General features: G+C 30.7%; 4 protein-coding genes across 4 annotated transcripts; 2 read left to right on the top strand and 2 right to left on the bottom strand.

Moving 5' to 3' along the window:
* Positions 1 to 21,988: 21,988 nt before the first annotated feature.
* On the top strand, positions 21,989 to 25,490 carry LOC115717157 (probable pectinesterase/pectinesterase inhibitor 61). The gene is made up of 3 exons (XM_030646106.2): positions 21,989 to 23,319; positions 23,751 to 23,887; positions 24,504 to 25,490. The coding sequence occupies exons 1-3, from the start codon at positions 22,331 to 22,333 to the stop codon at positions 25,202 to 25,204; spliced, it is 1,827 nt and encodes a 608-aa protein (XP_030501966.1). The 5' UTR covers positions 21,989 to 22,330; the 3' UTR covers positions 25,205 to 25,490.
* A 12,520-nt stretch (positions 25,491 to 38,010) lies between these two features.
* LOC115716210 (phosphatidylinositol 4-kinase gamma 3) lies at positions 38,011 to 41,474 on the bottom strand. The gene is made up of 3 exons (XM_030644952.2): positions 41,184 to 41,474; positions 39,146 to 40,760; positions 38,011 to 38,659 (listed from the first exon to the last, which is right to left on the bottom strand). Exons 2-3 carry the CDS (start codon positions 40,505 to 40,507, stop codon positions 38,261 to 38,263), a joined length of 1,761 nt encoding a protein of 586 aa, XP_030500812.2. The 5' UTR covers positions 40,508 to 40,760; positions 41,184 to 41,474; the 3' UTR covers positions 38,011 to 38,260.
* A 7,500-nt stretch (positions 41,475 to 48,974) lies between these two features.
* LOC115717084 (branched-chain-amino-acid aminotransferase 2, chloroplastic) lies at positions 48,975 to 59,610 on the bottom strand. The gene is made up of 10 exons (XM_030646022.2): positions 59,349 to 59,610; positions 59,192 to 59,247; positions 58,829 to 59,015; positions 56,847 to 57,023; positions 56,617 to 56,748; positions 56,427 to 56,525; positions 50,149 to 50,265; positions 49,951 to 50,046; positions 49,493 to 49,605; positions 48,975 to 49,363 (listed from the first exon to the last, which is right to left on the bottom strand). Exons 1-10 carry the CDS (start codon positions 59,412 to 59,414, stop codon positions 49,249 to 49,251), a joined length of 1,158 nt encoding a protein of 385 aa, XP_030501882.1. The 5' UTR covers positions 59,415 to 59,610; the 3' UTR covers positions 48,975 to 49,248.
* An 8,765-nt stretch (positions 59,611 to 68,375) lies between these two features.
* Positions 68,376 to 69,299, top strand: LOC133038101 (uncharacterized). The gene has a single exon (XM_061116151.1). It carries the CDS (start codon positions 68,376 to 68,378, stop codon positions 69,297 to 69,299), a length of 924 nt encoding a protein of 307 aa, XP_060972134.1.
* The last annotated feature ends 2,790 nt before the right edge of the window (positions 69,300 to 72,089 follow it).

The raw sequence follows: 72,089 nt of genomic DNA, 5'->3' as shown, positions 1-72,089 counted from the left end.
GGACCCGAACTCAAACCTGGGCTAGACCTGAGACCCGAGACACGAATACAAACCCGGACCAAGATCAAGACTGGGACCCAAACCCAGACCCGGACTTGGAACAGGACTCGGGATCCAGACCCGAATCCGGGACCCAGACCTAGACCCGGACCCGAGGCTCAGACTAGGACCCGGACTCGGACTTAGACCCGAGACTCAGACCCGGACATGGACCCAAACTCGGTCCCGGATCCGGGCCCCGACCTGGACCCGGACCCGAGCCCAAAACCAAACCCGGACCCAGACTCAGGACCTGGACATAGACCCGAGACCCGGGACCAAGACCTACACACGGACCCGAGACTCGGGACCCAGACCCGGACTCGAGACCCGACCCCGACCTCGAACTCGGACCCGAACCCGAGACTTGGACCCGACCTGGACCTGGGACCCAAACCCGGACTCGGGGCCTGGACATGGGACTTGGGACCGAGGACCCGGATCCAGACACGGGACCCGGACCTCGGATCGGGACCTGGGACCTGAGACCCAAATTCGGACTTAGACCCAGACTTGGACCCAGACCCGGACTCAGACTCGGACCCCGAACCCGGGACCCGAACCCATAGTTGGTGTTGGGTCAAGTTTGTTGAAAATATATTATCTTTACACAATCTATTAATACATATCAATACCAAACATAGTCTTGTATTAAATAATACTAATACAAAATTAAGTGGAAAAAAAATTATAATTTTAAATATAAAATTTAAAATTCTTTTTTTCTTAAAAAAAAAAAAAATTCGGGTCGGATCTGATCCGATTCGAGTATTTGATTTAGCGGGGCGGGGCAGGGCAGATCCTTACATGATCTGGATCAGGTTGGATCATAGCCGGATCACATCCGACCCCACCCATTGACACTCCTAACTCCCTGTTGCAAATAAATACTTAAGTTATAATTCTGGAATTCTGTAAATGTTTGACCGTTAAATGTCAAATCATTATCCACGTGTCATTTTTTTATTAGTATATTTAAACTATTTTTTTTTAAAAAAAATAAAAATTTAATGATCTGGACAACAATCTTTGATTGGTCCAGATACCTACAGAAATTTAATGATCTGGACCAAACAAAGATTGACACGTGCCAATTTACTTAACATTTAACAGTCAGATACCTACAGAAATTCTAGAATTATAACTTAAGTATTATTATCGCCAAAAATTAAACTAAAACATATATATATTTGCAGCCAAAAATAAATTTATATATTTATATCGTAAATTATTATAATTATTATAATAAAATACTAACTATTCTTTACACTCACCTCTCGTAATAGTATTAAACACTATTGATCTCATAATATTAATGTTGATATATAGTAGTAGTGGTATGTAATATTGAAATGAGATAAGAGAGGTATAATTAAGGAGGTGGCCCTCAATTGAATTGTGTCAAAGGCCAACCACCACACACCATTTGAGTAGGCACATGCTTATGAAGGCGTTGTGTTAGTTAGGCAGCTCATTCATAATTAAGCAACATCAACATGTGGCCAACACTAAAATATTTCTTTCTTTTTCCCATTAGGATTATTGTTTTTTTTAGATATCTATACCAACCAAATAAAAATAATTAATTAAAAAATAAATTTAAGCAATTTTTATTAATAATTCCAACGGATTTTGTCCCCCCAAAGAAATTAAAATAAATCATTTTTCAGCCGACCCACTCGAGCTAGCTATATGTACTATAATAATTAATGTCGATTATTTCAAAATTATATATATCATTAACTATCAACTATCATTTTCTTATAGCTAGGATTGGAGTATAATTAGATTATATATTTATAGGTTTGTGGTTCTATGAATTAAGATGAGATGAAATACCGTTGTGGCCATTAAGTTGATGAAACATATTTTCTTTCATATATTGATATAATATTTTTCTACTTTTTTTTAATCTATTAATTTTGTATATTATCAAACTAATGTATCTGTTTTATTCTCTTAGACGCTATTTTCTTTTTTCTTTTTTTCTTTTTAAAAAAAATAGATGATTAGGAGTATATAAGGATATGATTCATCTTGCCCCATATAATATAGTACGAGATAAGGTGTTGCTACTTTTATTAGAAACTTTGTCATGATTTAATTTATAGATTAATTGGAGGTTAGAAGTTGCATGGTGTTGCACAATATTTGTTATTTTTTAGATTGGTAATTTTTTTATATTAAATTATTGATAATAATATAAAATATGACATTATAAAATTTTAAGAATATTGGTCTAAATATTTGTCTGCTTAATTTATAGATTATTTTGCCTACAAAAACTAATACAAAGAGAGATACTTTAATGTATTATTAATATAGTGGGGAAAAAAATAGCTAATGAATATGATCTAATAAAATCTTTACATAAACCCAAAGATATATTGCTTTCTTTCTCTTTCTCTCTTTTTTTTTTTTTTTTTTTTTTTTTGAAAAATTTGGTCTCATTAAAATCTGATGAAAATCTCATTCCGAAAAAAGAGTGTCAAGACAATAACATTAATCAATAAGAATCGCTATGGTACAACATAAAAACTATAGGCAGAGACATTTTCTTATATTCATGAAATGATTAATTCTTCATCTTGCTAAATGTATATAGTCGAGTAGAAAATGCTATTATTTTTCTAGTGTTGCTTCTCTATTTTTTTTTTAAAATTTTATTTTTTGAAAAAAATGTGCTTCTCTATTTAAGATACTATTACTATAACCATTTCCAAATGTTGCTTCTCTATTGGAGAAATATTATTGGGTTCATCGTTCTAAGCAGAGTTGGGGTGATCATAATCTTTTTTCAACAAATGTGCCTCACCTAGGAAAAAAGAAATACTATTAATGACTCATTTTCTTGATGATGATGGTGTGGAATGGTTTGGTGATCAAAATAATATTTTTCCTATCTTTCAGAAATATTTTCTTGATATTTTTTCATTTGACTTGTCGATCTGATCTACTTTGAAATAAAGTTATATGGAGCCAATTCTTAATATTGTTGTGCCTAAAGTTACATCTTTGATGAATGATCAAATAATTAGACCCTATTATGATTGTTATATTCACAAAGCATTGTTTCAAATAAGCTCGTTGAAGAGTCATTGTAAAGATGGTACTGCTAAATTTTATCAAAAGTACTGAAATACTTTAGTACACTTTTATTTTTTGACTCTTTATTCTTTCTTGATCCCTTTTTAGCTTCTCCATTCCCCCTCTTTTCTCTCCTCCTAACTCTTCCATTTATCCCTCTTTACCCTTAGGTGTCAATCCTATAAAGATTTTCTTTGACATGTGTCTATTATTATTACTTATGAAGTGTCATAACATATCTTTGACAAGATCATTTATATCAAATGTGAGTCATCTTGTTCGAAATATTGAGTCATCTCGTCTGAGGTATACGAGTCATCCTATTAGAGATATACGAGTTATCTTGTCGGAGATATACGAGTCATCCTGTCGGAAATATATATGAGTCATCTCATCTGAGATATGAGAGTTATCATGTTCGAGATATGTGAGTTATCTCATCCGATATATGTGACTAATTCCGTTTGAGATATGAGAGCTTAGATTGACCGAGATAGGTTATATCTTAGACTGACTGAGATAGGCCATATCTAGGAACGACGATAGGTTATATCTTAAACTGGTCCGAGATAAAAGAAGAATATTTTAAACTGATTCGAGATAAGAAGAGTCTAAGAATGAATTGAGATAAATGCCTTCCGATCCTAGATAATATCTTCATCAACACAATCTGAGATGAGAATTATCTTTGATCGATCCAAATTAAATATTACTTCGACTCATTCAGTGGGGTTACCCTCTTAATTATATTCCCATATATCGGCTCCATGATATTACTTTCTTTTTATATCTTTCAATTTTTCATGAATTTTACCTGTATTCATTTATTGAGCCTTTCCTACATTTCTAACACCATGGCCTTTTGTTGGCTTATTGAAATTTCCTCCAAACAATTATTTGTTGTAGATTATCATTATTGTCCATTACTAAATGCATAAGATTCCTAGTCCTTTGCTATAGGATCCAAAAAAAAAATTATAATAAAAATAAAATGATTATAATATAGGTCTTTTAATTTTTTTGTTGAAATTTTCTTTTTAAGTAGATTATATTGAATCACATAATTAAGTTGTCACAATGCTAATGCGTCAGCATTTGTGTATGCATATCTTCTTTTTGCCCATTTTTTTTTTATAATAAATAATAAATAGAGGCTAAAAGATGGTCATGAAAAATAATGAAAATAAAGTGGCATTTTTCTTTTCACAACTTTCTCAATAAATCTATAGATAATTAATAAGTTGAAGAAGAAGAAATAATTAATAAAGAATTGATTATAATAAAAAAGGTGAAGAAAATTTTCAATAATGAAAGGAAAAAGTATGAATCTAGTTTATTGCCACTTGAATAAGAAATAATGTGTAGAACTACGATTCTCTTTAGCTTAATTAATTGCTTATAATAATATAAGACTTAAGAGTATGAATTAAATGTAAATATTTTTGGACTTTTCTTCTATATAATTTTGCACTTAATTTATACAAGTCAACTCTGTCCCCACACTTGCAAATGTTTGACTAATAATACTACACCAAAATTTCTTTTTCACATAAATAAATGAATGGACGTAAAATTAGGATTTAGTCTCTTTCAAAAAAATAAAATAAAATTTATTTACCATTTATATATATACTAGGTGAATGTACGTGCCGAGTCACGTATTGCTAGTTTTATTTAAGATTTTGGTCTTTTTAAGATTTTGAATGTATTTTATTTTTAAAGATTACAAATTTTTTGTTTGAAAAAATTAAATACTTATATTTGAAATATTATTTAATAATGTATTAAAAATAATATTAGTGTAATTATAAAATTGTAAATAAATTTATTATTGGAGTAGTAGATTATTCTATTTAGTTCTTTTTTTTAATATAGCATGTAATGTAAGTATATATCTATAAATATTCATGTAATTTTGAATATAATTTCATGTATACAATTTCTTAAATAGAATACTCAAAAAGAAAATTTCATTAATTCAATTTATATAATTTATAAATATAGATTAAAGTGAAAGATTGTGATATATATTAATTTTGCATATTTATGCTTGAAATTGGTCAATTTAAAACATCATATCATGAGATGACCAAATAATGAAGTGTGCTATTTTGTTAAAAAAAAAAAAAAAAGGAAGTGTGCTATTTTATATGTATACCATTCATATTTTCCATGTGAGAAATTTATGAATTAATTTGTTTTTTTTTTAAATCAAGAATTAATTTGTTTGGACTTTTAATAATTGTGTACATTAAAAAAGACAAAAGGTAACAACAAAAATGAATTATTGTTGAAAGAATAGTACTTCTCAAGAGGGGTGGTCCTTATGGTTCACTCAATGCATCATAAAATTGAATAATTATGTTCTCATATTAAATTTCAAAGAGTAATTAACCCCTAAAATTCAGGTCTCTCATCACCTATAGTAATTTTCTATTTTCAAATCAAAATCCTTAACAATATATCAAGGTGCAATTTGATAGAATTGTATATATAACAATCAACTTTATAATTTTCATAAATATCTATTCTATATAAAATAGTTCGTATACAGTTGCATAATAATTTATCTATAATTGGACAACTTTAAAAAAAATATAATTAAATGTAAAATCATAACACTGTTGCTGTTAAAACATAAAAAAAAATGAACATATTATAATGGTTAATGTCAAATATCCTAAAAGTTTATAACCAGTTCCAGAATATAAAACGCATAGAGTACCTACAAACATAAAAAAACTAAAAATTGTCTAAAATGAAAATCAACCAAGGACAACAAAGATTCCCTAAAAATGACCCTATTTTTTCAATTTAGAAGCCTTGAAAGACTTGCTTTGCTTCTCATCCTCGCTATCAAATACTTTCATCATTTTTCCTTTGACCGTACGAGAAGAAGAGGGCAGCAAGTCGAGTGTGATAAACTTCAATGTCAAAATTACCAGGAACATCTTTCCCATGGATGAAGAACTCGGCAAATGCAGCCACAAATGCTCCGCAATCACTGTTACCTAGAAAGAAAAACAAAACAGTTAAACAACTATTATACAACATAAAATAAACTTAAAAGCAACAACTCAATTTTTCTGCTGAGATGGCAGACCAACAATCTCCACAACTCTTAGAGGAGTTTTAAGGTCAGAACCTAAATCAGGAACATGGGACCTATTCTTCCAAAATTCAAGCAGATAAAAAAACAAACGAAATTAAGACAACAAAATGAAACAGAAATTCAGACTAAACAAACGAAAATAAAAAACTCATAAAAAGAAAAAATAAATTAAACTAAAAAATAGAAGCCCTAAGAAACCAAACAAAATGCTAAAATGAAAAACCTAGAATAGTAAAATTAAAAAACACAAATGGCAAATACAAACAAATTCCAAAAAGGGGCGAAACCAAAAAAAAAATCGAAATCAAACCTGATACCGAAGACCAACTCCATCTTGATCATTTTTTTGAGCATCATCTTGAGGAATTTTTTCTTGGGCAGCCACCTTAGATTTCTTCTTTGGAGGAGCTCGCCCACGTTTCGACAATGGAGGAGCAAAATTAGAGTCCTCCTCCTCAACAACAGGTCGTTTACCCTTGTTTCTATTAGCTAAAGATTTTAACCATATTTTAGAACTTTTCTTTTGAACATGGGAAGGAGTTGATGAAGAACGAGTTACACTCATATTTATATATGGATTAAGAGAAAAAAAAAAAAAAAAAAAGAGAAAACGGTTATGGGATTCGGTTAATAGGAGTTAAAAAAAATTGAAGAACAAAAAGAAGAGAGAAAATGGAGTTGGGATCGTGGAGGGCGAAATGTTCAGGTATGGAGGTTAATATTTAAAAAAAAAAATACTGAAAAGAAATAGAAAATAAAAGGAAAAGAAGAGAAAAATGAGAGAAATGATGTATAGAGCGATAGATTAATCACTGACGTGTCAAAAAGCAAGAATTATGTGTGCAATGTGGTAAATATGTAATAAATTTAAGCAAAAGTGTATAAAAGTTGTTTTGCCCGTGTATAAGTATTTATGTAATAAAGATTGTATTTTGTGTTTTTGATGTAAAAATTTCTTCTTTTAATTTGTTTTAAAAATAATTATAAATTAATTGTTACAATATAATAATTATATTATAAATTAATTATTAATGTAAATATAATTAAAAAAAAAAGTAAAATCTTTAAAGTAAAATATTATTAGTAGATGTAATATTTGGTAAAAATTATTAAAATTATTGCATAAATTCTGCACTAAATTAATAATTTTTTTTTTTTTGTTAAATGCACTAAATTTATAATTGAATATACACAAAAATAGTGCAACCATGTGTAAAATCTTTATAACTGGTCTTATATATGAATTAGGCTAGCCTATTATTTCTTGGTAGCCAGTCAGTGTTTGACCAGTTAGTATTGATGTGTATATACACTCACAAAGATGATTAATAATAACAAACAAATGAATGAATAGAACTAATAATTGCACTACAGCTGCATAGCTATAGAAAGTTAGGAACCTTCTCACTCTCTTTCCTCATTTTGTTTTCCTAAAATACCAATATCATAATAATAAGCATATTATAAACCACTATTGACTTGACTTTAAGGTATATATCCATTTTTATAAAAAAAAAATTGTAACTTTCACTTAAAAAAACCAAAAAAAACAAGTTAGAAGTGTGAAATGTTATTATTCTACACAAACTCTTCAGCCTAGGAGTATACCAAATAGTTACATTAAGAAGATTTGATAAAGAATTACAAAGATCAACTTCATTACATATGATTTTATAAATAAGTAACTTTGAGTTTGATTCAATAATTGAAATGGGAAATTTAATTGCCATACACCACTTTAGAGCAACCTTGAGAACAAGTGCTTCAGCATAAGTTGAGTCAAAAGCCCTTGAGACAGGAATAGCCAAACCAACAACAACATTATCATTCTCATCATTTACTACAACTCCCAATCCCAACTTGTTATTTTTAGAGTTCATGGCTGCAGTTGTGCAAAGCTTGAATGGCCCATGTGCTATGGGAGGGATCAAGGATTCTTAAGCATCACACGACTGTTGGCAAGCAATAGAAAGAACCTTCTTCTGAGTAATCCTATAATCATCTAGATAAGAACTAGTCCAAGGAAAAATATTAGCATCTATCAACTAACTTTTCCCAAAGAACTTATTATTCCTTTTTTCCCAAATGGCCCACAATAAACCCAACACCAAGACTAGATCATTTTTATTTAAATTCTCAAAAGCACAAAGTATAAAAGTCTTTAGGGATATTGGCGGCTAAACCAACTGAACGTTATGGTTGGTAACACTTAACTACAAAAATTGAATTTTTAGCGGCTAAACTACTTAAACCCTGGTTCTGTTTTGCTCTGCACACCTCCGTCCAAAAATCACAATTAAGTGTCACGGTGGACTGTCCACGTGTACGCACTTGTACACGTGGTAAATTTTTTAATGTCCACGTAATTTTAATTTTAAAAACTAATTATAAATATTTAAAAAAAATTAAAAAAATAATTTATAAAAATTTAAAAAAAAAAAAAAAATCTTTTTTTTTCTCTTTTTCTTTTTCTTTCTCTTTCTTCTTGAATCTCGACAGAACCCCTTCTTCTTCTTCTTCTTCTGCCATTCTCACCATGCTCATAAACCACCACCGCCTCTTCCACCAAATCCCATTCCTATTTTCATTTTGCCCCAAAACATCATCCGTGGATTCACGACCATACCCCTCTTCGCTCTTCTTTATGGACAAACTCACCGACAAGAAGAACCCACAACTCTCCCCACCTCTCAACCCCTCAAAATGCACCGTTTTTCGGTGATGACCACCCCGATAAGCAAGCTCTCGTCACTGGTGGAACTCGCGGGATCGGGTGCAATACGAACTCAAACACTTGTTTTTTATATGAAAAGAAAAAGAAAAATATTTAGACGGAGATATGGAATTGGGTATTCTTTTAGGCACACGCTATCGTGGAGGAATTGTTGGGACTCGGAGCGAAAGTTCATACCTGTTCTCAGAATGCCAAGGAACTCAGTAGTTGCTTGATGGGTTGGGAAAATTTGGGGTTCGAGGTTAGTGGATCAGTCTGCGATGTGTCGAAAAAGGGCTCAGAGAGAGAGGCCAATGGAGATTGTGTCTTCTGTGTTTGATGGGAAGCTCAACATTCTTGTATGGCTCTCTGTTTTCTTATATGTTTATGCAATTATGTCTATTTTTTATGTTTATGTTGACAGTTACTGAAGATTAGAATTGTTTGGGGTTGCTTATTTGATTGTATAAATACATTCTTGTAAAGGTATCAACTCCTTGTATGGGTTTTTTTTTATTTATGTAGAGAGAGAAAGCTTTAAGAGAAAGAGAGAATGAAATAATATTAATTAAAAAAAACCAACAATGTTTTGAGAGTGACTGAAGGTAGAGACAAGCTGCTCAATGAAGATGAAGATTCGCGTTCCTCATCTTCTTCTTCTTCCTAGCTTTCATCGCCAAAGAGAGGCAAAGAGGTTTCTCTCTCTTCTATTTTTTTTTTTGGGTTTCAGTGGTGATGGTGTTTTAGGGATTTTGGGATTCTGATTGTAGTAATGGCAGAAGAAGAAGAAGAAGAAGAAGAAGAAGAAGAAGAAGAAGAAGAAGAAGAAGAAGAAGAAGAAGAAGAAGAAGAAGAAGGATGAGGAGGGGTTCTGTCGAGATTCGAGAAGAAAGAGAAAGAGAAAGAGAAAGAGAAAGAAAAAGAAAAAGAGAAAAAGAAAAAGAAAAAAAAGATTTTTTTAATTTTTATAAATTGTTTTTTTTTTAATTTTTTTTTAAATATTTATAATTATTTTTTAGAATTAAAATTACGTGGACCACTAAAAATTTACCACGTGTACAAGTCGTACACGTGGACAATCCACCATGTCACTTAACTGTGATTTTTGGACGGAGGTGTGCAGAGCAAAACGGAACCAGGGTTTAGGTAGTTTAGCCGCCGAAAATTCAGTTTTTGTGGTTAAGTGTTACAAACTGTAAAGTTTAGGTGGTTTAGCCGCCAATATCCCAAGTCTTTAATATCACAATACTTATCAGGGTTTACAAAAATACAAATATATACAGCCCAAATAAAAAAAAATTACACAAATACCACTTACACACACTTTCAACCCATGATCCATGCTTTTTGGGCAACTATCGCGCAACCACGCAACAATCCAACGCAACCAAAACGAAAATTCAGCCAGAAAGAGAACCACCATTAGTTTCGGCGACTTCACCTGAGAAGACGACTAGAATCAATCAAAACGGGATTGTTTCGAATTCATGAAAAAAAAAACTGTAGAAAAACTACTGCGAAACTAAAATTCAATCGGAAATCCAGTTTAATTAAATTACATAAAACTAATGTCCTAACTTCAATTTTCAGATCCATGAAAGACAGATCTCAAAAAGTTAAACTGGAGTTCCCAAACAATCAAACTCAAGTATAATCCAAAAAATATTACATCAATACTATAATAAAATGTTTATCCTTGTGTATTTTCGTTGTTTTCCAAATTTCTAATGGTGAATTTGTTCATATTAAATCATAAAGAGACATGTAGATAGAGTTACGTACGTGGAAACACTGTTCTAATTATTAATGTTTTATAACAGTTGCATTACAAATGCATTACAGTTGCATAAATATTTTGCCACTACTAAAAAATAGTTTTTTCCGATGTTTTTCAATCATTTAAAGTATTCCCGTCGGTTTCTATAGCCGTCGCAAAACAGGCAAAATAGCCGACGGTTAAATACCGTCGCTAATGTGGACTTCCCGATGGTTTAAAACTGTCGCCTATAACAGGGTATAGGCGACGGTTTTAAACCGTGCCCTATACTATAGGAGACGATTTTAAATCGTCGGGAATTTTAAAAAAAAAAAAAAGAGAGAGAGAAAATACAGATTTTTCTGCCATTAATGGTAGAAAAATCTGTATTTCTCCCTATTTTTTTTTCATGCATTCATTTTATAATTTTACCTAATCATTAAAATAAAATAACTAATTAATAACAAAATAAATATATAATAAATAAAAAAGTATATAAATAAATAAATGTATTTATAACGAGCTCGGAGAGAGAGAGGGAGACGGATGGAAGGTGGTGGTGGTCTGACGTATGAGATGGAGATGAGACGGACACCGACATGAGGTGGTGGTGGTCCGACGTATGCGACGGAGAGGAGAGGGAGACTGACGAGAGGAGGGGTGGTTGGAGATCGATGGACGAAACAGACAAGAAGAAAGGGAGATCGAGAGAGGGAAGAAGATGGCGAGAGAGGAGGGCGATGGTGCGGATGCGTGGGTGGGGTTTTGAAGGTTAAGATTTTCGTTTTAGGGTGTGGGAAATAGGTGAGAAGAAATAGGTGGGCATATGAAAAATAGAAAAGAAGTAGGTGGGCACATGGGAAATGTGGCGAGAAGTAGGTAACGATTTTTTATTAGGCCCTTATACCCGACGGTTTAAAACCATCACCTATAGGCGGCAATTTTAAATAGGTGATGGTTTTAAACCGTCGGATATAAGGGCCCAATAAATTTTACAAATTCCAATTAAAATTGTCGCCTATTCCTGTAATTACTGTTATAAACCGTCAGGAATACTAATTTTTCCCGACGGTTTTAAACAGTTACTTAATTTTTTTAGCGACGGTCCCCCAACAAAAGTGTTTTTAGGACCGTCGCGAATGCTGACTTTTGTAGTAGTGTGCTAGCAGTAATTTCATCTGATTGAAACTTTCGTTTGATGCAACCTTTGGCCAACCACCCAGAAACTTTCGTCTGATTGAAACATTTGTCTGATGCGACCTTCGACCAACCACCCTGCAACAATCGTCTGATTGAAACTTTTTTCTGATGCAACCATCGCGAAACCATGCAGCAACCACCCTGCAACCATCGTCTGATTGTGTAAGTTATAGTGTAAGAGGTATTTTGGTAATTAAAATCACATAAAAGGTATAAATATTGTCTATACTTTATGGAAGTATTTTGTAAATAAAATGTCAATTTATATTCTTAATGTAATAATTCCTACGTATTATCCATATAAAACTTTAAAAGGAGAAATTTTCCATATTAAACTAGCTCCGAAACAATCAAAGAATGTGCAAGTCACAGTTTCAAAAGGATAGTTGCAAAGGGTACAACCTAGGGTAGGAATAATTTTCCTAAAATAAGATTAGAGGAAGATGAGAGGATATGATGGAAAACTCTCCAAATAAAGTGTTTAATTTTAGGAGGAATTTGAAGACTCCAAAGTGTTGTCCACATTTCTTAATAAAAGAGGAGTTTGAGGAGGAGGGAGGGAGTGATCAACCGATAGCGGGGTGGTATGGATCTGATGCTTGTCATGTGTTACACAAATAGATTGAAAAAGTAAAGAACACGCAGATTCATTATAGAGGTTCGACCTTCTTTGATAACGAGTAATGACCTACTCCCTTTTTAGTTATATTAATACAAAGGGTTAATACTATTCAGATCACTATAGGTGGGATCTGATATAGCACCCTTAAGAATACAAAGTATGAATTGGGATTAAAAAATGTCAAGTGATGAGAGTGCTTGTGTGGGCGTGTGAGAGAAAGTGAAGAAAAGGAGAGTTATCAGACTTAGGCTTAGAGCTTGGAGGCTAGTATCACACTTAAATTGAACTTAGGATTTCTAGGTTAGAGTTAAGACTTTTATATAGGAAGTCTACCAAAATGCCCTTGAACATAGATATTATTCAGTTATTCTATTAGGCCTTTGGGGCCCAATTCGCAGCCCAAACTATGTCGTCCACGTGTAGAAGTGCACAGAAAACCTTGCAGAGCTTCTCTTGGCCGGCTAGACACCTGCAGGGAGCTGGCTGGTCGGTCATGGTGCAGTCCAGAAGTTGGCCGACCATAGGGTCGGCCAGGGGTGGCCGTCCAACTTCTGTGAGGAAGCTAGTCTGTCACTTGATGCCCGTTTGAGTGTCGGGGTCTCCGTTTGTTGAGGTATTGTCATGTCCTTCCTGTTGGTGAGTTGTACTGCCACGTGGCGCTAATTTTGTCCACGTAAGCACTGCTACGTCAGGAGACAAAAATCGGGATAACAATACCCAGCCTTTTTTTTTATTATTTTTTGAGTCAGCAGCTACCTGTCCCAGTTCAGATGTTAATTAAAAAAATCAATTTCACGTCTTCATTTTCTCTACTCATATTCTCTTTCATTTAGTTATATTATTTAATAATAATAATATATAAATTTGTGTATATATATGTATGTTAGACACAAAATGTTAGTAGTATTGCTAAGAAATTATATTTAGTCTTAATTTAATAATAATGTAATATATATGATTTTCTTAAAATGTTAGCTTAAAAAAGCAAAAAATAAATAGGATGGGTCGGGTCAAATTCGACTCGCTTAATTCAAGTTTGGCTCTGCTTTAGTCCGATTTAAGAGAATTATCATGTTAAATCAAATTACTATTGAGTCGGATCGAGTGGGAGCTAACCTGACCTGATTGTCATTCCTAGGTAAAACATGTCTAAGTGCATGTTAGATAATAATTATATTTTATTAAAAAATTTGCCCTATATCATTTTTTCTATTCTGGTAAATAACTCTCTTAATTTATAATAGCCAAATCTGTTATTAAAAAAAAATGATTTTTAAAATTTGACAGTATTTTCTCATTAAACAAAAATCGAATCTATATCTCATGCATTATACTATCCACCTTATCCTATTAACTCTACCACATGAACTTATTTATTAGATCCCATTTATATCAGACCTCACTTGGTCTTTGGTTTATTAATAATTTATTTATTTTTAATTTGATAATTAGTCAAATCTAATTAATTAATATTAAAATGTGATATAATTTTGTGTTCCAACCAAATATTCAATATCTATTTTTACAGACATGGATTTCCCTACAGTTGAACTCTGTCGGTGGATTCTTTATGGGTCCATACAATTATCTCATCAAAATTTCATCACTTCTTCCCTATGTTCAGACTATTTTGCCCTTTTTAACTTACACGCCGCCACCAACACCAAAGACTTAAACACCAATTTCCTTACTCAGAACACAAAAATAAGAGTAAGGAATATTGAGGGTAAAATTGGACTTCATTGATGTGCTCTGTGGGGAAGCGACGGCCTGCTGTTTGGCTATCTCTACAGCGCTGGATCTGAATGCCAAGTTTGTTATTGTTCAGAGTTATTCCAGAGTAATGATCAATGCGCTCAATGGGCAGGGCCGTCTTAAGGTGATGAGAGGTCTAGGGCGAAATTAATTTAAAACGAGGCCTTTTATTTTAATAAAAATTAAAAATAAATTTTAATTAAATTTTGACACAATATTAATTTTAATTCTTTTATCTCTATGTAATAAATATTTTTTTGCAACGTAAGCTAACTCGATCAAAGTAATATTTAATTACTAAGAACATCTATATTGAAGTGATATATATTTTAGCACATTTGAAAGAAAAAAAATAATGTGTTTAAATTATATACATTTTAAAAAAATAGATAATAAATATAAATCTTATTTATTATTAATATTTTAAAATTAAAAGTACTTTAATATAAGTTATAATATTATTATTTATCACAAATAATTAAAAGTATAAAAAGTGGTGAACGAAAGATTGAACCTTGAACCTCAAATCCATAAAAGCTTCACTTACCATTTGTTTTGCATGTAACTTGTTGAGTTAAGTATTTATATATTATATGTTTTTATATGTATATATATTAATTTTAATTTTTTTCAGGGCCTCCAAATTTGTGGGGCCTGGGACCGAGGCCCCAGCTGCCCCACCCTCTGGCCGGCCCTGTCAATGGGAAGGAGTCCCGTTAGGTCATTGAAAACTACGTCTCATTTTGTAATAGTCACACTTCTTTATCTTCTAATTGTATTTTCTCTAATATTAGCAGAATATGTAATTTTGTCGCCCATAATGTGGTTAAGTGGGCGTTTACCCACAAGTTATTTGGCGATATTTCGCTATCCACCATCCCTTTAAACATTTTATGTAATGACTGTGAAGTCTAACTTTTAATATATTAATCAATTACGCTTTTTTTTCAAAAAAAAAAGGTAAAATTATTTTAATTATATGATTTATAACACTTAATTATATAAATTAATTTTTTGTGATAAAATTTTCTGAATTTTTAAATCTTGTTAAATGTCACAGTAAATATATTATAATATATTTTATTGTACACGTGATAAATTTTTAATGGTTTAACTATTAAATAAAATAAAATTTATTTTAAAACTTTAAAAATTATTTAAAAAATAAAAATAACTTACATTTAAGACATCAATTGATAAATTTTATTAAATAAATTTAACTTTAATTAGAGTACTACATATATACAATTTCAAAATATATAGAATACCAAATAAACATTATTATAAATAGGGTACCAAATACAAAGTATCAATATTTAACCGTATAATCAAAAGTGAATTACATATTATTATTATTATTATAGTGTGAGATTTGAGTGTCCAAATAAAAAATATATGTATCATTACTCATTCCACTATTGAGTGGAATTGTAATTCCATTAGAATGGTACATTAATTATTATACGAGCTTAAAATACAAAGCAAATATTGAAATACAATTTTTCAATATTCCATTCTACCAAACATAATGCACTAAGTTTTCTTTAAAGTATAATATTGGATTGACAAAATTTTGCTAATTAAGTACAAAAATAGGTCGTACATTCTATTTTGTCAACCTTCGATTTAGCAAAGTCAATTAAACTACTTACTTTTTTTTAACAATACTTTCCTTTTTAAAATTTTTGTTACAATTAATAAAACCAGGAAACAAATAACCAGTACTACTTCATATCTACGAAATATGTGTTTCCATTCTTGTGATGTTAGTCTCTTATGCAATTTAACATTCCCATTAATAATGTATCCAATTAATAATGATTGGTGCACTAAAATTTTAATCATCAACATGACATGTGCTATCTAAGATCGACCGGTCTTGAGAATATATAGACTTAAGGCGAATTAGATTTTTAGACCCTTACATTTCAAAGTTATATATTAAAAAATATTAAAAATGAGTGTCATGAGATTCAAACGTATAATATATCATGCACTCTAGCCAACTAAGCTATATATGAATATTTATTGTTTATAATACATTTAATTTTACGTAAATAAAAGCCTAATAAAACTTTTTATTTTTATTTTGGGCACCGAAAAGTATGAGCTCTAGGCACGAGCCTAGCATGCCTATGCCTAAGGCCAGCCCTAGTGCTATCGAGTTTTGATATCTACAGTGTTTGCGAGTAAGCAAACGCTTCACTAATACAAATTAAGAATAGGAGAGATATTGTTATGAAGTTGTAATCGCAAGAAAATACTATTTCAGAGTTGTCATTGTAATTTTGGATACAACATAGTTTAATTCTCTAGTACTTGAAGCGCACGAGATTAAGGGTTGGTTGTGATAAACACTCTTGTTCTAATTATTCATCATTAGTCATATAACATACATATTATAGTGATATTTGCAATGAAATTAATTCTTAAGTTATGTTGAGAGTTATTCCAAAAAAAAAATAGCTCAAATGGTTAAGTTTGTGAAATTTGCTCTTATAAGGTTTAGGTTTGAATTCCACATGCAGCCTACCAATTACTAGTTATAGTTTTTTAATCCATAAGCAAGGTTCGGTGGAGAACTTTTTTTAAGAGTGATTATTCATGTTTTTTAATAGTATGACATAGAGTAAGATTGCGCCAAAAATACTTTTCAATCTCTCAGTTGATACAAAGTAGAGCTATAAATACGGTTTAATCTTTCCCATAATAACTCATATTTTCGTGCCTAAAAAAAAAAGAAAAAATAAATAAAAATCACCCGTTCTGAGAATATGGGTCGGGTCGGGGCAACTGAGAAAGGTGGGCCTAACATGGCAATTTGTGTTGTGTAGGCCCAAATTTCAAACTGGTCCATTTTATTTATTCAAGTCTCAAGTTGTTACTAATTTAATTTTAGTCATAATAAGTATTGTAACTAAAAGCATATTTAGTCACAACAAATTGTGATTTTTGTGACTAATACTTTTAGTCACAACATAAGAATGACATTTTATAATTAGTCACAACTTTTTTACATTTAGTGACAAATTTTATTGTTACTAAAAGTAAGATTTTTTGTAGTGAAATTTTAACCTTAATAATTAAGAAATAAATAAATAAGATAATTACATAAAACACCAATTTTTGTAAAAAATTTATATTTTTACGTTCAAAGTTTTTTTATATATATATTTTTACGGTATTTTATAAAAATACAAGAAAATAACATGAAAGTAACAAGAAAACAACATCAAAACAACATAAAAAATAATATACAAATAACAAAAAATTAACAACAAAATAACAAGAGTACAACAAAAAAAAATATACAAAAAGGTCGTATTTTATGTAAATAAAATTTAAATAACCCTAAACATATTGAAAAATTCAATACAAAGCGTACTTTTGTAATTTTTTTGTTGTTTTCGTTTTTTTTTTTTTGTAAATTATCCCTAAATAAATCTACTACGTACAAACCCTTGGGGCGTTTGATACGAGGATTAGACGTGATGAGAATGAAAATATCAAACTTAAATTAATTTTTAATGACCATGGATCGTATATGTTTTAAAGTGGGTCTCACTTTTTAAATTAAATTGGTAGTAATAATATTTCCCTTCAACGCTAGTTTCATATTTTCTCTAAGTCTACTTTTTTCAATTTTATTCTCTCTAACTCAAACACACATAACAAACACACTATTATGTAGTATTTAGTTAGAAGGAATGAAAACATAACTAGAATAAGAATGACATTCTAATACTTTAAAATGAATAAAATAAAAATTGTTTCATAATTACATTCCATTCTATTTCATTAACCTTAAACCAAACATCATCTTAGTTTCAAAAAATTATAAAAAGACAATTGCTTTTTTGTAAAATGATAAAAAAAAAATCCTATAAGCTCTGGAATTTATATAATTGATTTATTAAGTATAGAATGTGCAATATATGTTTATTCGATACTATTCATGATCATATGCTAAAAATAAGATTGCCCTGTTTACGATTACATTTTTTTTTTTTTTTGAGAAAACGTTACACGATTAAAATAATATCACATCAAAGTAAATTATGAATCATATTATAAAAAAGCGTGAGTGACTAATATCATCATAGTTCTTTTTTTAGGTGATATTATCTTTTATTTATATAGTTCTTATCTAAAATAATATAAAATAATGAAGTAATTAATAATAAGCGAAATCAGTGTAGCTAAATTCATATATATACAATAACTCTTGACCACTTACAAAAGCTTACCTAAAACACAAGAATATATTTAGACATAGAAAAACATTTATTCAATTTTTTAAAATAATAATAATCTTAATTAATTAAGCAAACCTGCCTAATACGATGGTCACATTAATTATAAGTACTATCCAAAGTTTGCTTGGTTTATTCCAAGCACACAACACACGTTACTTATTATTATTATTATTATTATTATTATTATTATTATTATTATTATATCATTATTATTATTAGTAGTAGCAGTAGTATAGTAGTAGATATTTTCATAAAGAATTATATTATTAGATCAGCTCAATTAAGAATACTGGTAATTAAAAAAGTAAAATGTCCACAACTATCTTTTAAAATTATTGTGCAATTATTTATGATTTATTATAAAATATATTAATATATATATTTAAGTACTTTGTCACCACATTAAGATGATGAGTCACTCACTACTTTAAAAGTAATATGTATTTGTATATATACTTTTACACCAACCATATAGTCGTGAGCAATTTGAATATTTGTATATGTAATATACTCAAATAAAGCCAAACATTTTATAATTTATTTCATGACGTACGCAAAATTAGTTTGTCCATTTTTTAGTACACAAAATTTGATTAAAAAAAACTTATAGCACACCAATTAACTTAAAAGTTAACCACTAAACTGAATCTAATATTTAACCTTTTTTTTAATCAACCAGAAATAATAGTAGGGTTTAGCCGAAGATCATTAGGGCAAAACAATGGGCCATTTGTATTATTGAACTTAGGAGACTAGGAGACTGACACACTATACATTGTCTAGTACTTTGCATTATTATCTGAGTCCTTTTTCAATATCTATGCTCTTTTATTCATTTTGTTTTGACTCTTTTATTTTATTTTTTATAATTTCACTAGGAAGAGTTTAGTGAGTATCACCCATATATGCAAGATTGGTTTTCGGCGGGGTTAAGTCTGTGTTTAGAGCCTACTTAAATTCAGGGCTTAACATATATATATGATTTATGTATTTAAAAAAAATTACATTACAAAAAGATAATACATATAAAAGGGCTCAATTTTTAAAATTTTTTATTAAATGTAGTCCTGGGCTATTTTTTTCAAGAGCCGACCTTGTGAATAAAAAAGTATTTGTCATTGTTGAAAATTATGGAGTTCCATCTCAAAACCAATTGGCAATGAGTGAAGTAGCGCATGTTCTTAAATATAGCTCAATTCTCTACTATTTATTCTATGTGGGACATTGTCCACAATATTCTCCCTCAAGATGATGACTATTTTTTGCTCATCAATCTTGAACCGTATCAGAGTGGACATGATCACTATCTGAGTAGGTGTGAATACCATGTTGAGAATCATGGGGTTCCATCTCAAAACCAATTGGCAATGAGTGGAGTAGTCCATGTTCTTATATATGGCTCAATTCTCTACTATTTATTCCATATGATATGAGATATTGTCCACAATAGTCATAAGTAAATTCAGATAGAATGGATGCAAGAGAGTGAAAAACAAATTGTAACTCTATGATTGATAGTGATGCCAAAACTTGTTATTGATGATAGATATACTTTTATTAGTTGTTATTGATGATAGGAGTGCCAATGATAATGTTATAATCTTTCATAACTATATTAACTAATTAATATAGTATTGATATCAGATATATCTCGATTAGAACTTACATCTCGATCCAAGTGACAAAATGAGATTGGTCAAAATTACTACAAAAACTATCCTATAATAATTTTGCAACTGCATTAATTTCGACCAGTCTAATTGGATGTAAAAATTTCATCAAAATGCAAAACAATTTTGATTAAATATCTATCATGAGTGAATAACTTAGGTCAACATTCAATATGTTTTTATTTTTTGTCATTATATAAAATCTAATGGTATACAAATAAAGTATTAAAGAAGGAAGGTGGTGTTTGGTTGAGAGAAATGAAAATATAAAAAGAGAAATGAGAATGAGAATGAGAATAGGAATATGAATAGAATGAAATAATCTTTCCTTCTATTTTAAAAATATATTATCTTTCCTTTTATTTTAAAAATGAAATAGTCATTCTACTAAAATGGTGGAAAGATCATTCTACATTGAATGACATTCCAATAATTTAATATGCAACCAAACAAAAAAAATAGAATAATTTTTTTTTTTCATTAATATTCTATTTTATTACCTTCAACTAAACGCTACTTAAATACGTATTTATTATTTTTATTTGAATTTTTCACTTTCATAATTAAATTAAAGATCATGTAGACCTTTTTTTAAATAAGAGGTGGGGACCCTTTTGCCAACCCTATAATTTGTTCTACTATACTTAGATAAAACTAGCCAGAGAGTGTCCTCAGAAAATTATTACCCAATTGTTAGTAGTACTTTTTGAAAAGAAAATGTAAAGGTTTTGTATATAAAAAGATAGGATTTTTGTATAGCTTTTACCAAAAAGAACAATTTAGAAAATTTAGCTATTACTCGTGTCATTTACACCAACAAAGAGAAAAAGATACACACATTTAAATATATGTAATTATTATTTGAAAAGAAAAAAAAAAAGAACACAAAATAAACTTTATTATAAGTTAAATATACGTACGTACGACATTGTAAAGAGAATTTAAGTTAGATCATGTATAAGCATATTTAATAATACACTCATATACCACTTCATAAATGGTATACTATGATTTTGTACCAAATGAAATCTTCTCAATATTGGAATCTTATATTATTCGTATATAACAAAAAAAATTGAATCAAGTTCTTTATTTTCTTTTCTTTTAGCTTTATGATGAAAAGAAAAGGGGATAGATAGATACATACAAATAAAGATTAATATGATCCTATAGAGAGACAATATGTAAAAAGTTACAATATTCCACTACTACTTGTATTGTACTATTCCAAGAATGAAAGAACCATAAGTAGAAGATCACCACTAATAGCTTAGGTGCTAAGAGAACCCCCCCACACACACATTATAAATATAAAATATGCTTAGTGTCATTTTAAGTGAAAATGTTTCTAATTAACTTATAGGAGCCCTAATTACAATTTTTTATTATAATTTTTTAATCAATTATCACACTTGAAATCATATACTGAAAATAGAATTTTTTATATTCCAATTTACCACTAGCATTTAAAAAAAATTCAAACGTATTTTTGACACTGTAAATTATTTAAAATTTTTAAAAAATTTACAAGAATAATATTATAAGCATAACAAACATCACTATAAAAAATTAATTTTTATATTTGAAAATATACATTAAAATATTTTTTAAAAAAAATATCAAGAATTCTAATAAATTATAATAGAAAGTTGAGAGTAATACTCTTTGTTCACTTATTTACTCATAGTGATCGATCAATGATTATTTCAATAATAATTAAAATTAACAATTAATCCAAAAGAAAAAAGTTATATACTACTATTACAACTACAATAAACACATACACACTCTTTTCTTTTCCTATATAGCTTTCAAACACATTAATTTTCTCTTTCTAACCCAAATGCAAATGGACAATGGTGGTGAAGTAGTAGCCAGCTAATGCTCAAGACGTAGACCTCACACCAACTTTTTTTACTCTCTCTCTCTCCTCTCTCTCACCATATCTATACAAAGAGCAAGAAAATTGTATTATAATATATATACACTACTACTAATACTACTACTACTACAAAATCTATATATATAGATACCCCAACCTCTTCAACATTTAAAGCCCCATTTTCTCTTTCTCTTAAATTTTTACTTCCTTCCAGTTAAAAAAATTATTTAATAAAGAAATGGGGTACGGCAAACTAGAACCGTCGGATCGTGGAGGTGCATCGGCACAATCTAACGAATCAGAAATTGCCACGTCACACCAACCGCCTAGCGCAACCCACGGGAGGAAAAAAAACAAGAAGCTCATTTTCCTAGCCGCTCTCTCCATTGTGTTAATAGCTGCTTCGGCTGTCTCAGCCGTGCTATTAATCGGGGTCCGAACCCGAGCTTCGGGTCAACCCGGAACTACCATGCCCCGAAAACCGACCCAGGCGATTTCCAAGGCTTGCAGCAAAACACGGTACCCGAATCTTTGCGTGAACTCGTTACTTGATTTTCCGGGCGCGATGAGCGCGTCGGAGGAGGATCTGGTCCACATTAGCTTCAATATGACGCTGCAGCACCTTAGCAAAGCCCTCTATTCAACCTCAGAGTTGACCTCTATCCAGATGGACTCGCTCACGCGCTCAGCCTACGACGTTTGCCTCGAGCTTCTTGACGATTCTGTAGACGCGGTGGCGCGTGCGCTCAGTTCCGTCTCGATCGGTAACGGCGGAGGATCAACCAACCATGACGTGGTGACGTGGCTGAGTGCGGCGTTGACGAACCAGGAGACCTGTGGAGAAGGGTTCGAAGAAGGTGGGCCCAAGGTGAACGGGAACGTGAAGACTCAAGTGGCCGAGAAATTGAAGGACTTATCTGAACTCGTGAGTAATTGTCTGGCGCTATTTTCTGGAAGTGTTAATGACGATTTCTCGGGAGTTCCGATTCAGAACAAGAGGAGGTTATTGGCGGCTGAGAATGAAGAGGAGGACAATATCTCGGGAGATTTCCCGAGATGGTTGAAACGAAATGATAGGAGGCTATTGGGTTTACCCGTCTCGGCGATACAAGCCGATATCGTTGTGTCAAAAGACGGAAATGGGACTTACAAGACTATTACTGAAGCAATAAAGAAAGCACCGGAGTACAGTGATCGTCGGACTATTATATACGTGAGGGCAGGAAGGTAATTTCACTTGACAACTTAAATTGACTGATTTACGGTAAAAATAGACAGTAAAAATTAATTACGAGAACTATCTCTCGTGCGTGGTAGTTGCATGAAATTGAGTTTTCAAACTTTTGCTTTTTTGATAAATTTGGTTTTATTGAAGTGATTGGTTCGTTGAATTCGTCTGCGTAATCATAAGACCTAACTATAAACCATGTGACTACATTTAGTTAAGTAGTTGTTTTTTAAATTACTATTATACCCTTTTCTTTTTGTGATTTAGTTTTTTCTTTTTTTACATGGAAAAAAAACTAAACTTTTTGAGATAGTTCTGCAAGACCTTTTTTGAGTTACTTTCCTGTCTTTGTATTTTTGTACATTATAAAATGTTGAAATAATTATTTTAAACTTTGAAATACTAATAAATAAAGAAAAAAAAATGTCAGGTACGAAGAGAATAATTTGAAGGTAGGAAGGAAGAAAAAGAATTTGATGTTTATTGGAGATGGAAAGGGCAAAACAGTCATTTCAGGAGGAAAGAGCGTGTGGGAGAACATGACAACTTTCCACACAGCATCTTTCGGTAAATATATCAATTTCGTGTTTTTATTTTTGTCCAGAAAATTTTCAATAATTTAAGAAATCATTGTTTTATATTTCTGTGTACTTTGTCATAATTAGAAAATAACTACGTAAAATTACACACACATAGTCATAGTCATAGTCATAGTCTCTCTACAACGCACTACTATATAGTGTTTAATGCTCAGGTCCACGTGGCTTATCCTCAACTAAGATTCCTGTCCATATATATGACGTTTACCTCACCTCATCCAATTGTTTTATTTTTAATTATTTTAAGTTGAAAAATTATTATTATTATTTACACACAATTCCAGTAAAAAAAATGGTGGAATTTAATTAGTATTAATCTGAACAAACTAGAATGTTTCTGATATTGGACACAAAATCCAAGCACAAAATATATCCAGTTCTTGTCTCTCGTCAAAATCAAATAGTATTATTTAGAAAGAAAATGACATTATTTCAACGTTACACTCTCAAATTCTAAATTGTTATAATTAATGAATGAAAAATAATTACATAATTATTTGTACGTGGGTGGGTCACACTCAAATCTCATTTTAATTAATAATCAATCCTTTATGTAAATTTACTAATTTGTCCTTTCAAAACAGCTGCAACTGGGGCTGGTTTCATAGCTCGGGACATCACATTTGTGAACTGGGCCGGCCCAGCTAGACACCAAGCCGTCGCACTCCGGGTCGGTGCAGACCACGCGGTTGTTTACCGTTGTCAAATCCTCGGATACCAAGACACTCTGTACGTGCATTCCAATCGCCAGTTCTTCCGCGAGTGCGAAGTTTACGGAACAGTCGACTTCATATTCGGAAACGCCGCTGTGGTTTTCCAAAACTGTTCAATCTACGCACGAAAGCCCATGGCCCAACAGAAAAACACGATCACGGCCCAAAACCGAAAAGACCCGAACCAAAATACGGGTATATCGATCCACGCTTCACGGATCCTTGCCACGTCAGATCTTGAAGCCTCGAAGGGTAGCTTCCCGACGTATCTGGGCCGTCCGTGGAAAATGTACGCTAGAACCGTGTACATGATGACGTACATGGGTGATCACATCCATCCACGTGGATGGCTAGAATGGAACACGAGTAATTTTGCACTTAACACGTGTTATTACGGAGAGTATATGAATTCCGGGCCGGGTGGGGCCGTGGGTCAACGGGTCAAATGGTCGGGTTATCGGGTCATAACATCCACTGTCGAAGCCAGTAAGTTCACCGTTGCACAGTTCATTTTCGGGTCTTCTTGGCTACCTTCGACCGGAGTGGCTTTCTCGGCCGGTTTATCAGTATAAAAAATTTCAAATAATATAATAGGAACTAAATGTTGGGCCCAAGCCCAATAATGGCCTGGTGGGGCCCACTTTATATGAATATAGTTTTTTTTTTCTTTATTTAAAAGCACTATTTTAATTTTTTTTTTTCAAATGATTTAGCAATAAGAAATGTTGTTAATTTTTCTTTTTTTGTGTATTTTAACTCATGTTATAGATGTTATGAACTTAAGACTAAGTGTATATTTTTCTTTTTTTGTTGTTGTTGTTAATTTTTATTATTATAATATGTCCAAAATTTATTTAAGTTTTGATTTGTTGTGATTTTAAATGGTGTCGGTGGAGTTGGACTTTGGTGGTTGTTGAACTAGGACACATGAAACAATGGAGTTTTAAATGAGATGAGAGTAGTAAATAAAAAGTGATTGTTTATTATTTTTCTTGTTTTGGTGTTATATATAAAAAATTCAACTGTGTACAATTACAAAATTATTACTCTTTACTAACTTTGAACCTAAGATCTCTACATTACTATTTTAGCTCACCACACATGATCTTCCTTTTATAACTATATAGCCTCAAATCAATAGCTCTTTTCCCAATTGATTGGTGATGATATACATAAAAGAAAACATGTTTGTCATTGTAAATATTATTTGTGTCTTTGGTCATTGAAATTTTAAATGCTTTCATTTTCTGTATTTAATTTAAATGGCATAAAGTCAGCAAATTTTGTGGCTAGTGCATGTGTGTTATTCATATCCTATAGTATAGGTCAAACAGTGTCAAAGAAAGTTCATAGCAAAAAAAATGGTGGTCCCTCACTCACTGAGTAGACCATAAATGAGTTAGATTTGGGCAGTTCAAATATAATATAGGGATGTTTTCATAAGAGTTTTTTTCTTTGACATATACATTATAAATATTTAACATCATATATAAAAAAAATTAAAAAAAATTAATAGTTTATAATATTAAAAATAAAATTCAAATAATAATTTAAGGGTTATAATGCACCCCCTTAGAAGGATGTATCGATGCACCTTTCACTTGTTTTAGCATATAGAAGAATTTTTTAGTCTATTTTTTTTTCATATTCATGTACGTTATAACTATTTAAGATATCCTACAAAATTTTGAGAAATTTAGAATAATTTACAATATAGAAAATATTGTTCAAACAGTCTATTTTACACTCGTATAAAATAAAATAGTCACGAGTGCAACACACTGTTTGAACACAATTTTCGGTGTGTTAAACTTTTTCGAATTTCTTAAAATTTTGCAAGATGTATTAAATAACTATAATTTACATAACCATAAGAAAAAATTTCATTAAAAAATTATTTCCGATACTAAAATAGATAAAGATGTATCGATGCATCTCTTTTAAGAGTGTATTATAGAATTTTTCATAATTTAATAATCACATAAAATATTTGAAACTGTATTTAGACAATAAAAAATATTTAAAATTTTTTAAAAATAATTACAATGAATGTATATGATCTTAACAAAAAAAAAAAAAAAAAAAACTCGGTGTATACTATAGACTTAATCTAAAAAGCCAGCTGTTGTAGGATTTTTTTTCTTATTATTATTATTATTATTTTGAATGGGATTTGGGATTAGAGAATTAGGTGGTGTGGATTCATGTAGCAATTATGAGCCACAAAAACATCACAAACTTAAACTCAAACTCATCACATGCTCCCATCCCTTTTTCTGTTTGTTTCCTCCGAAAATTGATATTTACCTTCCATTTTCTCTCTCTCTTTCATATCACAATTCACAAAAACAAAACACACTCTTTTTCTTCTTTTCTTTTTTAAGGGTTGTCAAATTTGTTCTTTCCATAAAACACTATGTCGACAATCCATGTGTATGTTCTCTTCTGCTGCATTTCTGCCCTTTTTCTTTAGATTTATATAATTTATATATAAATAAAAAAAATTAAAAAAAAAAACCTCACTTTCACACACTCGTTAACCGACAAATGTATTAATTCTTTTCATATAATTTTTCATATTTCAAGTTGCAAGAAGAATATTTGCCTTTTTATTATGAGTATTTACTCTCTCTCTCTTTTTTTTTTGGGTGGTAGCTTTCAAGATTTTCCATCACATTTGTTGAGAGTAAAAATTAGGTTTGGTGCAACAATGGGTGCAGATAATTGATCTGCTTTTATTGATGATCCAAATGAGCACCAAATAGACCAGTCTTAAGTCAAGTGGGATTGTATAATTCCAGTACGGATAAGTAAATTTGGACCACTTCTTTTCTTTTAGGCTACTTAATATTATTTGTTTATTTGATTTTTTCTAATATAGGGAGAAGAAATTGGAACTTGAGAGTTCTTCTTGATGAAGAGAATTATAGAGTCACTAAACTATATACACTTTATTATTATTTATTTTATTTAAGGATGTCAAAAAGATCCATTTAGTTGGAGCGGGTCGGGAGCTTCGATTCGACATATCACTTCTGATTCAAAATATTCGAATACTTATTGGATCTTGGATCAAATTCACTTCGTCCTGCCTAATTTTTTTCTAGATCGGATCTAATCCGAATTGATTTCAATATATTAAGAAAAACTCAATTCAAGACTCGAACCCTAAACTTAGATCCGGACCCCTTGGGACCTAGAACTCGGACCCGGACCGAACTCGCTCCAGATCCAAACCCGAACTCGGACACGGGACCCAGGACCTAGATTGAGACTCGGGACTCAGACCGGGACCTGGGACCCGACTCAGACCCGGGCCCCGTTGTCAGATCGAGACTAGGGCCCGGACTCAGACCTGGACCCAGGATTCAGACAGAAGCCGAACCTAAATTCGAAATCGGGCTCAAAAATATATTATAACTTTACACCATTTATTAATATAAGTCAATATCAAACATAATATTATATTAAATAATACTATACAAAATTAAAATGAATATAAAATTATAAGCTTAGATATCTTAAAAAAAAGTTGGGTCTGATCTGATCCAATGCGAATAAATCGAGTCGGATCTGATCCGATGAGTATCTAATCTAGCGGGATGGAGCACAACAGACCTTTACATGATTTAGATCAGGTCAAATCTTAATCAGATCCGAACCATTATTGAAGAACAATATTAACATCGATTTAGAGTTTATATTATGTTAAATGCATAGATCTTTATGTTTTATAAAATTGATCAAATTGATATTCCGAGCTAAATTTTAGTAAAAGAATTTTTCAACATCTCTCGTAGTATTAATATGGATATGTTTTGTAAAATATAAAATCTTTATTCTCATCTAACAAAACATAACAAAATATATGAACTGATTGACTATTCGCACTAAACACAAAAATCAAATTGGTATGTATTTGTCAAGTAATATTCTTTTTAATTTTCTTAGACATTATATTCCTGAAAATGTCACTGAACTATACATATAAAAAGAATCCTTATTTATTAAAACACTAAGTACACACCTCCTTAAATTAAAAAAGGTATTTAAGTTTACCATCTTAATAGTTATAGTATTAAAAATAAAATTTAAAAAATTACTTACTGTTATAAAATAATATAAAATAATATAAAGTAGATGAGAAGAAAGAAGTAGAAGATGAAGAGAGAACGAGAAAGTGAATGAGAATTTCTGAGTTGTTTATTCCAATGGGGTGAACCCCTATTTATACAAATACAAGAGTGAGATATTAAGAAACTAAAAAAAAGGGAAACTAAGGAAAAGAGGAATGTTCATTACAATTCATGGTAATAAATAAAAGATTTGGACATCCACATAATTATTAATATTTATAACACTCCCCCTTGGATGTCCATAATAACTGCCTTATTAAAAATCTTGCTGAAAACTTGATCAAAGGAAAAAGAGTATAGTGTAAACTAACTCCCCCTCATTTAGGCATTTGTGGAGATCTTCTAATCGAAGAATTTCGATCTTGTCTGCCGTCTTCTCAAATGTTGATGTTGGTAATAACTTTGTGAATAAGTTTGTAAGATTGACACTTGATTGAATATGTTGAACACCAATATGCATTTTCTTGAAGCGTATAAAGAAGAATTTCGTGGAATGTGTTCTAACTCTATCTCCTTCAATGTACCTCCTTTTAGTTGAACGATGCAAGCAGTATTATCCATAGAGAATTGCTTGGGTTGATGCTTCTTTATTGAGTGCAATCCATATGTTTCCCGAATATGCTATGTCAATGTTCTCACTCACACACATTCTTTACTTGCTTCATAAAATGCAAGTATGTTAACATGATTTATAGTTGCCTCGTTAAAAACCTTGCCAGAAAAACCCAGTGGAAAAAAATCTGAGCTAAGGGAAAAAAGAGTACAATATATATTTCATATTCATAACTATTTGTAAGTTGCCTCGTTAAAAACCTTGTCAGGAAAACCCATTGGGACAAAACCTGAACTAAGGGAAAAAGAGTGCAACATGAATATGTCTCCCCCTCATGCACATATGATCCATAATTCTTTTGGTGATAATATATCTCATAAGATTATTGTTATCACTTTTAAAATATCACCATATATAATCTTTGATCATATATTTTCTATAACTCTTCCAGAGTATGTATGGACTTCTAAATTATAAATGAGGGGTTCGTGGAACATTAGTATTTATCTAACTAATTGTATCATTCATGTGTATATACAATCTTGTTCATACTAAAATTTAACATTTCAAGTAGATATGAACATAACACATTAATGATAATATAAATTTTATTTGTGACAATGATGATACTCCAATACCATATATTTGTTCCATCTTGTTGTATGATCTTAATTTTCATATCAAATGATCATATATCTATAATTCTTAATACATATGAAGTACTTCAGGACTTCAATACTAATGAACAAACTTTATACATTTAATATTTCTCGATATACAAAAGAAATAAAAGTTTGTTCTTCAATTAATCAAAAACTCTTCAAGAGTCTATCACAACGTATAATTTACGTATTTATACTGCATAGACAACCATACGTATTTTTCAAACAATAATTTACTTACATGTCTTTATTTCATACAAAGATCTTTGTCATATAGTGCGCGCGACTTAGAATTTATATCACTTAAGACATGTATTAAATTCTTCTAGAATTTTTAGATAAGGCTTATTTCAAATTCTCACTATATTAGGAGCTCCAAATAAATAATCTTTTGTTGCAACATTTATGTGACGCTTATAAATCCTCATAAAATATATTCCAGGCTATAATCAAATAATGATTATATTTTCTCAATATTTAAGCCTTACTTCAATCAATCTCATGTCTATGCAAACTTTGTACAACAATTCATTATGTACAAATACATATATGCAAATTTCTCATTAGAAATATTTATTTGTACACCCTACAGGTCTTACTTCACTTTATGTGAGTAAATTTGCCTGGATTGCGTCATAATATTTTGGCCAAAAATCAAAATGTAAGTCGATGATTCTCGACAAATCTAATACCATGATCCTTGCTATCTCATGTTAGTTTATTGCATATGCAAACATTCAATATTTATTGTCGACAAAAATTTCAATAAATGATAATTTCCTCCCATATTGACATAACTTATAGAGATCTCTTTAAATTACATATTTTTCAAATATGTTTATCATTTATAGGTACCTATAACGAATCACTTCAGGGATTCAATTATGATGAAATATGTTATGTCTAACTTCTCTTGGGAGTCTCTTCGAGTACCGTTTTCATCACGGTTATCATTTTAATACTTTATAACATTAAGGTATCTCCATGAGTACCTCTAGATTTAACAACTTCAGGGCAAATCAAATGAACATTTATTAATAATTTATACATTGTTCATTTACGCTTCAGGCGTTTTCAACTCATTCTATCTCAACTTTGAATAATATTGATTTGCAGTTGGTATATATCATTTTGAACTATATTGTTCTTATATACTTTGTGCAAGGATCATTTTTCTAAAATTATCATCGATCCCAACTGCTTCTCTCCCCCTGATCGAGAGATTTTTTAAAAATTGTGATATCTAATAATATTAATACACCTGTAGGGATTTCAATATATCACAATGAATCAATATTTGTTTAAACTCATATATACTATATGACATTGAACTTTAGGTTCAATAAACTTTAGTTTCAAGTTTAATCCTTATGAACTTAATTCATTTCTAAGAATGAGTCATACGTGTATAATTAGAAATACATAAATTTACACATTTTGTAAATGCATGATTATATAATCTTATCACATCGATAAGAAACTATGCAATAAAAATCTAACAATAGCTCAAGATTGTTAAGGAAATATAATTTAAATATTTTCTATGTGCAAATATATGCACATTCTTCTTTTGAGCCTTATAAATTAACAATGAGAAGAATCTTCTGGTTCTTCAACAAAATTTAGTCAAATTCTTTGACAATTTATTGCATATGATTGATCATGTCAAAATAATTCAATTCATGAACTACAGGTTCACTATAATTTGTATTTCAATGAAACTTTCACAAGGTAATGTAAAATCACTACAACATATAAGTAATCATAAAAAGTTTCATTTTTATATACACGAATAATATAATTATATTATTCCCCAAAACATATACACTCTTCAGGAGTCACTATTATGTTTATCAAATTTTATATTTCTTCAGGAATCACTATCATCAATTCAATGATGTGTATAATTTAAAAGATACATGACAACTTCATCATGTTATTGTAATGGTCAAATAGATATAACCATAATATATCATTCATTTTTCCTGGTATCTTTTTAACAAGTCGTCTAATTTATTAATAGACTATTCATCAGTCTAATTATCATGACTTGATATATTATATATTTAAATGTACAACCAGTACATATAATAAGTTATTTCTTATCACTTTTATAACTAGATAAAAGTTATACATCTAGGTACATACAAATATATTTTACTACTCCAAGTAGCAATTGTATGTAAGACTTCTTCAGGAAGCTTTTCAAATAATCATTTTGTGATTCTTTATCACTTTGATTATATTGGATCACTAACAAATGTTAGTAAGTTATATATTCACTTAAGGAATATGCAAACTGAATTATATAGTAACTATATATATACATATCATGTACTAACAATAGTTTGAAACTATTGATTTCAAGAAATAATAATATATGTATATATTAATTTGCTTTTGGCATTGCCAATATATGTGAAATCTATATTCTTTGAAATAGAATTTCATGTCTATTCATTCTCTTTAGGGAATGATATTTAAATATTCTAAATGTACAGTAAGTTTGTACAATTCACATTCTATTAAATAATCAAGTATATTTTTATCTTGATTATAAGTGTGTCCGTACTACAGGTACGCGACTACTATTATTCAATCCCACACATGATATATAGATTTCATGCACTTTGATTGTGTGTGGTATTTCATCTTTTGGTTGTTTCCAATTTCTTCTGGAAATATTTGAGTAGCAAACAATGACATTGATTATTTAAAATCATTACATTCACTTCGGGGAATGACGTTGAACAAGTAGAACATTATTATAAATTTCTTAAAAATTTATTACTTGTTCATATATAAAAAGAAATTACTCAACAATTTTTTTAACAATATTTCAAAGAATATATGAATACAATTTTTGCATAATCTCCAAGATGTATGCAAAATTTGATCTTTAATATATGTCACATGCAATAATTTCCAACATTGCAAGTAATAACAATGTATGGTAACATGACTAATACAAACAATCTTTAAAAGTAGTTGAATTCAATTTGTATCATTCTCTGCAGGGAATGATGAACAATAAATACATGTCTCATGTATTTAAATAATATTAGTCATGCTCACTGTTATTCTTATACTTTGATGTTTCAATGCAATTTTCTTAATATTCTTTTTAGGTATTCAAAACCCACTATAAAATTGCATCAATAATAATCATTTTTAATGATTCTTTAGTTGTATTCACATAAATACAATCATTTTTTTTTTGACAAATATAAAACATTTACTTCAGGAAATGTTTGTCAAAATCTATATCGATATTAGATTACTTTTCATTGTCCTCAAAGAATACAAGAACATATATATAAATATGTATTCATCTCTTTCATTATATATCCATCAACTATATAATGAATATTACGTTTGCATAATCTTCAGGATATATGCAAGATTTTATTGAGGACGCATAATCATCAGGATATATGCAATATTTTATCGATGATGCATAATCTTCAGGATATATGCAATATTTTATCGATGATGCATAATCTTCAGGATATATGCAATATTTTATCGATGATGCATAATCTTTAGGATATATGCAATATTTTATCGATGATACATAATCTTCTGGATATATGTATAATTTATATAGATTTTCTCTATCATATCATAGGCACACACATATATTGTAAATATTATGAATGATAAGAACATTATATATATATGAAATCAATAATAAATATATAAAAATATATACATACATATATAATATATAGATATATAGATAAAAAGAAAAATAAAAAAAAAAGATTATTGAAATTGTTTCAGTCAGATGAGTATATATATAAATATATATTTAGTGTATCGTGACTTTGAAACAATTCAAGAACTTTAACGAAATACTTACATTGGATCTTAGGCAGAGACTCATGCTTGAAGCTTGGGCAGAGACTCATGCTTGAAGCTTGGGCAGAGACTCGTGCTGATAACGTGTTATAAAATAATATAAAATAATATAAAGTAGATGAGAAGAAAGAAGTAGAAGATGAAGAGAGAACGAGAAAGTGAATGAGAATTTCTGAGTTGTTTATTCCAATGGGGTGAACCCCTATTTATACAAATACAAGAGTGAGATATTAAGAAACTAAGAAAAAGGGAAACTAAGGAAAAGAGGAATGTTCATTACAATTCATGGTAATAAATAAAAGATTTGGACATCCACATAATTATTAATATTTATAACACTTACTAATATTATTAGAAAAAATAATCGCTTTTACAATAAAATATTTGAATCTAATTTTTTGTAGAGTAAATTATTCGATTTTTTAAAAAAATTTACAAATAATCTTAAATAACTACAATATCACACTCATAAATAAAATATAAACTTAACCAAGAGTTTAATTATCTAATAAGAGTGTTGTCTTCACACATTTGGCATCCATTCAAATAAGAAAACTAGATTTTTTTTTTTTTTTTTGAAAATAAGCGTGTTCATACATTCGATTAAAAAACGTTAGACCTCTCGGTCATTACATAAGAGATCCTCCGGAACTAATGAGGCCGGAATAGATCCGTACAACTTGTGAAAATTAGCCACATTATGGGCAACAAAATTACAAGTTCTACTAGCATACAAAAAATTACAGCAAATACAAGAGGGAGCAGACTTAATACAAAAGGAGACATAGTTCTCAAGCGACCAATGTGATTCCATCCCATTGAGAGCATTGATAACTATCCTCGAGTCACTCTCCACCAAAACAAACTTAACACCTAATTCTAGAGCCACCGGAACAGCTAAACAACAGGCCGCTGCTTCTCCACATAACGCATCCGAAAAGTCCAACCGAGCCGTATGAATCTGAATCACTTCACCCAGGCGAATTCTTGCAACAACCGCTGTGCACATGCTCTCAAGGCCCACCCTAACATCACAGTTCAATTTTATCCAATCCTGAGGGGAGGACTCCAGGACACCCTCAAGGTTGGATTTGGGCAAGGCAATAAAGCATCATGTAACTCTGCATAAGAAGTACAAATCTGGTCAATACATTTCAAAACATCCGAAAGTGAGTTATTATGTATCAAATCATTACGCATCCTCCAGATGGTTTCAACAACAATTGAAGCATACAGAAAGACTTCTTCTACTCGGATACCTCGAATACCCCTATTAGTGAGATTCCATATAAATTTGATCCAATTCCAAACCCGAATCCCATTGTTACAGATAGGATAAATGCCCCACGGTGAAGCGCGCCAAAGATGTACTGCCACATCATAAGAGAGGAAAAGGTGTTCCATGGATTCCTCCCGCATCCCACATAAAGGACAGCTTGTGTCCTCTATGTGGAATTTTTTTCAATCACTGATCTAACAGGGAGCGCATTAGAGTGAATACACCACCAAAGGATTTTATGCCGCTCCAAAATTTTGCTATTCCATAACTTATTCCAAAGCGATGGAGAAACCTCACAATGAGGGGCTCTTTCCAAAGCTTGAGACAGGTAAGTCGATTTGCACGTGAAATGCCCATTTCTTTCCAAGGTCCAAATCCATTTATCTACTCCTTGGCCCGAGGGTTTGCCACCTTTCAAAATTGCAGAAACAGTTTCTTGGTCAAAGAGTTTATTTAGCTTTGGTACATCCCAGTTGCCATTAGACCTCAAAAGATCAGCCACACAATTGTCAGTGGTTGAACCAATGCCATTTGGTTTTGGGATAAAACTTTTATAGTGGGGAATCCATGGATCCTTCTAGATACTCGTCTCCCTACCATTAGCCACCACTTTACAGGCCCTTTTCCTTAGAATTGCTTTAACTTTCACAACATTTTCCAAAACTAGGAATCCGAGTCTTTGTATCTACATCTGAGAAAGTCCTTCCCTTTTAGATACTTGGCTTCCAAAATTTTACAGCATAACGACTGACAACCTTTCAATATGCTCCAACCTCACTTGGTCAAGAAAGCCAAGTTCATTTCTTCTTTTTTCCTTAAAGCCTAAACCACCCAATGACTTAGGTTGGCAAAGCTTATCCCAAGCTTTAAGATGTAGTCCACGATTCCCTTTCTCGAAACCCACCAAAAATCTCTGACTAAACCATCAATCCTCTTGACCAGCCGACTAGATAATTTCGTGGTTTGCATGGCATAGATAGGCATCGCCAGACCCACAGACTTAATGAGGGTAGCTCTGCCAGCCTTAGACAAAGTCTTAGCCTTCCAACCTTGTAATTTAGAGGTGATGTTGTCCAGGATAAAGTTGAAGTCAGCATCCTTCTGTCTAGATCTGAATAGAGGTAATCCCAGGTATTTTACAACCCCCTCTGGAGAATCAATACCCAGCGCTTCGTTGATACCTCTTCTCATACCATTAGGGGTATTTTTACTGAAAAAGATTTAACGTTTTAAGCTTATTAACTTTCTGTCCAGACCAAGAGCAAAACCTCTCTAGGCACTCCCAATAACACTTAGCTTCATTTAAATTGGCCCTACCGACCAGGATAAGGTCATCAGCAAAGAACAGATGGGATAGAACTGGACCACCTCTACTTAGTTTAATTCCCTGAATATTCCTCTTTCCATGGGCCTCTTCCAATAGTCTTGAGAAGACTTCTGCAGCACAGATGAATAGATATGGGGATAGGGGGTCGCCCTGGCACAGGCCACACGAGGGCATAATCTTCCCCGCCTGCCCCCCATTCAGGCAAATATTAAAAGTGGTGGTGGAGATGCACTGTGAAACTCAATCGCGCAACTTCTGAGGGAACCCAAAACACTCAAGGGCATGATCAATGAATCTCCAACTAGGCCTATCATAGACTTTAACAAGATCAATTTTAATTGTAAAATATCCCTCTCTGCTATTTTTCCGGTTAAAAGAATGAATTATCTCTTAGACTATCACATTATTATCTTGAATATTATTATATATGTTATCTTCCAATTAATCGTCTTTTATATTAATGAAATCCATTTCCTTTCCAATAATACAAACAAATGTCTTAGAATAGAAGACCTCAAATATTAATGCACACACCAATGAATCACTGTTAGAATTGGACAAAAATATAAACACCACACTGACACAAATATATTTATATGTATATCAAAATCATTGAATACATTTTCACGTGTGAGAATAGTATGCGTGGACCAAAAGTAGTATTGGTAATATTGTCTGGTAGAGTACAGAAATGCTTCCTACTATAGTAATTTTTTTTTACCCATTTAACTCATTTTTACTGTCTATGTTAATTTTAGAAAATAGAGAGATCTTTTTACCCTAATAAATCCATTCCTTTTAGGTAATGAAGACAGAATAGAACCCAAACTATATTTGTCACTCTCTTTGGTCATCATCACCTAACGACAATCATGAATTTGACTCCATATGCAATATGACTCAAACAATATGATCATGGGTCATGGAATCGTATTAGAATAGATTTAAAATAAATAAAATACTATAATGAATTATTGTTAATAATATTATTATTTTGAAGGAAGAGTTATTTACCAACAAAAAAGAGGTGGACTAATTATAACCTCTTATAATAATTTTTTAATCAATTTCTACGTTCGAAATCACATGCAAAATTATTTTTTTCGATTTTTTTTTTTTCAAAAATAGAATTCCTAATATTTTAATTTATTACACATGTTCAAAAAACTTCAAACGTATTTCTAACACGGCAAACTGTTCGAAATTTTTCAAAAATTTATATGAATTTACATGAATGATGTGGTAAGAATAACAAATATCATCATGAAAAAAAACTTTCAGTATTTATTTTTAAGTACGGAAATTAACTAAAAAATTATATAAAAAGAGATTGACGGTAACACTTCACTACTAACTAATTAAAAAAATTAAATAGAAAAATGTTATATATCTTATCATTAATGAATATGAAAATATAATTGAAAAGAAAAAGAAATATTTTAGTGATACAAAAATCAGTTACTCTTGTTTTGTTCAAACTATCTCTAAACTACTTAGCTAATTTACATAACATAATTGTATTTTTTTTCCTTTTTGGAAAGGGTTACATAACATAAATTATCAAGTCCAATATTATATATATTATGTTACTTGGCAAATGTGACAAGAAATGCTCGAAAGGCATTTTCAATATACTGACCAAAATAAAGGTTGTCTCTGTCTGGGACACTGCCTAAGTTCCGATTATTACTAATAAAGCATATTAGTTTATACTAAACTTTACAGGTCCCTTAAAAGTAACAAAATGTCCAGCAACAAAAACATAGTCATGAATATATTATATAGTATATATATGTATGTATATATGTCTTTAAGTATTAACAACACCACCTTCTTTAGATACCTCATCAAGGCGTCGATCCATGATCGAAGAAACGGTCTCAAGAAATGCATCTTCGCTAGTTCCCGGGAGCTCAGCTTCATTTGCTTCTCGAATAATCTCTTCGATAATAGATTCCTTCTTCAAGGTTTCCCTGCACATTATGCTTCCAATTGAAAAGGGACTCAGCCTTCTCTCCGCTCCTTTCTTCAGAAGCATGGTTGAGATTCGAAGGTTTCGAGCACACTCGGGCGGGAGCTCCCACCCGTGAGACTTGAGAAGTTCAATATCTCGCTTGGCATCTAGTGATTTGATGTAGTCGATTGTGCCCTCAGAATAAGGTTTGCGAGCTTGTGGCCAGTAGAGCCAGTCAAAGGTGCAATCTTCAAACTGCAGTTAACACAAATGTGAATGGCAAGCCTAAAAGCTCTAATTAACACATAATGTGAATCTAAACACTTTTCTAATTTGGATAAATAGTGATGAATTAGGTTGTATAGAGTGCAATCCCTATTGAAAACTTGCATTTGGGTAGCTGTCTTTGATGACCAAATATACAAGGAATCTATACATATCTCAAACTTAATTATCAAAGCAGTTACAGAGAGACATGCCCATAATTTCTGAAGTGTAATCTTCAATCTACCAACATTAGTGGCTTAACTGAACAAATAGTTGTGAAAGTAAATTAGATTTTATAAACAATATGCAAGGATTAATAATGTCACGAAACAAATTAGACTATACAGAGTGCAATCCTAATTCCTTTTGGAAAAGAAAAATATATACAAACTTGATCTCTCAACTTAATAATCAAAGCACAATATAAGCAAACTACATTAGATATTATAAAGCAATAAAACGGTAGAGGCTTACATTCTCCGGCAAGCAATATCCATGATCAATTGGAGTGAGCACAATTGGGCTTCCTTCACCATCTTTCTGAATCAGTATGTTTCCAGCATGCCTATCTGCATTTGCCAATCTTATGTCCAACACAGAAATTTTATGAACCTCAGATACAGGGAAAGCTCGAGGACCCATATCCTCACAACTTCCGTCGTTCTTCACAAACACCTGCAGTGACCCAATCTTTACATTCTTGGGATGACCATACTCATAGCCATCTGGATGATTAAATCCTCTGTGCAAGCACTTGACCATAACAGTAAGAGGCACACCAGCAAATCCCTTCTCGCTGTAGGACTTGCGAGGTCCATCCAGTGGATGATCCAAAATGTATGCAGCAACTTCTCTCAATGCTCCTTCTCCTACCCGTGTTCCTTTTTTCAATCCCTCGCCATCCAGAGACAAGGGCAAACCACGCGGGTTCTTTGCAGCCATTGGCTCTTCATCAATTGGCTTAAAAACAGAAACATAGTTTAGACCAGATGAATCTTGCATGAAATAAGCTCCTCCAGATCCATCTGAAGACCGAATGGGGTCATTCCCTTTTGCTAAACCATCAAAAGTAGAGTTAAGTAGCTCTTCAATTAGTGACAGTTCAACAACAGAATTTACAACTAGAGGTTCCAAAAGAAAATCTCTCTGTACTGAGTTGTTCTCTACAATCTGCTGCCTCGCAAGCTTTGTGCTCAATTTGTTCACTAAATAAGACCTTGTCTCACCTAAATCGGATGCCTCAATAGACACTTCAAAATTCTTCTCAACAGGGTTGGCTGTTACTTTGGCAGATTTCCTAACCAACAGGTGAATCATGGCATCGCTATTTTTGCAAATATCATTGATGAGTCTCTGATCTTCAAGCTCCTCACCATTGCATAACAGTTCTTGATCATTGAGATTTGGAAACCCTTCTCCTTTCTTAGCAATTTGCTCTTTTACATAAGCCACATTTCGATTCCTCTCAACATGGAACTCAAACTCCTTCCCGCATACAGTGCTAACTGTAATAGCTTGGAGATCAGAAAGCCTTAGCACCAAATGAACCATATGTCCATCAGAAACTCCATAGTCTCTTATACAAGAATTGTTCCGAGCCAGTTCTCTTCCTTCAAACACGAGTTTTTGTGTCTTTACAAAAAATCCCTTAGAAGCCTGGATTTTCAGCTTCACTGACGCAATAGAATCAGACTCCATAATACGCATGGGAATCACAGAACCAGCAACAGTAAGGTAAATCAAGATTGAATGAGGGGAGCTGCTTATGCCATTACCAGGATAATTCAAAGAGACTTCATATCCTGGACTTAGAGCTACCCTTGCAATCGACATCATTGATCCTTCAAATCCTAAACCAATCAATCCTACTGACTAAACAAAACCAATCTACAGACCTCAAACTGTAAAAGTACACCAAATGTAGTCCATGGCTTCATTCTGGAACAGTATTTTAACAATAAAATCTAAAACAGTCAATCGCAACGGACAGAACCCAAAATTGGTGCTTTAAGTTCTCGACTGCAAACCCAGAAAAAATCCAATTTCGATTGCTGAAAAGAAATATCCCAGACTCTGGAATACAAAAAACCTACAAATTAACAGAAGAATATTTATCATTATCAATGTTAATTAACTGATCGTAGTATATTAAAAGATCAAATGAAAAAACTATGACCGAATAACCTTACATGCTTTCCATAATTAAATTTGAGAAACGAAAATTAACAGGAGAACAGGAATGAAGAGATGTAACGTTTGCCAAAAGCTTAATCTTTTTTCCTCGTGATCGAAATTGAGAACATAATATGATCAATGCAGAGAAAGTAATAAAAAAAAATTGTCACCATTGCATGAGAAATGAAATCAAAACACGCAATTAAATCGATTAATCATTCTCGCTTCATCGTTCTCATTTCCAAACAAAAAGCTTAGATGATAAATCATAAAAATCACTGTCAAAACAGAAAGAATAAAACAAATCAAAGAAAAGCAAAGAATAATCTTATCTTACCGAAAAAAGCTAAAACGTTCAAAACAAAATTCCAGTAATCGGCAGCAATGGAAGAAATTTTCGATCGATGAAAGCAAAAGATTTCTTGAGTACTTTCCTCCCAAATTTTCCCGAGAAACCGGAATTTTCAACAACACAATTACATTTTTCCCGAGAAAAAGAACAAAGAAAACTTAGAGAAAGAGAGAGAGTGTGTTTTTGAATTTGGATAGTTGGAAAAATAACAGATTCGGAAATGGGTATTTATAGGACTGTAAAAAGCTTTGGTCTCGTCAATGTCTTGTAACGAAAGTCACGCCCTATCATTAACGTCGTTACTACTCTTAACACTTAAAACTTAACAGACGTTATTTTCTCCTTCATTTATTTTATAATTTTATTCCACTTATTATGCATTTATTTATTAGGATAAATATATCTTTATTTGTTTTGGTATTTAAAATAATTTTTTAGTCAAATTTTTTCTCATACTTATGTAAATTATAGTTATTTAAGACATTTTGTAAAATTTTAAAAAATTCAGAGAAGTTTAACACGCCAAAAAACTGCTTTCAAACAGTGGATTGTACGCGTAAATATTTTATTTTATACCCTTGAACATTATATTCTATATTGTAAATTATTTTTAATTTTTCAAAATTTCGTAGAATATCTTAAATAATTATAACATACATAAATATAAAAAAAAAATATTTAGGATATCGAAACAAGTAGATGATGTATCAGTACATCGCTTTTAAAATAGTGCATTGTAGAATCACCAAATAAATTTTTTAATGATGTGTTATGACTTGAATGGTTATATTTTCGAATCTGGTTGTGCGATAAATTAGTTTTAGATTAGTTATATTAAAAAATAACGAAAATTAAGCTTATGATATTATTTTGTACCATTTCATAAAACAAAGGATTCGATTTATTATTTAACAAAAAAAAAAAATAATGTAATCAATGATTTTTACAAAGCTAAAATGATATTGGGTGCTTATGCTTTACATCCTTCTAAAAAAGGTGAATCGATGTACTTTTTATCTTTTTCGACATCTACAAAAAAATTTAGTCTAGTTTTTTTTTATAGTTGTGCTCGTTATAATTATTTAAAGCATCTTACAAAATTTGATAAATTTTGAATAATTTACAATATAAAAATTAATATTCAAACAGTCTATTTTACGTGCGTATAAAATAAAAAAAATCGCACATACAATAAAATGTTTGAACCATATTTTTAGCGTGTTAAATTTTACGAATTTCTCAAAATTTTACCGAGTGTCTTAAATATATATAACGTATATGAACATGAAAAAAAAAATAAATTAATTGTTTTTTACATTCTGAAATACATATAAAGATGTATCGGTACATTCTTTTTAAAATATATATTGCATAATTTTTGAATAGTACTTATTTATATTTCTACACTATTAGATTTTTCTGTGTGTGTGATTTTAATTTTTAGGTAGGGGAATCTGAATTTTTTAATGCAATGACATTTTAGAAATGTAAATAAAATTTGGAGGTTATTAAGTTTAAACTTAAATTTACGTGTTAATATATTTTGTGGGAGACACCTATTATTCGATTCCTTTTCCTTTTATTTATCCCACGAACAAAGTATAATGAATATAAAATAAAAGATTAAGATATTGAATATTTCTTTTTCAAAATTAAATATATATGCATATAGTCACATATATATTATAAAAAATTCTACAATCCCTCTCAAAAAAAGTTCATCCATGCATTAATATTTTTTTCATCTCAAAAACAAATTATGTCTACAACATTTAAAAAATTTAGAAAAATTTAATATGTCAAAAATAAATTTTAAATAATATAATAATTTTTTTAAAAAATTTATAAAATATTTTAAACAATTATATAAAAAAAATAGACTAAATTTTTTATTAAAAATATCCATTATAAAATTTTCCTCAGTTTTATTTCGTAAAGGAAATAGGAATAGAAAGTTGTAAATTGTAGACTTCAAAAAAGAAAAAAAAAATTGTAAATTGTAATAATGTTTTACAGCTCATAAACTAAAAAAAGAAAAAAAATATATATATATAATTTTAATAAAATAATATAAGATTATGTGGCATAGACTTCTCTAGAAGTTTTCTATTTCTATAAACACGTCCGTACACTAAGTTAACGGGCGTTAAGTTTATAGACGTGGTGCTCGGTCCTCAGTCGCGCAACAAATGGCGTTATTGTTATTATTCTTACTATTTTTAATTTTGTTCTTAAATGACTTTATAAATTATTTAACTTCTTCTCTAAGACATTACAATGACAATAAATAAATTTATCTCATAATTATGATTTTTTTTAGACTTGTCTACTTGTCTCTTGATTTTTTTTTTCACCATTTCCGTATTATAATTATTATTTTTTTTTTAAAATGTGACTTTTAACCGTTACACACATGTCATATAAGGTCCGGAAAGAAAACATAATCTAATCACTTAATATCAGAATTGTTATGAGGTACTAAGGTGCCTACACCATTATAAGGTGATGTCGTATAATTAGTTAGTAATTTTTTATAATCTTTATTAAAGTAAAATAAATAATAACTGACATTGAATTACACTAATAACGATATTACATCTCACAATAGTACTAAATAGGGTTGAATATTTGGACCCGGAAACCCACCAATTTGCCCCGACCTGCTGCCAAAAAAGCCGAAAAAAAAAAGAAAACCCGTATGGTCGAGTCGGGTCTCACCTGAAAATGGTATATAAAGGTATCAGGTTCAGGTGTTTAAAATGCATATTGTGGAACTCGGGTCTCCACCCGAAACCCGAATAAATAAACATTTTTAAAAAAAAAAAAAAAAATTCATCCCTAATAAATAGTAAATAAACCTAAATAAGTAAAAAGTATTAGTATTTAGTAAATATAAATCCTAATCGATTCGTCCCCAAATGAAATAGAAGAGAAGAAGAAAGACCTGAATCAAATTGATCAGTCATCATCTCATCTTCTCCAACGAGTTCTCATTCCTGGGACCGGCTCAGTTCAATTCCTCAAAGGAAGTTGTCCACCGCTACTAAGTACTTAGGTATCTTCTTTCTCTCTTATTCAGTTCTTTAAGTTTAAAGTTAAATTATATATAGGGCTCGTTTGGAACGCCGTATTAGGTCGTATTGTATTATATTTTATGCAATATTTTTATGTAAAAACTATACGTGGTATTAACTTTTATGGAAATCTAAATATATAATATTTTAGTATAAATTAAGTTTAACATAGTATTATATAAAAATATAATATATAATACAATACAATACCATACGACTTAATACGACGTTCTAAACAAGCCCATGATGTATACGTTATAAATATGATTTAAATAGTGTATATTTTTCAATTTTGATTTCGTTACTTCTCTTTCTCTGTAGCTGTACTGTAATATCAATATATTACTCTAATGCTATTAATAGTATTTGTTTGTTATTCGAAAATTCATACATTTATTTCTCAATGAAGACACAGGACCCTTACCCATTTTTGTTCATCATCGACTGATTGAGACGAGAAAAGTCAAGTGAAGACACAAGACCCTTACTGTTAATTGTTAAAAATAGAAAAAAAAAAGTATTTTTAAAAATAAAATTTCATTTGGGCCTAAAAATCTTTCATTACGACTTGGTCCATTACAATCCGAACCCGTCCACATAGAATCCGATGTACCTGACCCAAAACCCGCCAAACCCGACCACCCAAAAATCGAGTTCAGTTACACAATTTAAACACCCGACATCCGAAAACCCGAACTCGACTACCTGGAAACCCGAAAATCTGACCAGTGTGTAGCCCTAGTACTAAACATTATAAGTGTCCTTTAACATTTCTCATTTATGTGCATTTTTGTTCGCGTATCTTATTACATTCGGCCTACAGAATGGACTTAAGGCCTACAAGTGAGATTAACTACGACAACTTCATATTCAGATTCAAGGCTGTTAAGAATATACAGAACTAGATCATCATTAGTTAAGGGTTGTCAATTGCAGAAAGGGAATGAACATACTGTTTCATTTTGAGAATGTATTCTTCGATCGACAAAGATCATTTTTTTTGTGAATTGAAGGAGATTAAAGAGTTGAGGCAATCATGCTCTTGATCGAGTGGCAAAGAGTAATTTATCACTAATTTCAATTTATAAGACACATGTTGATTAAAAATAGTCTTGCTTAACAAGACTAGCACTATTTTGTAAACTTATGTAGTGGAATGATGAACAGGGCTGACCTTGAGCTAAGACGAAAGAGGCGACCGCCTTAGGCCCCCCACCGCTCAGGGCCCATTTCAAAAAAAAAAAATTAAAATATAGTTAGTAATAAAATAAATAATAATACTTTTAATGTTAAATATGTGTTGTAGTTTAGTGGTAATTTGATTAGTTTATGAACTAAGATGTTTAGAGTTCAAATCTCAATAGCCTCACTAGTTTTTGAACACAAAATTAATTGTACAAATGTTTTAAATGGAGATCCCAATACTTGTAAATGTTTAAAGGTTAAAAGCTTTATATAACTTTCTTTATTTTATGAAAGTTTTGATTTAACCATAATTTTAAAGTCTAAATTCCAAACTTATTATTATAAGCTATTTGTTAAATTCCAATGCGATGTCCCTAAATAAATAGGGTGTTACAAACAAGTTAGTTATATGCTAGTTTAATGAGAGTTACATAATCACACCTATATTTTATAAATTAAATTATATAGGGCTCGTTTGGAACGCCGTATTAGGTCGTATTGTATTGTATTGTATTGTATTATATTGAATTGTATTTTATGTAAGATTTTTATGTAAAACTATATGTGGCATTAACTTTTATGGACACTTAAATATATAATATTTTAGTATAACTTAAAGTTTGACATAGTATTATATAAAAATATAATGTATAATCTAATTCAATATAATACAATACAATACAATACGACCTAATACGGCATTCCAAACGAGCCCATAGATCACATTTTTCTGATTTTCTGTCTCATTACAACAAAAGTGTTTTTTGTGTCACTTTGAAGGTGACACAAAATACTCATTTACATCAGTGATAAATCTAAAGCAAGCTCACCCAAGTTAAATCTCTCCAAAGCATTTGTGATTGTCGATTAAACACTAATGCTAAAATATTAATCGTGTATAAGACTTGGTGCTCTACATAAAAATATTTTCCCTTTTAATCCCAAATTTTGTATTTGATTATTGAATTGTGTTTTCATCTTTCAAATGTGTTTATTGATGTTAATATTAATCTATCTCCTGTGAAAAAAAATTGCATAATCATTATATCTTGAGTAAATACTATTTTAGACCTTGTGTTTTGCAAAAGTTATCAATTGAATGTTGGAAATTTATTTTACCAGGATCTTAGATCTACTCACAAGTATGTTTATTAACACCCTAAATATGAACTTTCTAAAACGATGAAATAAACACATATAAAGTTTAGAAAACCTGCAGCGGAATTAAATGACTCCTTCCGTTCAGATATCTAGCCCTTGATTTCTTTCTGTAGCAGAGCATTATCAATATCTGAACCTGGATCTCTTTCTCTGAATCTTTGATGCTGAAACTCCTTCTTGCTGAAAGTCTTTCTTCACGATCTTCCTCACTATGATTGAGGTATCACTTGCTGTGTGTGGGCACTACTCATACACTAAGGATTTCGAAATATTGAAGAAGAAAAGAAGAGGGAAGTGGCTGCTAAAGATAGGGAGAGAGAAGGCTCAGTTTTTTCTGAATCAGAAGTGTTAGAAGAAAAGTGTATTTTTCCTGAAGCCTTCACTATCTATTTATAGCATTCCACTAGGGTTAGGTTTGAATTATTTGGCATTAAAATAATGAAAATATCAGAGGTAAATTCCTATAAAAGTGGCTGGCCCTATACTAGTGGATTTGGGCCTCACTTTTTGCAATTTTGCAGTTTTAACTTTTCTGCATCTGATTTTCTCAAAAACGCCAATTTTCTAATTCAACCATTTAAATGCCAATTCTAACTATTTAATAACTATAAATAATTATTAAATAATATTGTCATTTATCATATTTATTAATTGAACCATACAAAGTATCATAATTAACAAATATGCCCTTAAAACTCTTTCTTTACAATTTCGCCCTTACTTAGTGAAAAATTCACAAATAGACATAGTCTAATTTGAGAATTATAATTGATTAATCAAAACCAATTACATGAGTCTTACAAGCAATATTATCTCAACTAGTGGGGGGACCATGGGTCTATATAACCGAGCTTCCAATAAGTAGATCAAGAATTTAGCACTAAAATTCACTAACTTATTAATTCTTCGTTGAATCCACGCATAGAACTTAGAATTGTACTCTCAGTATATAGAATGTTCTATATGTTCCACCATATAGACACATCATTAGTTATCCATTGTTATAATCCTAATGTGATCAATGATCCTCTATATGAATGATCTACACTGTAAAGGGATTAAATTACCGTTACACCCTACAATGTATTTTATCCTTAAAACACTTGACCCCGTATAAATGATATTTCAGCTTATGTGAAATGAGTACTCCACCATTTATGTTCGTTTGGTCAAGCTCGAAGGAGATCATCCTTTGCTTACTATTCGCCAGATAGAAGCTATAGATTCCATGTTTATGATAGCGCTCCCACTCAATTGCACTACCGTGTTCCCAAAATGTACGTATCACCCTGACCTAAAAGTAGGCTTAACTAACAAATCAAAGAACACGAATAGCCTTTCAAGATTGAGCCTAATCATATCAGGATTAAGATCATTTGATCTAGGATCAACTAGGCGATATTGACTTGAATAGATTTTACGGTAAGTTTAATTAAATCTAAGTCAAAGTTCAATATCGGTCCCTTCCGATGCATACTCCATGCATCCAACCTGAGCTTTACTTTAACCAATGCTCTGAAAAGAACATAGCACTTCTCCAAATGCAAGTAAACTCTGTTGTAGATTATCATATCAGTAAAATGTCTGATAAATCTAGGAAACTTTATTCACATAGTCATGTTTACTTTCCAATGTGTTGACGGCACAATAAACAGGATCAAGTATGTGAAAAGGGTTTCAGATGAATTTATACATTATGTACATATAATCATGAAATAAATCATGTGAACCATGCAACATTAAATGTTATTTCTGATCTATATTAATAAGTAAATCTGATTATATTGAAATGAGTTTTATTTAGGGCATAAAACCCAACATTGAACTCTCTATTTTGTTAAATAATAAAATAGACCTTATATTTTTCAAAATGGTAAAAATAGAACTTTAAACTTAACTTTCAACAATTTTATTTTTTAATATCACTAAATTTAAGACAATTTCTAACACGAATAGATACAAAAATGTAACCAGTTTTGTCATAACATCTATAGATCAAATTATTATTAAGTTTTATTTTTACAAAAAATTAGTTCAGAGTCATATTTATACAATTTTAAAAAATACAAGATCTATTTTGTCATTTAACAAAACAGAAGATCCAATTATAACTTTTACAAAACATAAGGTCAAAAATAGCATTTACTCTTATATCTTCCCTTTTAATCTTTGATATTCAAAATTAAACTTCATACCATAAAATATAATTCATGATTTAAGAAGTTTACCATAAACCATTATTAATATATGAATTATGATTCCTAAACCTTATTTTCTTATCATATACTTTAATTGAAAATTATATTTATAATTAAATGGTTTTATTCTCTTTAGTTTTATTAATTTGACTCATCTCTAAGACACAAAAGGCTAATAAGTACCACAAAAAAATACTTTCATTTATTTATTTACAAGATACATATGTATTACATTTTAGTCATTTACAAGGATTATAAGTATAATAATGTAATTAGGTATATATATAACTTCATAAACAACACAAAAGTATTCAAAACTTCTGTATCATTTTCCCATATATGTAGATATATATATATATAGTTATCTCACACTTTAAAATAATACAATTAATTAATTATTATAAAATTAATAAACTAATATTTTATTTATACTCAAACTACTTCAACTATCCACCCTTTCTTATCTTCAATAACCCCTGTTTGAATTCCCACAAGGGTTGAGTAGAGTCTTGAACATGTTGATTCATCACCAACTCTAAACTCCATCCTATATATATATACAATATTTTAATTTTAAATATTAGTGTCACAACTCTAAAATAAATTTAAGATTTATTATTATATCATTAATAAATTAACTATTAAATTTCGAGAAATTACAAGTAAAATATATGACCTTTGATTCTTATATGTAATGCTACCAACAGGAGCAACACCAACAGCAGTTCCTGTACAGAACACTTCATCAGCTTCACTTAGCTCATCCACCATAACACCACGCTCCTCAACCTGAAAAATTAATTTTTATAAGTAAACTGTAAATATTTTAACTTATTTGTTTGGATATTTATATTTATAAAAAAGGCCATTGTGGTAAGATAAAATACTTTTACTATTATTTTTTTTTAAAGTGATACGTGTAATAATTATAAATATTAAGAAAATTTTTATGAATTTGAAAAAATACATTTTTATTTAGATTGTAACCATTAACGAAATAACCAAATACCTTACCGTAATATATATTGTAATTTCATGAATGGTTACGATCGTATTCTACCAGAAGTACTCTGATGTTATTCGTAATAATATTGAGAACAAAAATTAATATATATGAATATATATAAATATAACCTTGTAACCATGGTCACGAGCAATTTCAATGATACTTTTTCTTGTGATACCAGGAAGAATAGTCCCAGCTGTTGGAGGAGTTGAAATAACATTACCCTACAAAATTTATTATCATTATTATTATTATTATTGTTGGTATATAATCTGTATCCAATCCTTTACAGTAGTGATATTAAACAAATATATATATATATATACCTTGACAATAAAAATGTTGCAAGAAGAAACCTCTTCCAAATACTTCTTGTTAACCGAGTCCAAGTATAACACATCAGAAAATCCTCTGTTTTTGGCTCTTGTTATAGCTTTTAATACCTAAAAATATTGTACCCGAAAACCCCATTTTAGAATCTATGCTAAAATCATTTATTACCAAAGATATTGTTGAGTAAACTGCTAGCAAAATAAAAGAGGAACGATATTACCGAATGAAGAATTCTGGGTTGAGTCGCGGACTAAGTCGCTCTCTTTAAGACGTTCGCGGCACTGCCCAGGAGTGTGCAAGCAGTCGGAAATTGCCGGTCGTCCCCAGGATAAAACAGCCCAGTCGTTGCACTGTATCGGAACCCCACTGCACTGTAGAGCACCGTCGAATACACCCAAAAAATTTGATATCGCAGATGGAATTTTAATTTTATGAAAAACTGTATTTTTCTGATACGAAAAAGAGATATTTTCTTCCCATCAGTTCAATCGCATTATATAGGCGAATGGATTGAATAAACATAACGGGAAGAATAACGTTTTCTGAAGTGGGGTGAGTTGGTCCTTTGAACGTGTCCCATTAACTGATACGACTAAGTAATCAGTTTAATTAAACACGTTTCTTAATTAAATTAATAAATAAAAAATAAATATTTTATTAAATAATTTTTCTGTAAAAAATAATATTGTGTCACACCACACCAACCCAACCCGGCCCGGCCCGGCCCGGCTCGGATCGGACGGACGGCGCGCGCGCGCGTGTGTGGTGGGTCAAGTGTGTGTGTCCTCACCCATTCGCACAAAACTGGGTACCCCTTGGGGCCCAAACCCAAATGCCAAAGTTGCACTCTTTATACCCTTGTCAATGAGGGTTCATATCCCATGTGGGACTCTTTCCAACTCACACACACTAAGACACTTATATATTTTGTTAAAATATTCACAATATTTCCAACAATCCCCCACTTGAATTTTTTAAAAAATATTTCCATCTACTAGTATCATTCAACAATAAGATTGAGCATAAACAAAGGTATCTTTCGATTTGAACCTCTGCGTAGTGAATACGATTTAGATTTTACTAGAGTGACCGTAGTCTTGAACTCTATCTCTAACATTGTACCACGCAACAACCTTTTCAAGGGTGTAATCAAAAGCCCGTGCGTTAATGGCCATGCACGTCTATCCCAGTATAGTGAACGCTCTAGAAATTTTGCCCAAAATTTCATAGGAAGCGGCCCCACTCCCACATTCACATAGGTGAGTCTATCAAGAGTACTCCCGTAGCTCGGTACTCCACTCCACTTGGAGTATAGATCTCATTAAGAGTTTCTATTAACTCAACCTTAAATCGCTTCAGGAATTCATGCTTCTCTTTTCGTATAATTATAGCATGATCTCACTTTTATCACTTCATAACTTGTTATTACCCATTGAACCTATTTCTTGGGATCTCCAGTCTATAGGTCGGGTTGCCATTATGAGTGATTCATCAATCTAAGGGCAACAGTCCCATTCCTTTCGATGTTTTAAGGACTTTCTCTCTAGCTAAGCCTTTCGTCAAAGGATCAGCCAAGTTATCATCAGTGCGTACATGATCCACTCTAACAGCTCCTGTTGAGAGAAACTCTCTAACAGTGCTGTGCTTACGACGTATTTGTCGTCTCTTACCGTTGTAGTAACGGTTCTGTACTTTTGCAATAGCCGCGGTACTATCGCAATGGATCAACACAGCTGGAATAGGTTTTTCCCATAAAGGAATCTCAGCTAGCAGGCTTCTCAGCCAACCTGCTTCTTCACTAGCAGCAGCTAGCGCTATCATTTCAGACTCCATTGTAGATTGAGCCAGAATAGTCTGTTTCTTAGATTTCCATGAAACAGCTCCACCAGCTATGCTAAAAATATAGCCACTGGTTGCCTTGGAGTCATCTGATAAAGTGTTCCAGTCAGCATCACTGTACCCCTCAAGTACAGCTGGAAACTTTTGATAATGTAATCCAAGAGTCAATATTCTTTTGAGGTATCTCATGACCCTCTCTATAGCATTCCAATGCTCTGGACTAGGTCTACTAGTAAACTTGCATAATAATCCCACGACATAGGCAATGTCAGGTCTAGTACAATCAGTGGCATATCGAAGACTGCCAATGATGCTCGCATATTCAGATTGCCTTACACCATCACCGGTGTTCTTAAATAATTTTACACTTTGGGATCATATGGTGTACATGCGGGTTCTGATTAAAGTAATTATCTTTCTTTAAGATCTTCTCAATGTAGTGAGATTGATCCGAAGAAATTCCCTTTTCGATCTAGTGATACGTATACCAAGGATTACATTCGCTTCACCTAGATCTTTCATGTCAAAATTTTCACATAGCAAAGATTTCACATTGTTCACGACATGAATATTAGATCCAAAAATTAGCAAGTCATCCACATATAAACAAATAATGGTACACACATTATTTTCAGATTTATAGTAAATGCATTTGTCACTTTCATTTACTTTAAAGCCATGTGAGATGACAAGATTATCAAATTTTTCATGCCATTGCTTAGGTGCCTGTTTCAAACCATACAAAGATTTATCTAATTTACACACTTTATGTTCTTGACCAGGAACAACAAAACCTTCAGGTTGGTCCATGTAAATCTCTTCTTCTAATTCACCATTCAAGAAAGCAGTTTTAACATCCATTTGGTGCACAACAAGATTATGAATAGCAGCAAGAGCAAAAAGCACACGAATAGATGTAATTCTAGTAACAGGTGAAAATGTATCAAAGAAATCTACATTTTCTCTTTGTCTAAACCCTTTGGCAACAAGTCGTGCCTTGTACTTTTCAACAGTACCATCGGGTCTTAATTTCTTTTTCAGAATCCACTTACAACCTATTGTCTTACAACTCGGTGGTAACACAACTAAATGCCAAGTTCCATTTGACTCAAGAGAGTCCATTTCATCATTAATAGCTTCATTCCATAAATCAGCATCTAGTGAAGTCAAGGCTTCTTGGAGGTTAGAAGGATCCTCCTCTAGAGTATATGCACAAAAATCAGAACCAAAATCTTTGGTAATTCTAGCTCTTTTACTTCTTCTAGGTTCAGTTTCTATACCCTTTTCATGCTCATTATCCCTAAAAGCAGTCATGTTACTAGATGATGCACCCCCACTATTTCTCAATTTAAATGGAAATCTATGTTCGAAAAAATCAGCATCATTAGATTCCAAAATAGTATGCGCTTTTAAATCATAAAATCTATATGCTTTACTATTAACAGCATATCCAATAAAAACACATTCATATGCTCTACTAGCCAATTTAATTCTCTTAGGATCAGGAATTCTAACATATGCCAAACAACCCCAAGTTTTAAAATATGAGATATTGGGTTGTTTATTTTTCAAACTTTCATATGGAGAAATTTTCCTTTTAGATTTAGGAACTCTATTAAGCACATAACATACAGTTAATAAAATTTCTCCCCACCAATGAGAAGCGACACCGAATTCAATAAAATAGCAACAACAGATTCAGTAAGAGTTCTATTTTTTCTTTCAGCTTTGCCATTCATTTCAGGTGAATAAGGTGCAGTCTTATCGTGTATGATTCCATGTGAGTTATAAAATTCAATAAAAGCAGTAGAATCATATTCAGTGCCTCTATCGCTACGAAACTTCTTGATTTTTCTACTAAGTTGATTTTCAATTTCAGCCACAAAAATCTTAAACATATCAAGAGCTTCACTTTTATTTTTCATTAAATACACATAGGTAAAGTCAGAACAATCATCAATAAAAGTGATAAAGTAGCGTTTACCATTTCTAGTCAAAGTTCCATCAAGTTCACAAATATCAGAATGGATTAAATCTAGAGGCTCGGTTTCTTTTTCTAACACAGATTTATGTGGTGTTTTAGTAATCTTGGCTTGGCTACAAAATTCGCATTTTTCAAAGTCATTTAAAGATAATTTAGGAATTAGGCCTAAACTACTCATGTTCTTGATTATGCGTTTATTTACGTGACAAAGTCTAGCATGCCAAGTATTAAAAGAACACAACATATAAGCAGAAGCATTAACTTTATTGACTTGAACATTCAATTTAAACATTCCCTCAGTTGCATACCCCTTCCCCACAAATATCCCATTCTTAGTTAAAGTAAACAAATCAGCTCCTATAGTCTGAGTGAACCCCGCCTTGTTGAGAAGGTAGCCCGAGACCAAATTCTTCCTCATCTCTGGAGTGTGCATCACATCTTTTAGAATCACAGTTCTTCCAGAGGTGAAGTTCAATTCCACATTTCCAGTACCAGCAACTATAGTGGTGTGGGAGTCACCCAACAACACTTTCTGATCCTCAGTAGCAGCAACATATGTTTTAAACATATTTCTATCATAGCAGACATGGCGAGAAGCGCCAGTATCTACCCACCACCCTTCAGATCCACCAATAAGGTTGATCTCTGAAATCATAGCTGTAAAAGGCAGCTCTTACGTCGAGTTAGCTGCGGAGCGAACTAGGCCTGTTCTTACACTTTCGTGCCATATGACCTGGCTTGTTACAGTTGTAACACATGAACAAACCAGAGTCATTTCTATTAGGGGGTGGTTGCTGCCTGTTATTATGGTTCCTTTGATGGTTCCAATTCTGATTGTTGTTATTGGTTCGAGGTTGATTGTTGCGGTTTGGATTCGCTTTGCGATTCTGATTCTTAAAGTTTTTCCCATTGGGTTTCAGAACAGCAGTGGATCTTTTATTAGTGTTGTTGTTGTTTCCAACAACAAGCACCTCTTCCTTTTGGTCTTGTTTTCGAGCTTCCTCCTCAATTCGAAGACGAGTGATCAGACTTTCCAACGAAAACTCTTTTGTTTTATGCCTGAGAGTATTTTTAAAATCTTTCCACGAAGGGGGTAATTTATCAATCATAACAGCAACTTGAAATTGTTCATCAATAGTCATACCTTCAGAAAGAATTTCGTGAGCTATTTTCTGAAGCTCGTGAGACTGAGCTTCGACTGATTTATCATCGGTCATTTGAAACTTCAAGTAGCGGCTGACAGCGTATTTCTTTGTTCCGCCTCCTCGGTGTCATATTTTTCTGTAATGCTTCCCATATCTCCTTGGCAGATTTGTCAGAATTATAATAATCATACAAATCATCAGACAAACCCATTCAAATAAAATTCTTTACACAGAAAATCATTCTCTACCCAGGAGTCCCTTTCCTTAACCTCGCGATTCGTACTTCTCGACTTCATCCTTCTTCTCGGCGGAGGTGGAGTCTCGAAACAATCGGTTTCAAAACAGTAAGCACATACGCAACTTTTTTCATGGTCAGAAAAAACAACATCTTCTGTCTCCAACGTTTAAAGTGCAAACCCTCAAAACGAAAAGGCTTGTTAATATCAGCAGTAGAACCAGAACATTCATCGGTAGTAGTCATAGCAGAAAGAACGTCTTAAAATTGTTGAGTAAACTGCTAGCAAAATAAAAGAGGAACGATATTACCGAATGAAGAATTCTGGGTTGAGTCGCGGACTAAGTCGCTCTCTTTAAGACGTTCGCGGCACTGCCCAGGAGTGTGCAAGCAGTCGGAAATTGCCGGTCGTCCCCAGGATAAAACGGCCCGATCGTTGCACTGTATCGGAACCCCACTGCACTGTAGAGCACCGTCGAATACACCCAAAAAATTTGATATCGCAGATGGAATTTTAATTTTATGAAAAACTGTATTTTTCTGATACGAAAAAGAGATGTTTTCTTCCCATCAGTTCAATCGCATTATATAGGCGAATGGATTGAATAAACATAACGGGAAGAATAACGTTTTCTGAAGTGGGGTGAGTTGGTCCTTTGAACGTGTCCCATTAACTGATACGACTAAGTAATCAGTTTAATTAAACACGTTTCTTAATTAAATTAATAAATAAAAAAATAAATATTTTATTAAATAATTTTTCTGTAAAAAATAATATTGTGTCACACCACACCAACCAACCCAACCCGGCTCGGATCGGACGGACGGCGCGCGCGCGCGTGTGTGGTGGGTCAAGTGTGTGTGTCCTCACCCATTCGCACAAAACTGGGTACCCCTTGGGGCCCAAACCCAAATGCCAAAGTTGCACTCTTTATACCCTTGTCAATGAGGGTTCATATCCCATGTGGGACTCTTTCCAACTCACACACACTAAGACACTTATATATTTTGTTAAAATATTCACAATATTTCCAACAGATAAGTAATAAAGTAAAAGAAAAATCTTACTGGGGCATAATTGGTAATACTTTTTACACCTCCAGCTCCACCAGGAGAGGCTCGATCATACTCTTCTTCAACATACAAGTTCAAAGCTGCAATTCCCTCCTTTTAAATCACAATAAAATGATGTATATTAATATATATATTTTAAGCAAAAAAAAGACTTAATTCACATTCTGAAAAATGTAATAGTGACCTTGAAATAGTTGCGAACAGGGGAAGCATAAATGAGGAAAGTGTATTCTGGTGATGGAGCCAAGCCCAATATAGGACCACTTCCAATTAGCATAGGCCTAATATATAAAGACCCTTTTCCAGGAGGAGGAATCTATACATTTTGATGATGAGAATTAATTAATAATAATAATATATTTTAACAACATATATAATTATGTGTAATAATTAATTAATAGTAGTCGTACGTACCCAACGTTTGTTGGCAAGAACAGTTTGTTTGAGTGCATGGAGAAATTGATTGGTGGAAGGTGCGGGCATACAGAGTCTGTGTGCACCTTCCCTCATGCGAATGGCATTTTGGTCTGGACGGAATAGAAGGACTCTTCCATCTGACCTTCTTTGAGCTTTTGTTCCTTCATACACTCCCTGTACGTGTATAATTAATTCTCTCTTCTTTTATTAATTATATATTACTTTCAAAATTCTTAACATCATCATTCTTTTTAGGAATAATTACATGAGGTACAATTTTTTGTAAAATATTTATATTTTTACGTTCAAAGAATATTTTTTTACATTTTTACGGTTTTCCAAAAAATAACACGAAAACAACATAAAATAAACAAGAAAACAACATAACTAACATGAAAATAACAACAAAAAACAACAAAAAATAACATACATATAACAAAAAATTAACCACAAATGAACAAAATTTCAACATAAAAAGACCGTATTTTATGTAAATAAAATCAAAAAAATCGTAAAAATATTTAAAATTCCGTGAAACCGTATTTTTGTTATTTTTTTGTTGTTTCCGTGCATTTGTGAAATTAACCCTTCTTTTTACTTATTATGTTTTTAAACTTTTTAGTCTATTTTTAATACTATTTGTAAATTTTTTTTTTTTTTTTGAATAATTTACAATATATAAAATAAAATTTAAATAGTTCATTACTATATATAAAAAATAATATGTACAATAAAATATGTAAAATATTGGTATTCTAAAAATTTATAAATAATAATTATAACATAATATATTAAAAAATTCTCAAAAGTGCCAAAAGATATAATAGATTTTCTAAACTTACCCAATAATATATTAACTAACCAATAATAAAAGAAAACATCTTTTATATTAAAATATATATATTGCACAACCACGTGTTAAATGTTCTTATGTAACATTTAGTGAAAAAAAATAATAGCGAGCTATGTATAATAATTTAATAAGAAATGCTAAATTTTTTATATAACGTGATGCATTAATTTTTATAAAATTACTGATTAGAAGAATGTATTTTGAAATGAGTATTCTTATTGGATATATATGTTTAACATATTCTATAATAATATTTCAAATAAATAATATTTTTTAAAATTATATAAGACTTAAAAATACACTAATAATTCTTTTTAAAAATAATAATAAAAAAAAAAAGAGTGAACGCACTACCCAAAAAAGACAAAAAGGAAAATCTATAAAATGGTTCTCTTTATAGTAACTCAACATTTTCACTTTGACTATGTGCTGTAACATGATAAGGCCACGTGGAAAAAAGGAAAAGGATAGATAGATGTCTTGTGTTGACTTTGACATCATTCTACCTACGAATTTTCAACTTATTGAGGTTGACGTGTTTAATAAATTAATTAATAATTATAGAAATTACATTTTTTTCTAGTACCAACTATTCAAAGATAAATCATTTCAAAAAAAAAAAAAAAAAAAACTATTCAAAGATAAATCATAGGCTACTTTTACGATACACTGATGCAATCTCTAATTACTTCTGTATCTATATAAATCTTTTAGTTTAAATTTTTTCATAATCGTGTACGTTATAGTTATTTAAGACTTCTTGTAAAATTTTGAAAAATTCAGAATAATTTACAATATAAAAATCAATATTTAAACCGTCTATTTCACACGCGTATAAAATAAAAAAATTACACGTACAACAAACTCTTTAAACACTATTTTCGACGTGTTAAATTTTTTCAAATTTCTTAAAATTTTGCAGGATGTCTTAAACAACTATAAGATACACGACTATAAAAATAAAAAAATTTAAACTAAAAAATTCTTATAGATACCGAAACAGTTAGGGGTTGCATCAGTACACCCATTTTAACGTACTAGAATTATATTTTTTTTCTAGTACCAACTATTCAAAGATAAAACTCATACATTAAATTTATAATTTAAGAAAATACTAATTAATTACCTGACCGTAGTTTAAAACGCCAGCAGCAGGGCTAATCTGGATATTTGCATAGGGATTAAGTTGTCCATGTTCAAAATCATGGTCTTTACAACACTTCATAACGTACATGTAATCAGTTGGAATTGCACCAAATCCAATTTTATCCCATTCCACGTCAGCATATTCATCCACATCACCCCCTACATTTCTGCTCTCCCATTTATTACGTCACCAAATTTAATATATAATAATAATTATATCAATTTTACAGCTTAATTACAAGATAATAATCATTACCCACACCCCAATTCTACCATTATTAATTATTCATGATTTTTTTTTCTGGAAAAAAATAATAAAATCTGGTAATATAATTAATCTTACCCATATGTTTGTTGAGGCAAAGATGCAGCTCGAGATGCAAATCCAAATCGTCCCAACTTCATGTCAAAAAATTAAAAAAATAAATATGAATTGTTTGATTTTTAATCAATTTTTGAAAAAATGGAAATTTGAAGAAGAAGAAGAGAAATATATAAACCTTAAAATTTGATGATGAAAGAGTATGGCTTCTTCTGAGAAATTGAATCATCATATTACTAAACATCTTTAATTGTGTTATATATGTATGAATATAAAGAAAGGAAGAAAATTGTGAATGGAGATTATAGTATTGGAAATCTGGGATATATAATATGGAGAAGAATTAATTAATTGATGAAGTACGTGAGAGTTTTTTCTTCTTGATTTTTATTTAATTTTTATAGAGATCGACAAAGAGAGTAGCTAGAGTGAGAATGGCCAACCTCAAAAGGTGAGGATTACAACTCATACAAGTAAATGGATGAGAATAAGCTATTTGTGTGGAAAAACAAAAATAAAATAAATTATTAATTAAATAAAATTCTAAAGAACTTTAAATGATATTGATTGATTCCGACCCAATCGTGAATGTTCAAATATATATAAATTAGATCACTACTTATTTTTTTATTATTATAAATTATTATTATTATTATTATATGTTATATATATATAGGTATAGTACACTCTAATTATAGACATGCATGTAATGGTGGCAATGAATCAGAAATATATGAATAAGGATAAGATCTAATCTACTGCAATACTGCATGGGGAAATCATATAATATGAATATATATATTATTAGGTGTTTTGTATTTAAAAATTAAAAAATATGAAAATTTTGCTCTTGCATTAATTATAGATGTTTTGTATATATGAGACTATGGATAAGGACTAATTATTGTCACTTTTATAAAATGATACACAAAACACAGCATGATATTAATATTTATTCTAGATATAAAATGTAATTGTTTAACTTTTAATAAAATAATTTAAGAATATAAAAATATTCTGTTAACCGTACGTATTAATAAAGTCAATTTTATAAATATATATTAATATTATTTATTTAAATTAATTTAAATATGTATAATATTATTTTTCTTTAGATTAATTCAACTTATACCAATTTTAAATTAATTTAAATATATATAATATTAATATATTATTTGTAATATTATTATTTTTTGTTGTTATTTTTAATATTAGGAGTATGTTCAATTTTAATATTTTTAAATTTTATATTTATTTTTCTCAATTTTTTTGAACATTAAATATTAGGGGTGCTCATGGATTGGTTTGATCCAGATTTTCATAATTTTTGAAGCAAACCAGTATAACAGTGTTTTGAATATTGGAAACCAAACCAGACCAATAAATTTCTCAAACCAAACCATTAAGAACGGTTTAATTTGGCTCGAAACCACGGTGTAAGTAAAATTTATAATTATTCATATTTTTTAAGTAATTGTATTATTTTTAATAAGTTTTTAATTTTATTTTTCAAAATATATATTTAACATGATAAGTAATATATGTATAACATATAAATAACAATATAAAAATATTCTCAAAAGTCAAACATAATATAAAAATCCTACAAAACTTGACACAAAAAAAATTAAATTATACATATACATATATATATAAATCAATTATTTATTATAAACGGTCCGGTCCGGTTTAATAATTGTTAACTATTTATTACGAACCGCAACTGAACCATTACGCCGTAAACGGTCCGAATTAACCAAACCACCAAAAACGGTTTCCCCGATTACGGTCTACAGTGGTTCAGATTGTCACAGTCCGAATTTAAACTGAGGTTTTCTGATTGATATGAATAACCCTATCAAATATTTTAGATAAATTTAAATATATATAAATATTAATATTATTTATTTTAGGTTAATTGAACCTATATCAGTTTTAGATTAATTTAAATATATATAAATAGTAATATATTATTTATAACATTATTATTTTTTTATTGTGATTTTTAATATTGAAGTATGTTCAATTTTAATATTTTTAAACTTTATATTAATTTTTAAAAATTTAAATATTATTTTTTAAAAAAATAAAAAATTAATAAGTAGTTTCCTTTAATTTATAAAATTTTAAAAATACACATAATAAAAATAAAAACTATAAATATAATTAAGTATATGTGCAATGTATGTAACAATAACCTAGTATATAAATAAACTAGGTTGATGTTACGTACAATGCACGTATAATTAGTTTTTTTTAATAAGTTTAATTAAGTGATGTTAAATGCAATACATGCATGTTCAATTTTTTCATTAGGTAAGATATTTTTATTTTTAAATTTTTGAAATAGGATTTGAGATTTTGATCTTTAAATTTTTTTTAGCTATTGCGGTTACATTAGTGTACTCATTAGATGTGATTATATATATATATTTTATATATGTAAAATAAAAAATTATGTAAATTTCATTATCATACGTATTTTATATTAATTTTTCTCTATATATAAGAATTATATTAGAAAATATTTTGACGAAATATATTATGTCCAAATATATATATTATAAAAAATAATAATAGTGATAGATACAATATTCTTAATTTGTAGTTAGGAGGGTGTACGGTTATAATAAAATGTACAAATTATTAGAAGTATGTATATATATAGCATTAGTTATTTTTAAAACAAAATGTTATCGTAAAATTAAAGTTTAAATCTATTCTATATAAAGTGTGCCTATATAACTAAAATTCTTGGTTTATGAGAAATTTATGGGTGACTTTTTATTTTTATTTAATAAAATATTATTTATATATAATAAAATAATAATAAAACCAATCTCATTAATATTTGAACTGATATTTAAGATTCTGATGTTTGTTTTCTTTAATCTTATACTTTTAACTGAATTTAAATGTCTCAAGTATATATATTATATAATGACATATATTTTACTCTCACTGATTAATCTTTTATTGTTCCCCATAAATATAATAGTGTGCATTCTTTTTTATTATTATTATAAATTGTTTTCGTTACATATTGAACTTGTATTTGACTTGACTAATCTCAGTGATAGTGTGGTAGTGGCTTTCTTGCAACAATGTACTTGAGGTCGATAGACGATCAATGTGTGAGTAAAGAGCGAGTACAAATAGTATAAGTATTCTTTCTTTTCTCTTTATCTCTTCATCTCCTATCTCTTTGAATTATATTTGTATTTATAATTTTTATTAATTTATTGCAAATTTCAGTGATGATAACATTGGGTTCGAGATGCTTGAGGTTGTATTTTGTTGAAAATACAATAAAGAATAAGAAAAATTGTTACAAATGTTATAAAGAAGACATTTATTTAGTGAATCAATTATAATTTGTGTAGAAATCTCAAATTTTGAGTTATATATTTACTTTCTTTCCATGTATAGTTATTCTTTATTAATCTAATCCTTATATTTATAATGATTATATTTAGTACTATTCATGAAATCTCCATTCTCCTTAAGCAATACATAGTTTATTGGTTTCTATAATTTTGTGCTAATTTTATTTTATATTTTTTATGTGCCAATTATAAAGTGGTAATATATATATATATATCATATTTTCTTAAGGTAGAGTTTATATTCAATTTCATATAGTGGCTAAGATATTTTTTGAAACAATAATAATCAATTCTTATTTTTCAAATTAAAACAATAATTCAATTAAAAAATTATGATAATAAAAAATTAAATTAAGTTTAAATGTAAACTATACTTAAGATATTTTTCAAAAAATATATAACTTTTATTTTTTCTCAAATTATCTTAAGAATTATTTTAGAATATGTATATATTTTCACATTATATATGTATGACTAAGTTTTTAAATTAATTAATATAGCATATTATTATTAATAAAATTAACTACGTTAAATAATAGGTATGGTTATATATGTAGAATATTATTAAAACAATTATTCTATAGATTTTAAAATAAATATCAATAATAATTATTATAATCTATAAAATTGATTGTTATATCTATTTTCTATATAAAGTGTGCCTATATAACAGAATTTTTGGTTTATGAGAAATTCATGGATGACTTTTTATTTATATTAAAAATAAAATGGTTTATTAATAAAAATAATATAGTTTACGAGAAATTCATGGGTTACTTTATATAATGAAATAAATAAAATAAATCTCATTAAATCTAAAAAAAATACAATTGGGTTTTTGCTTTATATATTATATATATATTGCTAAATAATTTTTGTATTTATTTTTTTGGCTCGATCAGGTTATAATTGTTTGCCTCCACTAAATCTTAATATATAAAATGTGGCTATATAAACGAATTCTTGGTTTATGAGAAATTATTGACTGACTTTTTTTAAAAATATTATCTTTTTTTATATAAAATGTGGCTATGTAACAGAATTCTTGGCTTAATATTATTATTTATTTTTCTGTTAAAATATTAACAGAATATTCTAATACTTGATAAAATATTCTGATTAGAAAACGTTAATTATAATTGATTAATTTTAGATAAATAATCCTACCAAAATTTAATCTAACAAATTTCTCTCTCTAGAGCAAAAATCCCAGCCTCCAACATAACGTTTACCAGTTTATAACCTTAGTTATAATTTCTTAAGCTATATTTTATAATTTTAATTTTCATATTAAAATTTGAAAAATACTAATGAAGACAACATGCTACATACTATTATACAAAAGTATTGCATTTATATATCCCACGATGTTTCAAAAATACTTTTGAAAGTTCATCTTGAATTAATTATCAATATGTAATAAAAGATATTAGTTATTATATTATTACTTCAAACAAAGGAAAGTTCTAGCGGTGCTTTTACTTTCTAATCATCTCTTGGTTTCGGGCAGAAAGTCATATTCATGTGTTATGTGTACGTTAAATTTTTGTTAATAGGCCAGGGAAGAGAGTATAGTCTTACAAAACTTGAAATGTGAACATGAGTTGTCAGCATATACATAACCTCAATTTTGGCTTATTTAACCAGCTGACACACACAAGTTACTTACTCTAAATTTATAACCATTTACAATTTTTTAACACTCAAAAAGTTACCAAGTTTGTTTTCTATAGCTCTACTTATTAAGGTAGAAAAATATTTTCAGATTGACTCCTCTATTCCGTTTATTAAATGAATTGTTTTCAAGTTGACACATTAACTTAAAAATGACACAATAATGACCTACTACAAAGTATACACTTATATTCATTCTATTTATTGAGAATCAAAACTTCAATCTTCTCCACTAGATTAGCCAGACACACAATATTATTTGGACATAAACACAGGACACAATATTATAACTCAAACTCATAAACACTTAGTCGAAACTTGAATGAATAATGCCACTCTTTTAAGTTTTAAGACTGTATATGACTAGGCAATTTTGGTTATTGTATTATCATTGCTGCTACATAGTTGATCATTTTTAGATTTTTGATGTGAAATTTTGTATTGTGAGCTTTTTACAGTGTCTAATAGACTTCAATGAGTAATAGATTTATATAATTATACTTGGAATTAATTTTGATAATGTTGTTTGGTAGATTCCTATTTTGTTATTAGGTAACATAATATTATTATTCGTTAGGTCTGTCACAATTATTAGAATGAATCAATTTAAAATCCTTTCACTATATTGAAAGGTGAGATTGATTTTAATATGAGCTTAATTATATATTTTATTTCGTATATCTATTGTTTTATTTGAAAACAGGTGAATAAATGACTACATTATATACAACAATTAAGGACATCACCCCAACTACAGAAAGTTGGAAGAATAAAATAAGAGTGTTAGAAAAATTTGAAAAGCAGACAAATAAGAGTTCACCACTCAAATATCAAATACTTAATATTAGCAACAAATTATTATTTCATAAATATATATTTTTTTCTTAAAAATGAACACAGGGTAATGATGTTGAACCTAATAACTAATAATATATATATTTTTTTAGGAATTATCAATAACTCTCCCATAATCGAGGGTGGTAGAGTTAATCTTTCCACTTTTAGTGGAACAGTTAATGAGAATATCTTTCCAGGTATTAGAAACAAAGATAATTTTGGAAAGTCAAACATGGGAATATCTGATGTGGGGCCAGCTAGTAACGTACAAAACAATGCAATTGTGGTTATTGATAATAAGAGAAGAAGGGCCAATGGTGAATCTTTGAAAGATGGGCCTGATAATGGTAATTTAAATACTGGGCCGATTATTATTTCTGATGAGTCCATGGGTTGTGAGGATGAGATGGTGACAAAAAACTTCAATGGGGCGGGTTCTGGTATCCAGACCCGCCAAGCATTATGAGTTTCCTAAGTTGGAATTGTTGTGGGCTTGGGAACCCGCGGAGTGTTCAATTCCTAAAAGAGGTTATTTCTCAAAAGCAACCCAATTTTGTGTTTTTATGTGAAACCAAATGTGCTAAAAATAGAATGGAATGGATTAAGCTTTGTTTGGGCTTTGAAGGATTATTTATTGTAGAAGCCCAAGGGAGAAGTGGTGGGCTGGCCTTTTTGTGGCGTTGGCAGAGTGAGGGTCGGGTAGTGGGCTACTCAAAAAATCATATTGATGTTGAGATTCAAAGGGAGGGTGAGGCGACTTGGCGTTTCACTGGGTTATACGGTGAACCCGATCGAAGCCTAAGGTGGAAAACATGGAATCTTCTTAGGGATTTGTCTTCAACTTCGGACCTACCCTGGTGCGTAATGGGAGATATGAACAATTTGCTCCACTTAAAAGAGCAACGTGGTGGTCATCTGTATCCAAGGAACTTGATGGAGGGCTTCGCACAAGCATTGTTGGACAGCAATCTGACAGACATGGAGATGTTGGGTTATCAATTCACGTGGGAAAGGGGGAGAGGCTCACCATCATGGATCGAAAGCAAGCTTGACAGAGCATTGTTCACTCCTAGTTGGGCCCAGGTTTTTACTTCTGCTCTTCTTCATAACCTTGAATTTTCATCTTCTGATCATAGTCCTCTCTTGCTTGAACCTATTGTGGCTCCACCGTCTTCACAATATCGACATTTTCGCTTCGAAAATGCTTGGTTTAAAGAACCTATGTGTTTGGAGATAATTAAATCCCAATGGGCCGAGGGTGATGATTTGCCACAAAAATTACAAAATTGTGCTATGTCTCTTGCGGAATGGGGTAAATCGATTACTGGGAACTTTGGCAAAAGATTGAAAGAGTGTAAGCAAGAGTTGAAATGTTTGAAGAATAAAAAAGATGAGATTTCGGTGCAGAGGTTTAAAGAGGTGAAGAAGACTTTGTTTGCAATCTTAGACCAAAGAGAAATTTTCTGGAAGCAAAGGTCAAAACAATTTTGGCTAAAAGAGGGCGACAAAAATAGCAAGTATTTCCATGTCTCGGCTAGTACACGAAAGAAGAAGAACCAGATTTTGAAGCTGCGTAATGATAGTGATGAGTGGGTAGATTGGGATCATGGCTTATCTGATTTAATAGGGGAATACTACGCTTCTCTGTTTACTGCTTCAAATTCATCATGTCCGGAGGTCATAGATTGCATTCTGCCATCTATTTCGGCTCAACAAAATGAAGACCTCATGTTGCCGGTTACAAGGGAAGAGGTGAAGAGTGCGGTTTTTCAAATGCACCCGGATAAGAGTCCGGGTCCGGATGGAATGACACCAGCCTTTTTTCAGAAAAGTTGGTCTATTGTTGGGGACGAAGTGGTTCGGATGGTTCAGAATTTCCTCAGTTTCGGCTCTTTAGAGGACATTGGCAAAGGGACTAACATGGTGCTTATTCCAAAGAAAGCGAACCCAGAGAAATTGACGGACCTTCGCCCTATTGCACTATGTAATGTACTCTATAAGGTCATCACAAAGTCTTACACTATCTCAAGAGAAAGTGTCAAGGGAAGGAAGGCTACATGGCATTGAAGCTTGATATGAGCAAAGCTTACGACCGTATCGAGTGGGGTTTTTTAAGAGCGGTTCTTCTCAAGATGGGTTTTGCCGGAGTATGGGTGGATCGTGTTATGCTTTGTGTATCTTCGGTTCAATATACAATCATCCATGGTGGGCATGAGATTGGACCAATTTCGCCAACTAGAGGTCGCGTCCAAGAGTTGTTATCCAAGTTTGAGAGGGCTTCGGGGCAGAAGGTGAATCTACAAAAGTCCTCCATCTTTTTCAGCACCAATACAAGACAAGACATGAAGGATATCCTTTGCCAAGCATTACAAGTCCAAGAAGCGGATAAGGATAGTCTTTATCTAGGACTCCCTAGTACGTTGGGAAGGAAAAAAACCGCTGTTTTGGGCTACTTGACTGATAAGGTTAAAAAAAGACTAATGGGGTGGGAAGGAAAATTGTTGTCTCGAGCTGGAAAAGAGGTTCTAGTCAAAACAGTAGCTCAATCTCTTCCAAGCTACGCTATGAACGTGTTTCTACTGCCACTTGAGATCACAAGGGATATTGAGAAGCTAATGACTAAGTTTTGGTGGAAGTCTTCATCGAAACAAAATAAAGGAATTCATTGGATGTCTTGGGATAGAATGTGCAAGCACAAGGAGCTCGGGGGCATGGGTTTTAGAAGTTTACGGGATTTTAACCTTGCTATGCTTGGCAAACAAGGTTGGCGTCTCCTTCATCACCCGAATACTTTGGCGTCCAAGGTCTTTAAAGCAAGGTACTTTCCACACGATAACTTTCTTTCAGCCAAGTTAGGAAGTAATCCTAGCTTTGTTTGGAGGAGTATCTTAGAGGCTCAATCCTTGGTTCGCAATGGCTCTAGATGGTTAGTTGGATCGGGTGAGCAGATTAAGGTTATTGGAGATGCTTGGCTACCAGATATGACTAATCCTATGGTGACTTCTAGCCCTCTCGGCCTGCAAGAAGCAAGGGTGCATAATCTCATGATCCCATCGTCTCGTGAATGGGATGTGGATTTAATCAATGATATGTTTAATGTTCGTGATCGCACTCTTATTCTTAGCATTCCTCTAAATTTGACGACCCATGAAGACAAGATAGTATGGATTAAGGAAGTGTCGGGGTTGTACTCAGTCAAGTCGGCTTACAAACTGCTACAAGAAACAAATGGTTCATGGAATAGCGCCACCTCCTCTGAGTTTTGGAAGAAGTTTTGAAAGTTGCACATACCACCCAAGATGAAGGACATGGTCTGGCGGGCTTGTACAAATTGCCTTCCCACCATGATTCAACTCCGTACTAAGCATGTGGATGTTGCAATAGAGTGCCCGATGTGTAATGAGAGTGAGGAGTCAATTGTTCATTGTTTGGTTGATTGTCCAGCGGCACAAAGATGCTGGAACAGAGTGGGAATCGGGACTGGGGTGGCTACGGTTGCTGGTTTTTCCAGCTGGTTTGAGGCGTGTTTCCAGCAGTCAAATGAAGACAGCCGAGACATGCTTGCTGCAACATGTTGGGCGCTTTGGGGGGCCCGTAACGACAAGGTTTGGAACCAAAAAAACACTGATACAATGGAAGTAGTGTCATCTGCAAAGAGTTATCTTGAACAATGGAAAGTTGCTCAAGTTTCGGGATTCGAAACTACATTATCTGGTTTAACCAAAGATGATGGAGCGGAGCAATGGAGATTACCACCGTCGAATAGTGTCAAGATCAATGTAGATGGAGCTATTTTTGCAGATACCAACGAGTTCGGCCTTGGTGTTGTTGTTCGTGATGACAAAGGGTTCTTAGTGGAAGGGAAGACAAGGATTTTCCATGGGAAAGTGGCTGCGGAAGTGGCTGAAGCTTTGAGCTTCAGAGAAGCGCTCAGTTGGATAAAACAAAATCCAAATTGGCCACAAGTTATTGTGGAAACCGACTGTTTGCTTGTGGTACAATCATTAAGGAGCTCCTTTAGAATGATTTCTGTGTTTGGTGATTTGATTAATGATTGTAAGTTGATGCTTAATGATTTATCCTTTATTTCGTTTTCTTTTGTTAAACGATCTGCGAATGTGGTTGCTCATAGTTTTGCTAGAGCGTCCCGTTCATATCCTGATCGTATCTTCAGCTTGGGGGATGTCCCAACTGAGTTGTTATCGTGCTTGGTAACAGAGTTTGATGCTTAATAAAGCTTGAATTTTCATTCAAAAAAAAAAATAATATATATATTTTTTATTTTTAATTGTATCACTTTTTAATAACGTAGAAAAAACTAACATAAAATTTAGTATACGTGCCTCGCACGTAACTTTTTGCTAGTATATATAATAAATGTGAAAATATATATATATAGATGTAATTTTTATTTTTAAATATATATAATAAAATTAATTTTTCATATAAAATATCTACATAGTGATTATATATATGTAATTTTTATTTTTAAATATATATATATATAATAAAATTAATTTTTTATATAAAATATCTACATATTTTTTATTTTTAAATATATAATAATATTATAAAATTAATAAAGAATATTATGTTAAATAGTTGGATATTCTGTTAAAGTTAACGTAAAAAATTAAAAAACACTATTAAATTAAGAATTCTGTTACATAACCACATTTTATATAAATTAGATATATATATATTATTATATGTTTGGTATTATTTTTTTAAGAATAAGGGTTTTTTTTTTTAAGAATGAGGTGTTTTCTATTTAAAGATTAAATAATAAGAAAATTTTGCATACATTTTGTACATGAAATATGGATAAGGATTAATTCTTGGCACTTTTATAAAGTGATACACAAAACACAACATGATAAATATTATATTATATATCTATATATATAATTAGCCATTATCATATGGTGCTAATACACTTTAATGGTAACTACAGTGTTAATTAAAATTTAAATTTAATGTTAAATTAATATTGAAAAATATAATTTTAACATTAAATTTTTTAATTAATTTTATATCAACATAAATTAAATAATTTTTATTATTGAAATATATAGATTAAAATTAATGATTAATTAAAAATACTTTATTTTAAATAATAAGCTTTACTTAAAAAGACATTCAATATCCATTGTTAGTTCTGTATAGTTCTCATTTTAGTGAGATTCATCCCTAATAGATATTCGTTCATTAATAATTTAACGTCGTAGAATCTCGAATGATAAGTATTATTGTAAGTCTTTTATTCTTAGTAACGTCTACCCTAATAGTGGCTGCTAAGAGTAAGGCTTACAAAGTATGAAACAATAGTGGAAGCTCATGAAATAGGAATGACCTTGACTCTCGCCTAAACGGGATAATGTCAGATTCTCTTTTCAATCGAATAAAAAGTTGTTAGAATAGTGTCCATTTTAGATACTGACTACTCTATTCAATGAATTATATCTATGACTCTCGCCTAAACGGGACATTATATCGGTTTGTTAGAAATTTTGAAAATAATTAAATATGTTTTATTTTGCTATTTCTGTAAACATGTTTCTTTATTTGTTATTTTTTGAATTTGTGTATAAATTTAATGAACCAAGTAATTTATTTCTATTTATTGATAATTATAGTATCAAAATAAATAACTCTCACCCTAATCCTCAACTATTATATGCTGTATAACAATAGTTTATTTTTTTATAAAAAATTTAGTTTCTTTTGTGAGCTAATTTTGAATTGATATATCATCCAAAAGTAATAGAGATCTCAGAAAATAGTCATCTTATAATAGTAAACAGAATATGTAATCTTCGAATCAGCCAAACTCCTTTAAGAAATTCCTAATTTCTTTTATTTTCATTTATAATTAACCTTACATATTATAGTACATTATGACAATCCTATCATATTTCTCATAATGTAATATTTACGGTATGTTTGGGTGTAACTGTATGATTATTAGGGAGTGTAATTATTTGATGGTAATTACACAATTTAGTAATTACGCTATATTTTTAAATACAAAGTGTTTTTACATATGAGATGGTAATTACATATAAAATTATAATATCTTATTTGATAAAATAATTAACTATTATACATGAAAATAATATTTTTTAATAGTTAATATTTAAAATTGATTTTTTTTTAATAATTACACAGTATAAGTATAGTTACACTTAATTTTTATAGAGATTATGAGAATTAGAAAATATAATTATACTCATCAATTACCTCAAATCATACTTATTGTGTAATTACAGTCAAATAAACATACAAAATTTAATTACTTTTAATTATACACAAATCTAATTACACGTATGAACTTCACTCACTTAACAAAATTGTTTTTAATTTTTAAATATATTCATCTATCAGTAAATATGATTTATCCAAAGTAATAAAGTTTTACATTTATCTCCATCTATAATACTTTCCACTTACATTCGAACACACGTTATTGTCAATCTTATCACCATATCTAAATCTTAATATTTAAAATCTAAAATACTTACACAAAAATAAAATAAATTAAAAATTCTAATCTAATCTAAAAAAAAATAGTTCATTTAGATGAGTAATCATATTCCAATACCAAACACACATTGGTGATTTGGTCCACCCACTTTTTTTTTAGCAAAAAATAGTTTATTCAATAAAAAACATTCAGCTTCAACAATAGATATAAGTTTAGGAGAAGCATTTCGCTCACTAAAAATACAATCTGAAGATAAACAAGACGCTCGTGCAATACAATGAGCAGCCCTATTAGCAGATCGTTTAATAAAATTTAAAGACACATGATTTAGACATGAAAGTAAAGAGCGACAATCTTGAACCGACAAGCCAAATTGAGACGACATTTGAACTGAGCTTGGAACAGATGCACCACCACCAACGCATCTGTCTCAATCTCCACATCAGTCCACCCTTTGCGCTTGATCCAACTCAATGCTTCTTTCACCCCTATAACCTCAGCAATCTCAGGCCCTACAACCTCAAACCGACTACCCGAG

This window comes from Cannabis sativa, chromosome 5, assembly GCF_029168945.1.
Source record: "Cannabis sativa cultivar Pink pepper isolate KNU-18-1 chromosome 5, ASM2916894v1, whole genome shotgun sequence".
Lineage (NCBI taxonomy): Eukaryota > Viridiplantae > Streptophyta > Magnoliopsida > Rosales > Cannabaceae > Cannabis > Cannabis sativa.
The sequence above is the reverse complement of the archived record's forward strand: the minus strand, read 5'-3'. Positions and strand labels throughout refer to the sequence as shown.

Excerpts from the sequence above, each read along its gene's own strand:
- LOC115716210 (XM_030644952.2), bottom strand. The coding sequence starts at position 40,507 with ATGATGTCGATTGCAAGGGTAGCTCTAAGTCCAGGATATGAAGTCTCT. Across the intron at positions 38,660-39,145 it reads GATATTGCTTGCCGGAGAAT|TTTGAAGATTGCACCTTTGA; the intron begins GTAAGCCTCTAC and ends TGTTAACTGCAG.
- LOC115717084 (XM_030646022.2), bottom strand. The coding sequence starts at position 59,414 with ATGTTTAGTAATATGATGATTCAATTTCTCAGAAGAAGCCATACTCTT. Across the intron at positions 56,526-56,616 it reads CTGTTCGCAACTATTTCAAG|GAGGGAATTGCAGCTTTGAA; the intron begins GTCACTATTACA and ends GTGATTTAAAAG. Across the intron at positions 49,606-49,950 it reads CTCGTGACCATGGTTACAAG|GTTGAGGAGCGTGGTGTTAT; the intron begins GTTATATTTATA and ends TTAATTTTTCAG.
- LOC115717157 (XM_030646106.2), top strand. The coding sequence starts at position 22,331 with ATGGGGTACGGCAAACTAGAACCGTCGGATCGTGGAGGTGCATCGGCA. Across the intron at positions 23,320-23,750 it reads ATATACGTGAGGGCAGGAAG|GTACGAAGAGAATAATTTGA; the intron begins GTAATTTCACTT and ends AAAAAATGTCAG. Across the intron at positions 23,888-24,503 it reads TTTCCACACAGCATCTTTCG|CTGCAACTGGGGCTGGTTTC; the intron begins GTAAATATATCA and ends CTTTCAAAACAG.
- LOC133038101 (XM_061116151.1), top strand. The coding sequence starts at position 68,376 with ATGGTCTGGCGGGCTTGTACAAATTGCCTTCCCACCATGATTCAACTC.